Here is a 72089-nt window from a genome sequence, read left to right as displayed (position 1 = left end):
AGGAAGTTGTTTGCCCCTTTCCTTTGCAGTGGTAAAATCTCTGGCTCCGACTCCCTGCTGGGAAAGATTGGTCTATTAAAGGGATATTTGCATAGGACCCTGTGTGACACGGAGACTCCAATTGCCGAAGAGTAAACACCTGTCACCAATTATATGTCTGATCAGTAAATATAATTCAGTGTCAGTATTTTATTTTCATTCTCTACTAACTCATTGTCCCCATGGCTGTTGACATGGGTAAATACTGGAGGGCAGCCCAGCATACCTATTCTAGTTCATTATGAATGTGGCAATTATGAAGTAGTTTGGGTGGGATTTAAATAAGTCTCGAGATAAACTTCAAAAAGACTCATGGCAAGTGTCTGTGATACTCTGAATGGTTTCTAACAGCTTTTTTCTATTACCGACTCTTGTTCCATCAGCTGACGTGTGAATGAGGTCTGTGTTTTACACCAGGGCCACACAGGCAGGGGTGAATGAGCCATGAGGTGAGGTGAGAAGCTTGCTCCAGGCTCCGAGGCAAAAGGCCCCTGTATGATGAGTTAACTGGTTTCCCGCAGAGCTTTAAGGGCCCTGTGTCTCTAAGCGGTGGATGGTTGGGCGCTCTACTGGCGTTTTGTTCAAGCATCTGATCAGGAAAAGCATCACCAGGGTCAACAGGGGTTACAGTGATAGTCAGTGTTGGGGCAATTGTCATCCTCCTTAGGGTAGGGGCACACTGGGTTATTCAGGGAGATTTAGTTGCCTGGCGACTAATCGCCTTGTCTTTGTGGCGACCAATCTCCCCAAACGCCTTCCCTCTGTCTTGAGCCGGCTATAATGAAAAGTCGTCTGTGGCATGGCACACGCGGCGCTTCGTATTCTGAAGTTGCCACTTCGGCTGACTTCGGAATATGAAGCACCGCGTGTGCCATGCCGCAGGCGACTTTTCATTATAGCCGGCGCAAGACAGAGGGAAGGCGTTCGGGGAGATTGGTCGTCTCTAGGGCAGGGGTCCCCAACCTTTTTTACCTGTGAGCAACATTCATATCTAAAAGGAGCTGGGGAGCAACACAAGCATGGAAATATTCCTGGAGGTACCAAATAAAGGTTGTAACTGACAATTTAGTAGCCTCTATGAAGACTGGCAGCCTACAAGGGCCTCTTTCTGGCAGTACACCTGGTTTTATGCAACTTGCCTCCAATCCAGGAATTAAAAATCTAAAATGCTTTGGTGCCATGGGGAGCAACATCCAAGAGGTCGGAGAGCAACATGTTGCTCACGAGCCACTGATTGGGGACCACTGCTCTAGGGTCTTAAGCCCCCATGACAACCAGGAACACAAGTGACTAGCTCTGGTCTATTGGTTGGTTATTAACACAATCTGGCCAAACATATTGCCAGACCAGGGGGGCTTTGGATGCCGGGATGCCATGGCAAATGCATTATTATTATTATTAGCAGTAGTAATATTAATATCAATTACTTTATTTTTGCCATACCAACTTTTTCGTGGAAAGCACATTCTTGTACAGTATCAGGCTGCCCAACGTCATCAATCAGTCTAATTTTACATTTTGGCCAATTATCTTCGCCCTGTTTTTATTTGCAACGATACTACAGTTCAGCACACTGAAGAGAATACAAAACACAGTGTCATTTTCGGGTGCTTCTGCAAAACGTCAGGTTAAGAAACGCCCCATAAATATAAATAAACATATTCTGCAATGCATAGAAGTTGACATTCCATACGTCTTGGGCTGTGGCGCCGAGACCCCAAGTTCATTGGGATGCACGACTTTGGTGGCGCATATCATTGCCCTTAGGAGACAGACAAACGCAACTGCTGTTTTGCCTTCCATTGTTCCTCAGCAAAACCACAACTCTATGCGTCTAGCCTCTCACGTCTTCCCCAATACTGTCTCCCTGAAAATGAGTTTATAGTTTCCAATTTTCAAGATCCATTCGTGCATTTAATTGGCCAGTTATGTGTTTGGAAGGCCCAATGTATATCCATCATGAAGTGTCTGTAGTCTAGAGAGGAGGTGTATGCTTGCCATCCGTCTACAGTTTAATCAATATCAATTAACTATACAGTATGTAAAATTAGCAAACAAACCTTTCAGAACTTTTTCCTTAATCGACATATACAGTCCAAAGCTGTAGACTCCAAATCAGTGTTGCCCAGCCTGTGCTCATTAGTTCTTGTTGAAGTCCCAGTGCCCACAACAGCTTTACTTTAATATTTCCTTTAGTCGTTAAAATTGAGTAGATAGGGGTTATTAAGATTATCATTGTATAGTAGCAAGTTTATGACCCATAGGAATCAAAATGGTCAACCAGCGTCATTTCTCTGTGCTTTGGCCGTGCATATCAGCTCCATTAGCCATTGCCCTTAAATAAGTGTCATTTATCTCATTTAACTAATATAATGCCCTCCTCCGTCATACTTTAATATGCTTTTCTTTAACATGATTATTTTAAGTACACCAATTCTCCCATGGAGCTAACAATCTAGTGTTTGGCATCCAGAAGACCTATAAAGAATTGAACCCCTTTTTCTGAAAGGCATCACATAATATTAGTGACTTGAGCTTTGCTCAAGGGAATTTCTTGTATCTATATTCATATCTTTATATTTAAAGTCCCTGTTATATCAAGTTATTCTCTTTAGTTGTATAAGTACATGGAATTATATATGAATTTGCTGTATAAATGTTGACTGATTAGGAATGAGAGGCATCTCCATAGCCAGCTGAGCATAATAAAGGATGTGCATTTAATGTAAATTGGACCACTACTGGGTGAGCCAACTAACGGCAGACATGGTGGAGCCAGCTCTTAGTGAGAGGCAGAATGTGTAAATGAAGGGACACAATCTCTTTTCTTTGAGGTAATTGATGACAATTAGGTGGTAGTGATCTCTGCCTTTGATGTGTGTTTACACAACTAGTGGCTGCATTTGCATACAGGGTATAAATACATGGGCTCTTCCTCCCTGTCCTCATTCCAACATCTCTTCACCTAAAGAACACAAGGACTAATACAGACAAGATGACTAAAGCTTTCTCCTCTGTTGAATGGCTTGCTCAAAGCAGCCGCAGATCTCACAGAGAGCAGCCAAGCAAAGTGGATCAGAGATATTCACCGTACCCCAGGCCATCCCTGCCTTCCTGGAACAGTGATGTGTCCCCTTCTTCATGGAACAGCCAACTATCTCCAGATCCAGACAGTGCCCAAGTCTCACCATGCCCTGTGAGTGCACAAGTATCTCCATATTCCTCAGACAGTGAAATATCACTGTATTCACATGAAGAAGAAGCCTCTTTCTATGGAATGGACTTTAATACATCATCATCCCCTGGAGACAATGGATTGCTACACAGGGACACAACCTCATACTCCAGAGGAATGGAGGCCATGTCGGCCAGCACTCCAGCAACATCACCTGTGAAAGGGGCACAACCTGTTGATTCCGGTAAGTTTAAACCAATATTATATGATGAGATTCATAGGTCTTATGTTATCCAACCTCATCTGTAGGTTATTTTTCTTGCGAGCATTGCTGGGGTTTAATTTAAAAGGGAAACAGCTAAATCTCTATTTTTTGTGGATTCTAAGTTTTGTAGTTTCGCCTTAGCCCACAGCTGTTGGCTATATAGTGGACCCAGCAGGAGACCTGTTTGCATTGTTAGTTTATGACACCTTGACTCCTATGTTTGTACCATATGTCTCACTCCCAAGACTAATCACTTGTCCCCTCTCTTGTTCCTCTAGCCTACAGCACTAGCACTGACTCAGGCTATGAAAGTGAAACGAGTCGATCCAACTCTACAGCCCCTGAAGGAGATGCCTCCGTATCTCTGAGTCCCAATGATACCTCAGATGAAGAGGGCAAGATGGGCCGAAGGTTGAGGACGGCTTTCACCAGTGATCAGATCTCCACTCTGGAGAAGACTTTTCAGAAACACAGATACCTTGGGGCGTCTGAAAGACGGAAACTCGCAGCCAAACTCCAGCTTTCTGAAGTCCAGGTAATTTGCCTTCCTCGTTCCTCTCTAATTATGGACTTCAATTCTTTTTAGTTGCTATTTTAGTTTCCCTTGTTCTTTAGTGCCTACCTAACATGACATTTGTATCTTAACTGCATGATCCTGGCCATACATATATAATCACATATTGGGAATATCTGGGGTATAGTTGGGGTAAATGGACTTTTTTTGAATACAGATATTGACAGAAAACTTACCTTTACTTGTTCTTTCTCTATAGATTAAAACTTGGTTCCAGAACCGCAGGATGAAATACAAACGGGAAATCCAAGATGGCAGACCAGACTCATACCACCCAGCCCAGTCCTTTGGTGTGTACGGCTATGCACAGCAGCCCACTCCTGTATTCCAGCATGCAGTCCAACATCCCTACCCAGGTTATAACCCACTAATGGAAACCCTGCCTGGTACCATGCCCTATACCATGCATTCTCCTGCCATGGACTCTCTGACTCCCTTCAACTCTCAACCTTTTCAGATGCTCTACCTGCCCCAACAGCACCTTGGGCAACCTCTGACCTATCAGGAAGAAAGGCCATTTGTTAGATATTAATCTAGAATTTATAAAAGGACTATACTAAAGGCTGGACTTTTCCATGGACTTCTGTCCTCCCGCAGGACAAACAAAATTGCACTGAATATTGTTATTGACAAGATGTTTACTGAATGGATGGCTAATATTGGGCCATGTGTTATGTTATTGACATGATTTTATTCACATTGAATAGTGGCGTGTATATTCTATGAAAAATACCATGACTAATAAATGTAAGTTATATTTACTTGGAATCATGAATGATTATTACTTATACATGGGGTTATTAAGCTGCGCAGGTTTCTGCATTCTGCTTTGGGCATTTTTAGGAGCATGAATGTGGCTTTTTTTCCATTACTTTAATCCATCATGCAGCTCTGCAGTATAGAGTGACTTTTTATATTGCCAGTCCACTTATGTCTATATCCAACAGCAACAACACCTTAAAGGACCAATAACAATTGTTTTTGTTTTTTTTAACTGTTTCATTGTAACAAAAAAAACACCAAGACAGTTTTAACTTTTAAATCGCAAAGCTTTTATTACCTACCGATTATCTGCATGTAGGGTTGCCACCTTTTCTGGAAAAAAATTCCGGCCTTCCTATATATTTTTTTTTCCCTATTTATAACATTGGGATCAACCATCATTTTTACCGTCCAGGTGGCAACCCCATCTGCATGCGCTCCTCTTCAGAAACGGCGACAGGGCGACGATCCATTGTGCGGCTCTCAATTCCACCTCCCTGGCTATCTCCTATAGAAGGAGGAAAAATCGAACGCCGCACAATGGATCGTCGGCTTGTTGCTGTTTCTGAAGAGGAGAGAATCGGGAAGTTATTTCTTAATAAAAGCTTTGCGATTTAAAAGTTAAAACTGTCTTGGTGTTTTTTTTTTTCGTTACAAAACAAATTTTTTTTTACATTTTTTTTATGTTACTGGTCTTTTAACCTGGTGCCATTATGCATTACTATTTACAGTCTTCACACTACTAAGGACTATTTATAAACAGTGGAACAATCCATAGCAACCAATCAGCAATAGATGTTGATTAGTCTGTTATATTACTAATAAATTGATTAGTCTATTATTATTAATAATAACACAATTATAAAACGCCAACTTAATCTGCAGTGCTATACAATGAATAGGTGTATACTCTAAACATACAGATTTACATACAAAAACAACTAGGGATGCACCGAATCCACTATTTTGGATTCAGCCAAACCCCCGAATCCTTTGTGAAAGATTCGGCCGAATACTGAACCGAATCCGAACCCTAATTTGCATGTGCAAATTAGGGGTGGAAGGGGGAAAAAGAATTTACTTCCTTGTTTTTTGACAAAAAGTCACGCGATTCGAATCCGAATCCTGCTAAAAAAAGGCCGAATCCTGGCTTCGGTGCATCCCTAAAAACAACCAATAACCAACATAAGGACCCTGCCCAAATGTAATGGTCTAAATTACAAGTTATTGCATTAAAGCAGATATCGTTTAATTTGCCTTATAATAACAAGCCCCATTTTCACAGTTGCTGCCCATTATAGTATCACAGCCTATTACAGCATATGAGCTTGCTATTCACACTATTCCACATGATACCAGGGTGCCTTACTATACACACTTAGCAGAAGTGAGATAAATCCATTGCGAGTTTCTTTTTGTTCCCTTTTGAGCCTAACTGCTTTTCTGAGGGGTCCCACAAAGAGGGTGACTTGGGACTGTTCCCCCATAAACAAAGTTCTGTACCAGATTATTCAGTAAATACCAAAACTGTGCATAGAAATGATCCAATCTCACCTTCAGATCTTATTATATATTATTACTGTCATTAATCCACTGGATATTACTAGGGAGATGAGGCGTTGTGCCACTATTTTGTACAGGTACAGGATCCGTTATCCAGGATTCTTGGGACCTGGGGTTTTTCGAATGAGGGATCTTTCTGAAATTTGAATCACTATACTTTAAGTCTAATAAAAACCATTTAAACATGAAATAAACCCAATAGTATTATTTTGCCGCCAATATGGATCCCTGCTGCTTAGTGACCACCAAGTACAAAGCACTGTTGTAATATTACAGAGAATAAAAATTTGAATTATTTGCTTGAAATTTACTCTATGGGAAGTGATCTTCCTATAATTTCCTTTCTGGATGTTGGGTTTCCATATAAGAGATCCCATACCTATACTCGTCCTACAGCAACCTATTGAGCATGTAAGACTCAACAGTAAGACGTTCCTTCTCACCCACTAACCCACATAAAGCCATTTTTCCTATTCCAAAATAAATGGCAACTTTACTTTAACATAAACACAGTTTGCAATGTTGTCATTTATGAATTATAGTAAAAGTGCTCTTTGGTTAATACGTTTATTGGCCCTAGCAACTAGACGGAGGTTTAAATGAACGGGAAAGCAGCCTGCAGAGAAAGCACTATAATAAGCAGCAAATAATATTAATACTAACGCTGGAGAAAAACGTGACTCATAGCAACCAATCAGATTTTTGCTTTTGTTTTGTAACTTGTAGGTGATTGTTCAAATCTAATTGCTGGCTGGTTGCTATGGGAAAAACATTGCCAGTGATATTTATCCCCAATGTTAGAACACATGCCCCAAAACTCTATACCAGATTTTGACTGGATGCTTGGAAATATAATACCGCCTTAAATCTTCCTCCTTTTTCTGCAGCCTCATGGCTTTGGCTAATGGCATACAAGGGGAAATGCTCAAATATTAAGGTGTCCTTCCATTAGTTTTAATGCATACCCTATGCATATGCTAGAACACAGGTAGTTCCCAGCCTGAACAAGCTTTAATGTGGATTTTTGATGAAAGAACCCAATAGTGTCAATGGCCAATGGTAGGTTGAGAAGGTTGTTCGGCTGTTTTTCCACCAGCGTATTTCATCCCTGTGTGCCAATTGGCTGTAAAGTATGGGACCTATAATCCAGAATGCGTGGGACCTCCATACACTGTCTAATTAAAATTAATTTAAATATTAATTAAACCCAATAGGGTTGTTTTGCCTCCAATACGGATTAATTATATCTTAGTTGGGATCAAGTACAAGCTACTCTTTTATCATTACAGAGAAAAAGAAATTCAGTTTTCAGAACTTTCTGGATAACAGGTTTCCAGATAGCAGATGTGCAACTAGATATCGGGGTCACACTAGAAATATTTACCAGGGTATAGCCCTACCTATGGAATGGATGAATACGCACTACTACCCTGCTTATAAAAAAAGCCTTGACTTTGTATATAGCCTATATTTATGTGATTCAGCCCTGGGAACCTCATTTATTTAGTGGTATGAGTGGGAGCTGCCATATTAACCAGTTAAACAAGATGGCAGAGAATGCACCCTGAGTGCCATAACCCTACAGCCATGCCCGGACTGGCAATCTGTGGGTTCTGGCAAATGCCAGAGGGGCTGCTTTATGGTTCCATAGAAAGTTACCATACAGTATAGTGGGCTGGTAGGAGGCTGTTTTGGGCTGATAGGGGGCTGTTTGGGCCTCTGTGTACTTGGAATGGCAGGGCCTATTTTGACTCCCAGTCCAGGCCTGCACAGCTGTAGTCCCGTCAGTAGAAGTTCTATAGGCATTGGCCTGCGCATGAGCATGAAGTATCTATGGAGTGGTGCAATTCACACTGTCGCCCATTGTGTTGTGTTTGTCATTGGATTCACATGGGAATGAGGGGAAATCTCTGGCAGACAGAACGGAGCCGCCAGTACATTTGCAAGCCAACTCAATAGCTCCTAATCTAGCCACATCTCACACTTCTTACACATTAGACCTTATTGCCCCCCATTATCTCTCCCTTTGATGGCCAATTAGATGGCAAACAACACTAAAGGCCGATACATTTTATTGTTATTGCAGTTTGCTCTTTGTCTCTCTGGCTGGCAGTTGGAGGAGCAGACAGGAGAGATGTGTCTGACTGGGATAAGAGCACTGGGCAACGCAACTAACTGGTTTTATCAGCCCAGCAGCGCTTTATCCGTTTAATTGCATGACCACGTCGTTTGTTGTGATCCAATAGAAGTGGAGCCAGTGCCCCTGGGATTTCACAGGTCCGTAGGGATGGGGAAGGTTAGAACTTTGAAATGAGAGGTTTGATGGTGATGATTAAGGACAATGGCAAACTGGAGATTTCGGGTTTTTCTGCCTTGTTTTGCTTGTCCAAATAGGCACCATTAGTACAAAAGCACAAAGTGCATAGTATTGCCCGGTGCTCACATGCCTGAAAGCCCAAGAAGCAGCAGATGATTGCTCCCTGAAAATGCCCAGGGGTGCTTCGCCAATGAGGCGAGTTGAGGCTGTCACCTCAGGCAGCAGCGCCCCACTAGGTACCAGGGGCAGCAAAAATGCTGCTCCTGGTACTTTAAGAGTGAATTTCTGGGGTAGGGGGGGGCAGCAGCAACTGCTGCTGCCTCAGGCGGCAGAGGGGCCAGGATCGCCCCTGAAAATGCCCCATGGAATTCTATACATTCTGATGTTGTGTGTTCGGCAACTGCCTCTATTGAGGCGCCATTTCTCCCAGGAGTTAAAACATCCCTTGTACCAAGACTCCTCATATTCATAAATATATTGATAGGGGACAACGCAGAAGACATGTTTGTCTTCAGGTGCCCTGACCCTAAGTCTCCTAAAAGTCATTTTACCATTAATTAAACTCAATAGAATAGTTTTGCTTCTAATAAGGATTAATTATATCTTAGTTGGGATCAAGTACAGGATTCTGTTTTATTATTACAGAGAAAAGGGAAATATATTTTTAAAATTTGGACTATTTGGATGAAATGGAGTCTATAGGAGATGGCCTTCCCCTAAGTTTGAGCTTTCTGGATAATGGGTTTCTGGATAATAGATCTCACACCTGTATATGGTTTGGGATAAAATTACACAGTATCGGCTGAATCAAGTTGCGCTTCTTGTCACTTCTTGAAGAGAGTCTGGGTGGGACAGAGAAGGTGGTAGGAGTCAGGGTCCGGTGAGCTTGAATAATGGGCAATACCATCAAAGGGGATTATAATGAGTAACTCTCACCTCATCCTGTTTGACTTTTGATTGTCCGAGCTTAGACAAGCCATATGAAGACAATAAGAGACAGCAGTTATCTGGGCCATTTAGAATAGCACCTAATTATCTTCTTCAATAGAAGTCTCCTTTCAGCATGACTGATAAGGAAATTGATCACTGCTTGTACCTCTGCTCCCAACCCTATTGAAATGCTAATAAGTTTATTAAATCGGCTTTGCCTGTCAATTTTGAGGGTAGGATTTAGTGCAATCTGGTTATGACTCTAATAACATTGCCAACACTGGTTTATCTTTCCCACAATCCAACATGAAAATAATAAAGAACTCAAAAGTGGAAGGGGAGGAGGAGAAACATTCTTCTCTGAATGTTACCACCAATAAGTGGAAACTGCCCTCAAGGAAGCATTTTTGGTTCAAAGGTCCATCTTTAAAGGGATACTGTCATGAGAAAACATGTTTTTTTTCAAAATGCATCAGTTAAAAGTGCTGCTCCAGCAGACTTCTGCACTGAAATCCATTTCTCAAAAGAGACAACAGATTTTTTTATATTTAATTTTGAAATCTGACATGGGGCTAGACATATTGTCAGTTTCCAGCTGCCCCAGTCATGTGACTTGTGCAAGCACTTTAGGATGGAACTACTTTCTGGCAGGCTGCTATTTCTCCTACTTAAAGGGATACTGTCATGGGAAAAAAATTTTTTTCCAAAATGAATCGGTTAATAGTGCTGCTCCAGCAGAATTCTGCACTGGAATCTATTTCTCAAAAGAGCAAACAGATTTTTTTATATTCAATTTTGAAATCTGACATGGGACTAGACATATTGTCAATTTCCCAGCTGCCCCAAGTCATGTGACTTGTGCTCTGATAAACTTCAATCACTCTTTACTGCTGTACTGGAGTGATATCACCCCCTCCCCCCCCCCCCACAGCAGCCAAACAAAAGAACAATGGGAAGGTAACCAGATAGCAGCTCCCTAACACAAGATAACAGCTGCCTGGTAGATCTAAGAACAACACTCAATAGTAAAAACCCATGTCCCACTGAGACTCCTTCAGTTACATTGAGAAGGAAAAACAGCAGCCTGCCAGAAAGCATTTCTCTCCTAAAGTGCAGGCACAAGTCACATGACCAGGGGCAGCTGGGAAATTGACAATATGTCTAGCCCCATGTCAGATTTCAAAATTGAATATAAAAAAATCTGTTTGCTCTTTTGAGAAATGGATTTCAGTGCAGAAGTCTGCTGGAGTAGCTCTATTAACTGGTGAGTTTTGAAAAAAACATGTTTTCCGATGACAGTATCCCTTTAATGTAACTGAATCAGTCTCAGTGGGACTTGGCTTTTACTATTGAGTGCTGTTTTTATATCTACCAGGGAGCTGTTATCTTGTGTCAGGGAGCTGTTATCTGGTTACCTTCCCATTGTTCTGTTGTTAGGCTGCTGGGGGGTAAAGGGAGGGGGTGATATCACTCCACCTTGCAGTGCAGCAGTAAAGAGTGACGGAAGTTTATCAGAGCACAAGTCACATGACTGGGAGCAGCTGGGAAACTGACAATATGTCTAGCCCCATGTCAGATTTCAAAATAAAATATAAAAAATCTATTTACTCTTTTGAAAAATGGGTTTCAGTGCAGAATTCTGCTTGAGCAGCGCTATTAACTGATGCGTTTTGAAAAAAACATGTTTTCCCATGACAATATCCCTTTAAACTGCTTCATGTGCGTTAGCTAGAGTACTTTCCCTCTTAAACCATTAGGAGCTGTGCTAGGAGGACCAGGGGTGTTTTGACCACCGCTGTTTTCTGCCAGATGGTAGGAGTATTTAAAATTCTCCATGTCCCGTATTCCTTAAAATCACAAATTAACAAGATTTTAGTATTTGTATAAACAGCCAGTGACAAACCCACCCATCAGCAGATCCTATGAAGGTGGGCCTGGGGGAACAGGGGATGCAGAAAAAACTAGGCAATGGGCACTTTGAATAGGCACAAAAGGGCCATAAAAAATGTAGTAGAAAAGGTAAAAATCTATGTCTTTATTTATACTATCATTTCTACAGCCTTACATATTTCATGCCAGTAAGACACTTACTCATATGCAAAGGCTGACAGATAGACTTCTGTACCATAACACTCAAGTGTACAGAAGCATTTTGATTGCTCTTGTTTTCCACAGGATGGAGGCAACTTTGGCGACTTAGGAAAACGAAGCACTCAGAGTGCCGTCCTGCTGGCGATTTACATTTTAGCTTTAGTCGAGATTAGTCGCCCCAAAGAAGAGGAGATTTGTCGCCGGACGACTAATCTCCCAGAATCTGAGCATGTGCCCTGACCCTTAGGGTATGGAGATCCGAATTAAGGAAAGAATTCTGGTTAACAGATCCTATATCCGTATATGAATACTTAAATGTCTATGAAGATTTTCATTTATCCAGGTCATGTTCTACAGTATCTAGTAGAATTATGTAAAAGGCAACTGGACATCTAGGGGCACATTTACTATGGGTCGAATATCGAGGGTTAATTAACTCTCGATATTCGACCGTCAAAGTAAAATCCTTCGACTTCGAATATCGAAGTCGAAGTATTTACCGCATTTCCTTCGTTCGTACGATCGAAGGAAAAATCGTTTGATCAAACGATTAAATCCTTCGAATCGAGCGATTCGAAGGATTTTAATCTATCGATCGAACGATTTTCTTTCGATCACAAAAACCTAGGAAAGCCTATGGGGACCTTCCCCATAGGCTAACATGGATGCTCGGTAGGTTTTAGGTGGCGAAGTAGGAGACAGTACTTCGACTGTCGAATCGTTCGATTCGAAGTCGTAGTCGTCGAAGGTCGAAGTAGCCAATTCGATGGTCGAAGTAGCCAATTCGATGGTCGAAGTAGCCAATTCGATGGTCGAAGTAGCCAAAAAAACACTTCGAAATTCGAAGTATTTTTTATTCTATTCCTTCACTCGAGCTTAGTAAATGTGTCCCTTAGAGTTGTTCTTAAAAAAATGTTTCATGAAAAACTTCAAATGTCCAATTGCCTTTGATTCTACTAGATACTAGTGATGGGTGAAATTCGCGAAACGGCAAAAAATGTATGAAACGGCGCCGGTGTCTCGTTTTTGACGCCAGTGTCCGTGGACACCGGCGCACATTCACCGCCAAAAATGCACCAGCATCCAAAAAAAGGACACCGGTGAATTCCTCCCGTCGATACTAGATACTGTAAATCTATTTAAAACAAATGTACACATTGAATAAACCCAATAGGATTGTTTTGCTTCCAATAAGGATTAATTATATCTTAGTTGGGATCAAGTACAAACTCCTGTTTTATTATTACAGAGAAAAAGAAATTTGATTTTGAAAATCAGAATTATTCAATTAAAATGGGAGAAAGCCTTCCCATAATTTGAAGCTTTCCGGAAAATAGGTTTCTAAATAACAGATGCAATACCTGTAATATGTTTTATCTGGTATAACTGGCCATAGGGAACCATCCAGATATTACAGTTCTACAGGGACACATAACTATCATCAGCATTGATAAAACAAATGAAGCTATGGGGCTGGGCCTATTATTTGGATCACTGAACTGATATAATGGACCCCATGGGTCATACAGTTTAAATTAATCATATGAAATATCTAGAAACACAAAGTGGACGTGGTTAGTTATTAAACTACAGATGAGGGGGCACATATCAACTATTACAGTGTGTGTGTCTAGATGCAATTAAAAGAGATTTCATAATAACATAGATCTGGTTCCGCAAAATCAGGAAAAGGCTAAATAAACCACGTTCAAGTGTATCGCCACCCACCATTTAACACAAGTTAGCAAGTGCCCCAAGTTCTTTCTGAATGAGCACAATGGAGAGTCAAATGGCCTTTATAAATGAGGCCTCTGATGTCAAAGCACATCACACAGGATCCCACAATGCACTCTACACCAGTGATCCCCAACCAGTGGCTCGTGAGTAACATGTTGCTCTCCGACCCTTTAGATGTTGCTCCCAGTGGTTTAAAAGCAGGTGCTTGAATTCCAGGCTTGGAGGCAAGTTTTGGTTGTATAAAAACCAGATGTACTTGCCAAACAGAACCTCCTGTAGGCTGCCAGTCCACATAGGGGCTACCAAATAGGCAATCACAAACTATATTTGGCACCCCAGGAACGTTTTGCATGCTTGCGTTGCTTTTCAACTTTTTATACATTTGAATATAGATCATGGGTAAAAAAGGTTGGGGATTCCTGCTCTACACTAATAGGCCACCCACAACTGATGGAGTCTGCTGACCACACTGCTGCTCACTGATTTAGTGGGTGTCTGTGTGTGTGCACCCTTGGGTACAGGGTCTATAGTTCAAAAGACATGGTTTTGCAGGTAAAGCTGGCCATAGAGCCAGCGGAGATCTGTCCTTTGGTCGGACAGGTTAAAAGGTATTCTGTCGGCTGCCGATAATTTCTCTGCAATTTTCAGTGGGAGACTGTCACCAGCTTTGTCGGACATATGTTGTACTCGTACGATTGCTGTCAGGGGCAGAACATCAGCTGATCTGTTCTTTTCTACTTTATTTGATTGGAATGGTTAGTGGCAGGTCGGGAGACGGGGAAGTCCGATCGTTCGAGGATTTGAATGATCGGATCTTTGCATCTATGGCCAGCTTAAATATCGTCATTCGTGGTTACTCACCTCCTTTATCAATGGTTCCAAAAAGCACTGAGGTGTGTCTAGTGGTTTAGCTGAGATTTGGGGAGAATCTCTTACCTTTGCCAACCCAGCAGAATTGGCAGGCAGTGGCAGCAATGGCACCCAGCTGCCAATACACTCAGGTGATAAATCTCAGCCAGAAAATGCACAAAAAAAGCAATTTCAGACCAAAATGTGCTCCTCGTGCTCCGTGATATCAATTGTGACATTAGTCAAATATACCCTTTCTTAAGCTGGCCACAGACGCAAAGATCGGATCATACGAATCAATGTACAATTGGGCTTTCCCATCTCCCGACCTGCCACTAACCATTCAGTTCAGTCTTACCATTCCGACCAAATAAAGTAGTTAAAGAACAGATCAGCCGATGTTCTGCCCCTGACGGCAATCGTACGATAGACAAAGCTAGTGACAGTCTCCCACTGAAAATTGTACGATCGACAATACACGCAGAGATATTATCGGCAGCCGACAGAAATTCTCTAACCTGTCCGATCAACCAAACGACCGATCTCCGCCGGACGGAAAATGTCGGGACTCTCCACACACGGTCTTCGTAGAATGAGATCTTTGAGTCTATGGCCAGCTTTAGGTAGTGCTAGGAGCCCAGCCTGATGGTGTTTTTTAAAATGTCCTTTGGCATAAAATCAGTCTCGTGTGCTAAAACGAGACAAACTGCTAAGTATACCAATTGCAGGCCTTTAGGTAGCCATACACTGCCAGATCTACGTATTTGCAAGTTCAACAAATCTGGGTTTAAATTGGCCACTCACATGCAGGGTCACTATGAGCTGATGCAATAGTTAGGAACAAGGACTGCATCAACTTGCCAATGCTCTCCTCACCCATCTGGACTTTCAAATCTGTCCAGTTGACAATTTTCAGCCAGATATTTGTTGGAGGGAATCTAGAGGGACAGAGTCTCCAGCTTTTATCAATCCATGGCCACATTTAGCCTTACCTTTTAACTAATATGCAGCATTTTCCCTGGAATTCCAGCATAATTGCATGAACTATAATATTGTGTGCCCAGTGCTGGGTGTAATCAATATGTCATGACTGGAAAATGTTATGCATCATTTTTTATTATGTATAAATTTGTTCCAGTTTATGTGCCTAGCACTTTCCCCGCTCTACGTGAATGAGGCTCAGTGTTACCTTGCAATGTCTCTTGCAAAACCAATGTCTCTTTGGTACCTCAGACCACAGGGAATGTACAGTAAGTGGAGACAGCATTCACTGGGCTTCCCACCTCTCTTTCTTTCCCTTGTTTACAGTAGCCGGTGCTCTATTGTGATGCTCATGCCTCATTCATGGCAAGTGCAAGGCTCCCGACTAGCCTGTTATTTATAAAGGTGTCAGTAGAAAGTTAATGAGGTGTGAAATCTCCTCTCCTGGATCTTTGATCTGTACCCATCTCATTAGGGTGGCTGGACTCTCTCGGCACCAAGCTTTTTCGAGGTGTTGCACAGACCAGACTCACTTCTATTCAAAACCGCAAGAACATTAAACATGGAGCACCGACACAACATGTAACAAAATAAAGACCCGCGGCTGCTTACGGTCATTATAATAAGTCAATTGAACAAGTAGAGATATAGTTATATGGCATCCCCATAGGTATTTAATATCTGTATATCCACAACTGCAGTGAGCAGAGTGCAATGTCAGGCACACTTCCCATGTTTTTGCCCACAAAATATGGCATTTTTTCCCTAGAATTCCAGCATCACTGTGATCACGAAGGGGCGATGCTTTTTATGCTGCAGCTAGCCTTTTTGCATACAAATTGCAAAAATTAATGCAACTGTGCATTTGATTTGTCAGAAATTGGGTGCAGCTGCATCAGATATTTTTGAAGTGAGTCTGGCATCATCTCAGGTGTTTGGAGCGCGGGTGTGCACCCTATTCTTTTCGGAACAATTGAATTGCAGCAATTGACACAGCGCACTGAGGAACTCTGGAACTACTGCCTGGTTCATTGGTGACGGTAACTTCAGGGTTCCCCTGTATCAGTAGGTGCAACAGCGCTTGATTTAGAACAGAAGGCAGGATGGACTAAGCGGTGCTAAGCTCAACTTTACAGAAGTTCAAGGAGCACATTTTGATGTGTCTTTAATGAAAGTGGTGTTATGTGCAACTAACTGTGGGTAATAGGGCTCATATGTAGTTCCAGCCCCCACACTTCAGGGTCAAGGCACACAGGCAGATTTGGGCAGGCTGGCACTCAGCGCGATTCGTTTTTCAAAGTCGCCCCGAAGTTTCCTCGTGAGACACGAATCCGAAAATCTAGCATCTCAGATCTGACAAGGTTGCATATAATCAAATCAGTCTGGTGACTGTTACCTGTAACCCTTCTGCATACAATTCGTCGGCTTCAATCCTTGTTAAGTACCTCCACCTGGGTACACTTCAAACTGGAACAATAAGATTTAGGCAAGGAAGAGCCTGGGAGGCAGAACAACTGCTCAAGTGAATTTATTTATGTTTCACACTTTGAAACATAAATAAATTCACTTGAGCAGTTGTTCTGCCTCCCAGGCTCTTCCTTGCCTAAATCTTATTGTTCAAGGTTGCATATAAGTCAGTAGGAGAAATTCCAAAAATTTTTTGATCTGCGCTGGTTTTCATGCAAGATTTTGGCGTTTTCGGGCAAAAATCTGGTGGAAGATCCGGGAAAAAAAACTGTTTTTTTCCCCGCAAACAAAATTTTCGGAAAAGTGTTTTAATAAATAAGGTGAAAAAACCTGTGCGGATTTGGTCTGAGTTTTTTCTCAAAAAATCTAGATAAATCAGACTTTGATAAATTGGCCTCTAAGTCTATAAGAAAATAATTTCAACATAATAACCCGAATAGGCTGGTTTTGGTTACAATACGGATTCATTATATCTTAGTTGGGATCAAGTACAAGGTACTGTTTTATTATTACAGAGAAAAGGGAAATCTTTCTAAAAGTTTGGATTATTTGGATAAAATAGAGTCTATGGGAGACAACCTTTCTGTAATTTGGAGCTTGGGACCTGGAGTTTTCCAGATAAGGGGTCTTTTGTCAATTTGGTTCAGTCTACTAAAAAATTATTTAAGCATGAATTAAACCCAATAGAATTGTTTTGCCTCAAATAAGGAGTAATTATATCTTAGTTGGGATCAAGTACAATTTACTGTTTTATTATTACTGAGAAAAAAGGAAATCAGTTTATAAAATTTGAATTATTTGATTATAATTGAGCCTTCCCGTAATTCAGAAATTTCTGGATAATGGGTTTCTAGATAGCAGATCCCATACCTGTACAACAAACCAATAAATTGATTGAACAAACAGGGGTCAATACAATAATAAAGTACAGTTAAACTGAAGATTAGTTTCTAAAGGTGGCCATATACATAGAGATCCGCTCGTTTGGTGATGTCGAAAAATCTGATCTCTCCCCGATATGCCCACATTGAAGTTGGCGATATCGGTATGAAACGATCGTGGGCCCTGGGGCGCAACGATTGTTTCATAATGGATCCGATACGGGCGGTCGGATCGCAGGACCGCATACAAGCATAGATGAGGCCGCAATCCAAAGCCATTTTTTAACCTGCCCGATCGAGATCTGCCCGACTTTCGGCCAGATATCGATCAGTGAAAACCAAAATCTTATGGCTCCACACACGGGCGAGTAAGCTGCCAATTCGGTCACTCGCCAGCTTTTATCGGCCCGTGTATTACGTGTATATGAGTGTTAAAGAGATGAGCGGAAGAAGGTCCAGGTGCAGCAAGAGTTTAGTCAGCACTCATACCTCCAAAAATCCTTTCATTTGGTGCAAGTCTCACAGTTTCCACCACCAACTGATTTTCAAATCCTTTGTATCACAGACAGCACCATCCATGAATGTATTTTCTTAAAACGCCTTTATTGAGACATATAGGCTTTTGACCCAGATAAAACACAACGTTTCAGACCTACATAGGTCTTTTTTCAAGCCCAGGTGCAGGCAAGGAAGAACATTGATGTCAGCATAGGGGCTTATTCTCTGAATGAGCCCCAAGACATTAGCCCAATCACAAAACTGTATGACATTGCTCAAAGAAGTGTTGTGGGCTGCTTCCCATTGTCAGTAATGAGAATTATCATAACTACAACCCACCCACGAGTCTGGTGCCTGAAGTTGGAGAAAACATTTCAGTCTCCCGGTGTGACTTTACTTCAAGGGAGAAAAGGATTCTTCTCCCTTTAAAAGGATAAAGCAGAAGAGGTTGTTCTCATTGGTGTGCTCAATAACAACATCAAGGAATGAAAACAAACCTACATTATCTCTGTTAAATTGGGCCCATTGTGCATTTCTCTGCTGTCTGTCCATGGGATTCTGTGCCGGCCAATGCTAATGCCTCCAACTGAAACCTCCAATATCACAAGGTGAAATCACTAACCTGACAGACTCACTGGAGCCAGGACCAGGGGCATTTGTTACAAGTGAGAACATAAAGTGGTTACGTTAATTTGCCCATTATCCATTTCTGGTTTTTCTTTTGATGTGGATCACACTTGCATATCCATCAAGCTATAAAAACAGAGGCTCAGCAGGCCATAGGCTTTCTGTACACACAACTCCAACGGCTCCATCCAGAGCAGGATTCCCTTCAGCATGGTTCAACAGGGATTCTCTATTGACCTCATTCTAGCAAGGAGCAGAGAGAAGGCAGCAGATGGAAAGGACTCCATGAGCTCCAGACCCCACATTCCCTGTGCTCCACAGCCGCTGCCTCCAAATAAGTATGCCAAGGAGATGCCAAGGAGAAAGGATGGGCAAGATGTACAAGAACATTCCTCATGCTCCTTAGGGGAACAAGGGAAAAAACTGCAGTATTCCAGTCTTTCCTCAGCTGGTAGGTTCAATGTTCAATAACTTCTTTTTAACAAAGCTAAGAAGGGTTTTGTTCCGTGCTTGAATATTAACTGCTAGTGAACTGTCTTCTGGCCAGATAACTTACCCATGTCTTTATTTTTTTATATATCTGTTGTTTAATGTCTATCCATCCATTATCTATCTATCATCTATCTGTCTATCTAACTACCTATCTATCATCATCTATCCTTATGTCCATTATCTATATATCTATGTTTCTATCTATCTCTCCATCCATCCATCATCATCCTTCCATCCATTATCTATCCATCCATCCATCCATCCATCCATCCATCCATCCATCCATCGGTCTCTGTCTGTCTGTCTATCTATTTTGCCATTCAATGACAGTCAATGGTTTCTGGTGGATGGCACCCCAGTGTGTAATTGGCCATAGCTTGCCCATTGGGAGAAGACCAAAGCATAAATAATCCATGTTTCCTACTCCTTCCCCTTATTTTCCTCTAATATAATTATATAATAATTGAAAATAAGTACAATTAGGCACAGTTACAGAACTCAATATAAACATATACATTTTATACAAGGTTGGGGAAAACAGTTTGCTGACTTTTATCCTGCTGACCTACTACTATCCCGGTTATAAACTGAACTACATTTCCCATGATCCCCAGTGACTTATGGCTAACAATTACAAGATTACCTTTTTTTGAATGTCTGCCATTCTCATTCATTTTCAGCCATTGTTGACACCTAATTAAAATACATAAAGGTCGTTTTTTTATATTTAATTAGAACACCTTCCCTAGATAGCCCCAGTTTGTGTGCATTTTATTTTGCTGTTGATTTGCTAAGAATGTGATTGCTGTTTCTGCAGCTCTGCACAGGAGTTGGGGGAGCTCAGATGATTTCTCCTCTGTGGGTTCAGAAGATGACAGTACTGAGGGTTCTCCCAGCCCAATGAGAAATTCCCAGGAAACAGAGACTGACCACAGTGGGGAAAGTCCCAAATCAGATCTCCAGCGCCGCCTGAGAACGGCATTCACCCCCCAGCAGATCAGCAAACTGGAACAGGCATTCAACAAGCAGAGATACCTGGGGGCATCTGAACGGAAGAAGCTGGCAACATCCCTACGGCTCTCTGAAATACAGGTAAGTGCATAAACATAAGTTTAGTTCAAAAATTGGACTGGAAAGCTTGCAATTAGCTTAAAATTTTAAAACATATTTACTTTTTTTCTGCAATAACAAACCAATACCTTGTACTTGATCCCAACCAAGATATAATTAATCCTTATTGGTGGAAAAACAATCCAATTTGGTTTATTTAATATTTTAATGCTTTTTATCAGACTTAATTTCCAAATTAAGAAAAGACTCCTTATCTCGAAAAACCCTGGTCCAGAGCATTCTGGATAAGAGGTCCCATAACTACAGTTTAGCACCAGAAGGAGAATTAGCAATTCCTACTTCAATGTGCACTGAAACAAAATGTTTAAAATTTCCACCAACTTTACTGCCCGTAATAACCAATCAGCAACCAAAATGTAGCATTCTGGTCATCTGTCTGAAAACAAACTATGGGTTGCTATGGGATACTAGACCTCTACAACTGATCACTACTGGCTGTTATTCTCAAAATGGCATCGGTGGTTTAGGTGAATTGGTTGGAGACTAATGGTGGCCATACACAGGGAGATCGCCAAATGAACGGATCTCTCCCCAATATGCCCACATTGAGGTTGGCGATATCGGACTCAATCGATCATGAGCCCTAGGGCCCAACGATCTGATCAGAATACAGGCGATATAGGGGTTTGGAGGGCGGGACCGTATCAACGAACAGATGCGGCTGCAATTCAACGGGATTTTTTACCCTGCCTGATCAACGTCTGTCCGACTTTCAGCCAGATATCGATCGATAGCCCACACACGAGCCAATAAGCTGCCGACTCGGTCTGTCAGGATCACTGTCAGTATAAAACTGTTTTAGCAATAAATGGATTAAATTATGTAATTTTCTTCTTTAAAGGTCAAAACCTGGTTCCAGAATCGAAGGATGAAACTGAAGAGGCAGATACAAGACCAGCAGCACAACATGGTCCCTCCTCCCGTCTGTTACCCCCAGACCTTCCCTTATTACCCTGGAGTCCTACCTGTCCCATTAAACAGCGGAAGCTTTTATCAGCCCCCGGCACATCCATTCCAGGCCCCTCAGAATTCATACATTCCAGATCCGCGCTTTATTCCCCAGCCGCTCCCCCACCATATTAGGATGAGTGTCGCTCTCCAGCAACAATACCCACCACTAGGGTTGCCACCTGGCCGGTATTTTACTGGCCTGGCCAGTAAAAATGATGGTTGATCCCAATGTTATTAATAGGGAAAAAAGATAAATACATAGGAAGGCCGGCATTTTTTTCCAGAAAAGGTGGCAACCCTACCCACAACTCTTTGGGGCTCAGTACATTTGAACTATGAACCACTGTGGATTTTGTTGTTTAAATTATGACATATAACTATAATGTATGTATTTGTAAATAGCTGATATATAATTTAAAATATAATTTTACCTGTACAGTAAATTAAAATCTTTTTATTTAATTTTTTTAGAAAATTTGCATAATTCAGCAATTGCATTGACTACACTGAATATTTCCCTTTTTCTTTAGGCACTCAATCTATTAAAAACTAAAGGGAACATTGTTTGTAGGTGCCGTACCTTGAGTTGGTGCAGGTGCACGTCACAGGTCTATCCATGCAGAAGACTCCATGCAACTGGTTGTCTAATGTATAATGTTGCTGCATGACACATGGTGATGCAATCCACCATGAGTTTTTGCACATTGCTCCCTGTTCTGCACATAAAATAATTGTTCTTTATTTCAGAGTATTGAAACCAACACATGCGCAATGAATCACTGGCTGTATTAGGGCAGTGGCACACGGGAAGATTTGTTGCCATCATTTTTTTTATGCGTGACTGTGGGCGACAAATCTTTAGAAAATGCTTCTCCATTGGCAATAATTGAATGAGCTGGCGGTATGCCCAACTTATCCCTGAATCAACCGAAGTTGCCTCTGGAGGAAACTTTGGGCGATTTAGCGATATGTTAGGCAGGCTGCCAGTGATTTTGATTATTGTGAATGGAGAAGCATCTTCTGGAGATTTGTCGCCCACAGCCGCTCATAAAAAATTTCTTTACCTTTAGTCAAAGCTGTATTTGTGGAACCCAAGGGGCATGTAGGAGACAACTTTCCACCCCTTACTTGTTTCCTAATTTGCACATCTTTCAGACAAGCAAGTTATAGAGCAGTGGTGGTCGCAGGCACAATGGATCCCTGTACTTAGCAACTGCCGTATGGTAGGCAGTTAGGACAGGACTGGCTTGCTCACACTCTACACCCGTGACCCCCAACCAGTGGCTCATGAGCAACAAGTTACTCACCAACTCCTTGGATGTTTATTTTTCAATTTCTGGCTTGGAGGTGGGTTTCAGTTGCATTAAAATAAGGCCAGATAGAGTCTCCTGTAGGCTGCAAGTCCACATAGAGGTTACCAAGTACCCAATCACATGCCTTATTTGGCACCCAAAGAACATTTTTCATTCATTGCATGCATTGCTCCCCAACTCTTTTTTACATTTGAATATGACTCACAAAGGTTGGGGATCCCTGCTCTACACCTTGCTCTGGATTTTATATCTCCTTTGAGCAGCTCAGTTTAGCTAAACCCTGGACATAATTCAGTTTAGCAAAACTCTGGGCATAATTCTCTTTGAACGAGCACTAAGGGGCATTTACTTTGATCCCAGTGGTCAAAGTAAATCACCTCTATAGTAATACATAAATCTTTAACATCAATGGCACACGGGTCTGTTTCAGGCACTTAAATTGCCCCAAACATTTCATTAAAGCTCCCCAAACAGTCCCATGGGCTTACATTAAAACATTAGTGCCTGCACTTCTCAGGTGGTGATTGGCCCAAGAGGCCTGTGTAAACTTTCTCAGGAAACTATTGGCTGACAAGCATTGGCATGAGTCAATATGAGTCTAAGGAAGGCTGTTTTTTGGCCACTTAAAATCTCAAAGCTTTAAGCACCCAACGCAACCACATGTGACATTGCCCTTGGGTGACTTCATTAAGAACATGACATGATTATTTGGCAGTCGTAAAAAAAAAGGCATATGTTTGTTCCTTCTCTAGCAGCCCATACCAACTAATTAGCAAGCAGTATTTACTAGGTCTGCATCTGATTGGTTGCTATGGGTTACTAGAACAGGACCGTTCCAACCTTAAGCAGGCTTTAAAGGGCATGTAAAGTCTAAAACAGAATAAGGCTAGAAATGCTGTATTTTGTATACTAAATATAAACATGAACTTACTGCACCACAAGCCTAATCAAACAAATAATTTATGCTTTCAAAGTTGGCTACAGGGGGTCACCATCTTGTAACTTTGTTATACATCTTTGCAAGACTAAGACTGTGCACATGCTCAGTGTGGTCTGGGCTGCTTAGGGATCGTCATAAACAAAGCTGCTTGAGTTCTGTATGGCTGGTAAGTAAGGCGGGGCTCCCCCTGCTGTTCATAAGTATGATTGTTTCCCTGCTCAGCAGTTAGGGACCGTCTGACAATTCCTATCCACAGCAGTAAATGAAGGGAGAATTTCACTACATACAGTCAGGTTTCTAATAAAAACAGTGCACATTTTTTAATTAAAGTATATTGGAGATAGGTTTCTTTTTCATTAAAGAAAGTAAAAATGGGATTTAATTTTTTTGCCTTTACATGTCCTTTAAGTACAGGGCTCTAGAGAATCTTGTATCTCACAGTGTTCCCTTCTTTGCTCCTCACAAATGGAAGGGATCATGCCAGAGGATATTTACTTCCCTCCCATATGCTAGTCCTCCTGCATGTGATACTGTTAGGCGTAAACAGCTCTGTATACAGACACAACTGTTTTTTGTTTAAATCTCCCTGTCAGAAGCACTCTCAGAAGGGGACAGGTGTGGCCAAAAATATATTTATTAATACGTGCCATTATATTATCCTATACAAATCAAGGCCCTGCTCCTCACAGCAGATTTTGAATCCTTGGGGTGCAACTGCTTCTTAAATGAGTACTAAGGGACATGCTGTTGCACGGTCACCCTTTAGGGCTTTAGCATTCCTGGGTTGAGTATATGACTCTTATTGTTTAATTTAATCTTGTATTCAAGTCATCATTAGGGTGGTGACACACGCTAAGATTCTGGGGAGATTAGTCGCCCAGTGACAAATCTCCACTTCTCCGGGCGACTAATCTCCACGAAAAGCCATGTAAATCGCTAGAGGGATGGCACTCGGATTGCTTCGTTTTCCAAAGTCGGCCGATGTTTTCTCGTGAAACAACTTTGGGCAACTTCGGAAAACAAAGCACTCGGAGTGCCATCCTGCCGGTGATTTACATTCTAGCCAGTGGGAAGGCTTTTTGGGGAGATTAGTTGCCTGAAGAAGAGGCGATTAGTCGCCGGGCGACTAAATCTCCCCGAATCTTCCTGTTTGTCTCTGCCCTAAAGGTTGGTTGGGCCATGTCTGATTCTTATGATGAGATTTGACTTAACAAACAGGTCTTCATCAGGGGCAAAGAAAAACAAAATAAAATAAATCAAAAAGGCCTTTTTGATTTATTTTGTTTTTCTAGATGAAAACCTATGCTTTGAGGCCATTTTTGTAATTTTGTTTTTTTGATATAATAAATTATTTTCTTATACACCTTGAGTGTGCAATCTTCGCTTTTTTCATTATCTCCTATAAGGAAGGCAGGGAGGAGAAATTGAGCGCGGCTCGAAGGATCGCCCGATCAATTTCTGAAGAGGAGCGCAAGCGGAGGTTTCCGTAAGTAATTTCTTAATAAAGACACGGCCGCCCATGTTGACTACATTACGATCCGATTGTTGGGCCCTACGATCAGATCAGCCCAATATTGGCCACCTCAATGTGGGCATATCACCGAGAGATCTGCTTATTTGGCTAAATCGCCATACGATCTCTATAGTTTTGTTGTCCAGTGCTCTTATCCCAGTCAGACACATATCTCCTGTCTGCTTTCCAACTGCCAACCAGAGAGACAAGGAGCAAACTGCAATAACAATAAAATGTAACGGCCTTTAGTGTTGTTTGCCACCTAATTGGCCATCAAAGGGAGTGATAATGTTGGGCAATAAGATCTAATGTGTAAGAAGTGTGAGATGTGACTAGATTAGGAGCTATCGCCTTGGCTTGTAATTTATTGCTCACCGGCTCCATTCTGTCTGCCAGAGATTTCCCTTCACTCTGATGTGAATCTCACTACAAAAAGCCGCACAATGGCTCCCCGGGAGACACACACAGTGCACTAGTTACCTCAGCTAAACAGCAAACCCATTATTATTGTCTTTCACTGTGCCCATCTATTCTGCCATTGTACAAAAACAGATCATAGAAACTTGGATTTTTACCCAAATGAGGGATTGTATGCAGAATGACAGAGGGCACAGTTCACAAGAGTTCACAGTTTAGTGGCGGTGCTTGAATACAAAATGTAAATGTGCCAAACAGTTTCATTTTAGGGTAAGGGCACACGCAAAGATTCGGGGAGATTTAGTCGCCCAGCGACAAATCCCTTTTCTTCGTGCGACTAATCTCCCTGAAAAGCCTTCCTGCCGGGTAGAATCGAAATCGCCGGCGGGATGGCACGCAGAGCGCTTCGTTTTCTGAAGTCGCCTGAAGTTTCAATGTGAGGCAAGTTTGGGCGACTTTGTAAAAAGAATCGGTCCGAGTGCCATGCCGCCGCCGCCGATTTTGATTCAAGTCGGCGGGAAGGCTTTTTCGGGGAGATTAGTCACCTGAAGAAAGGCGATTTGTTGCCGGGACGACTAAATCTCCCCGAATCTTAGCATGTGCCCTCACCTTTAAAAGGGGTTTACTAGATGGGGATGTTCTATTATAAAATTCAAAGGCACTTTTATGATTGCAGCAACAAGTGCAAAGCACTAAGATGTATGCTAATTCAGGGTCATTCTGGGCCAGCGGGACACCGGGAAAAAACCTGGTGGGCCCCTTGAGCAACTAGAGTGGGGGTCCTGAGATGACAACCCGTTGGCCCGAACAGATCAGACACTGTGAAAACTTCATTTAACATTAACACCATTCAGAAAGATATGTGCGCTCATTCCTGCTCCTAAGAACGATGCACCCACCCAGCCTGGTCTGGTCAATTAGGGGCAAATGCATGAGGAGACCCTAGAATTTGCACAGCTTGGCCATAGCAGTAGTTCCATGGTCCCACTAGTGGGTCACATGAATAGATATGGCAGTGATTCTGGGTCTGATTGTAGCTTGGACACTATATCCAGGAGGTTTGTACGTTCTCCCTGTGCTTGGGTGGGTTCCATCCAGGCCTGGACTGGCAATCTGTGGGTTCTGGCAAATGCCAGAGGGGTTGCTATAAGGTGCCATAGAAAGTCAGTATTTAGTGGGCTGGTGGGGATTGTTTGGGCCTCTATGTGGGCTGATTGGGCCTCTGTGTAGCTGAAATGCCAGGGCCTATTTTAATTCTCCTGACTCCTGACCTGGTTCCACCCCACACCTCCTTTTTCTCTGTAATATTAAAACAGTACATTGTACTTGATCCCAACTAAGATATAATTAATCCTTATTGGAAGCAAAACCAGCCTATTGGGTTTATTTCATGTTTATATGATTTTCTAGTAGACAATCCGAATTAAGGAAAGATCTGTTATCCAGAAACCCCAGGTCCCTAGCATTCTGGATAGTAGGTCCCATACCTGTATTCAGGGCCGCCATCAGGGGCGGACAGGGAAGATAAATGTCCCGGGCCCAGGCATGAAGGGGGGGCCCGGCAGTGCTGCACTTTTGAAAGAGCCAGGCCCCCCTTGAGAGTACCGAAGCTTTGCGGCCAGGACTGGGAGTTAAAACCAGCCCTGGCAAAAAAATCTAAGCAGCCCACGTGTGAGCAGAATATACAGGTATAAATGGCAACAAATGTTATACATAAAACACTATATTCAATAAAATGCACAAGGTTTGCTCAGGAAAAGTAACCCATGGCATCCAAGCCCAAGTTAGAATGCAGTAATGGGATCCTGTAAAGCTCTGTGGCAGATACGTTTTTTCTATAAGTGGAATTTCTCTGAATATAACAAGGTCACCATAAAGCATAAGTTCACTAAAAACCAAGAGAGTCTGAAACCACATAAAAGCATTGTGAGTATTGGTATGATAATTACCAGCTGCATTCTTTGAACCATTAAAGGGGTGGTTCACCTTTAAGTTAACTGTTAGTATGTTATAGACCGGCTAATTCTAAGAAACTTTTCAATTGACCTTCATATTTTCTTTTGTATAGTTTTTGAATTATCTGCCTTCTTCTGACTGTTTTACAGCTTTTAAATGGGGGTCACTGACCCCATCTAAAAACAAATGCTCTGTAAGGCTACAAATGTATTGTTATTGCTACTTTTTATTACTCATCTTTCTATTCAGGCCTCTTCTATTCATATTCCAGTCTCTTATTCAAATCAGTGTGTGGTTGCTAGGGTAATTTGGATCTTAGCAACCAGATTACTGAAACTGGAGAGCTGCTGAATAAAAAGCTAAATAACACAAAAAACACAAATAATAAAAAATTAAAACCAATTATAAATGGTCTCAGAATATCACTTTCTACATCATACTAACAGTTAATTTAAAGGTGAACAACCCTTTAAGCCTCTACCATCACCCTGCATAGGCGGTTATATAAATAGTAGACATTATTGTAAACATTCTTTAAAACGTGGCCTATCAAGTGCAGTAAATAGATTAGTAATACAGCATCAGGCACTCAGACGCTGCTATAAAATGATTACAGACAAAGTCGAAAGAACTAAAGGAGACGCAACTGTGAAATGTGTGTCAGATATGAGAACTAGGAAACTGTACCTGTAATGGTAAGTATACATTATTGGTCCTATGAAGACTCTCAACAACAGGAACTCAAATAAAATGGCATAAACATAGGAAACTTCTTGCCTAATAATGTAGTTTGTGAGAGAGAACACAAGAGTTGTGTTTGGTGCTCTCCTGATCCTTTACCTATGCCTGCCCCGCCCCTCTTCTCGTCAGGCTCAGTCTGGGAGAGTTTTCATACATTGTTTAAAGGGGAAGGAAACCTAGTCGGCGCAAACCCCCCAGCCCCCCTCCCGTTTGTTGCCCACCGCGCATGTGTACATCATGGAGCATAGAGAAGGAAGCAGTAGCAGAAGGCTGCGCGCATTTGGTGGAAGCGGCACTTGTTTCAAGACTGGCAGGTAAAATCATGGAGGTTCAGAAGAGCTAAGTGCAGCAGCTGCCGTTCTTCTTAAAGGGGAAGGAAACCTAGTCAGCGCAAACCCCCCACCCCCACTCCCGTTTGTTGCCCACCCTCCCTCCTCCCCCCTGGCCTACCCGTCCCGCTGGGCAAATGCCCCTAACTTGTTACTTACCCTTCTGCGCAGGTCCAGTCCAGGGAGTTCACCGACGACATCTTCTTCCACACGATCTTCTTCCTGCTTTGAACGGTGCATGCGCAGTAGGATAATTTCGCCGGTACGATCTACTGCGCATGCGCGTGACTTTTGGCGCATGCACAGTAGATCCGTACCGGCGAAATGATCCTACTGTGCATGCGCCAAAACGCCGGTCAAAGGAAGAAGAAGATCGCGTGGAAGAAGATGTCGTCGGTGGACTCCCTGGACTGGACCTGCGCAGAAGGGTAAGTAACAAGTTAGGGGCATTTGCCCAGCGGGACGGGTAGGCCAGAGGGGAGGAGGGAGGGTGGGCAACAAACGGGAGTGGGGGTGGGGGGTTTGCGCTGACTAGGTTTCCTTCCCCTTTAAGAAGAACGGCAGCTGCTGCACTTAGCTCTTCTGAACCTCCATGATTTTACCTGCCAGTCTTGAAACAAGTGCCGCTTCCACCAAATGCGCGCAGCCTTCTGCTACTGCTTCCTTCTCTATGCTCCATGATGTACACATGCGCGGTCAGCCTCCAGACCCTCGAAGGTAGCTGCTTTCCTTTTTTATTGGTTAGTAAGGCTAGGGGTGGGCAGAAATGTATCGGCACCTTCAGCAGCCTATTTGCACAGCAGAAAGGTCCCAGCAGCCCATTTACTTTAGGAAGAGCGTGGCACTTCGGGCAATTGCCCGATCGCACAGATGGCCTGTCCGGGCCTGTTTGCGGCCATATTTGAAGTCCCGAACAGCCAAAATGCGGAAGTGCCAAAAAGCCGAACAGAAAGTCCAGAAGTGGCGAAAAGACCCAAAGTTGCGAAAGGAGGCGGAGCTGAAGTCAATTCGTTTTCGTTTTAGCAGGCGGAAGGCAGTTCTCCCCGAATCTGCCTGTGTGCTAAAGCCCTTAAAGGACAAGGAAAGGCAAAATAATAAAATCCCATTTTTACTTTCTTTAATGAACAAGAAACCTATCTCCAATATACTTTAATTAAAAAATGTGTACCGTTTTTATAAGAAACCTGACTGTATGCAGTGAAATTCTCCCTTCATTTACTGCTGTGGATAGGAATTGTCAGATGGTCCCTAACTGCTGAGCAGGGAAACAATCATACTTATGAACAGCAGGGGGAGCCCCCACCTTACTTCCCAGCCATGCAGAACTCAAGCAGCTTTGTTTATGACGATCCCTAAGCAGCCCAGACCACACTGAGCATGTGCAGGGTCAGGGTCAGGCAAAGATGTTTAACAAAGTTACAAGATGACAGCCCCCTGTGGCCAACTTTGAAAGCATATATCATTTGTTTGATTAGGCTTGTGGTGCAATAAGTTCATGTTTATGTTTAGTATACAAAATACAGCATTTCTAGCCTTATTCTATTTTAGACTTTCCTTGTCCTTTAAGGGGGTAGTTAAGTTTTAAATGATATTTCATTATGATTGTAAGCAGGAGCCTCCTAGTTTTATTCTGTTCATAACCCTTGTTTGTTAAATTATTGTAAGACACTTGATAAACTAATGTTATATAGTGAATAAAGTACCCCCTCTTGTAAATTATAAGGATATTATAAGTTACCAACTAGTTTCATGACCATATAAAAACACTAGGCCGAAGGATATAATTTACAGGATATTCATGGCTTTTGTGCATTATCCTTATATTACCGAGCAGTTCCATGACCATATAAAAACAGGAGGCTGAAGGCTGAGAGTTTTCAAACAGGTCATGGAACTCCAAGGTGACTTTTTAATATCCTCATATTTTGCAACAGGGGGTACTTTATTTATTATAAGTTTCAGTGAGTCATGTGACAGAAATGACATCACTAAGCTCCGATTATAACCAATCACTAATCATTGTTTATAAGGATATAATTTACAGGTTATTTATGGATCTTGTGTATTATAAATTATCGATGATGATGAAACTTGCTGGCCCTATATGAATTAATAATGCTAATGACGTAGAGAGTAATAATGAGATAATGGTCTTCGTTTTTTACATTTTGTATATTTTTAACGATTCTATGTTTTTATTTAGCCTCTCTCCAGTTTGAAATTCCGGCAACTATCTGGTTGCTAGGGTTTCATTTACCCTAGCAACCAGGTAGTTGTTTGAATGAGAGACTGGAAGACGAACGGGAGAGGGCCTAAATATAGAAGTCAGTGACCCCAGTTTGAAAGCTGGAAAGGTGCAGGAGAGGAAGGCAAATATTTCAAAATCTATAAAAAAACAAAAATGAAGACCTAAGAATAGGACATTCTTCTTTACATTCCTTCAATGAAATCCTAAATAGGTAGCGATGTGCTGAAATTTAATGGAGCTCAATAAATGATTTTGTAACCTTTAATTTCTTTCACTGTTTTCTATGTTTGTTGGCTCTCAAACTTGTGCCCCAAACACTGCACAGGACTAATGCTTTATAGGCTTGTACTGATACCAAAGTTTTGCAAGGGTTCTAAAATGCACCAGTATAAATATGTGTGTGTAAAAATACAATTATTCGTGCTGCTGTTAAAATATAAGTCACATTTATTATTAATTTAACAGAAATACATCTTTAAAGTTAATTTAAACATCTATAAAATTAACTATTCAATGTGAATAAAAATAATGCAAATACAATAAAACACGACCCAATACAAACAGGTCACTTTGTGGACACTTTGCCACTGTTTAGTGCTAATATTCGAAGACAGAAGTTTCTGAAAAAGTCCAGTATTTAGTATAGTCCTTTGCATTGGCTTCATATTAATATCTAACAAATGGCCTTTCTTCCTGATAGGTCAGAGGTTGCCCAAGGTGCTCTTGGGGCAGGTAGAGCATCTGAAAAGGTTGAGAGTTGAAGGGAGTCATAGAGTCCATGGCAGGAGGATGCATGGTATAGGGCATGGTACCAGGCAGGGTTTCCATTAGTGGGTTATAACCTGGGTAGGGATGTTGGACTGCATGCTGGAATACAGGAGTGGGCTGCTGTGCATAGCCGTAGACACCAAAGAACTGGGCTGGGTGGTATGAGTCTGGTCTGCCATCTTGGATTTCCCGTTTGTATTTCATCCTGCGGTTCTGGAACCAGGTTTTAATCTATAGAAAAAGAACAAGTAGAGGTTAGTTCTGTCATTCAAAAAAGTCTATTTACCCCAACTATACCCCAGATATTACCAAAATACGATTATATGTGTATGGCCATGCAGTAAAAATACAACTTGATATACAATAATAATAATATAAGTTATATCCTTCAAAGATAGCCAGAATACGTGCTCCAAAGATGTAATGTTGGGCAAATACTACAGAACAAGGGAAACTAAAATATCAACTAAAAACAATTGAAGTCTGTAACGAGAGAGGAATGAGGAAGGCAAATTACCTGGACTTCAGAAAGCTGGAGTTTGGCTGCGAGTTTCTGTCTTTCAGACGCCCCAAGGTATCTGTGTTTCTGAAAAGTCTTCTCCAGAGTGGAGATCTGATCACTGGTGAAAGCCGTCCTCAACCTTCGACCCATCTTGCCCTCTTCATATGAGGTATCATTGGGACTCAGAGATATGGCATCTCCTTCAGGGGCTGTAGAGCTGGAGCAACTTGTTTCACTTTCATAGCCTGAGTCAGTGCTAGTGCTGTAGGCTAGAGGAACAAGAGAGGAGACAACTGATTAGTCTTGGGAGTGAGACATGGTACAAACATAGACAAGCTGCCAAGGTGATATAAACCAACAATGGAAATCAATCAAGCTGGGTTCTTTTAACAAAAAATCTCCCTAGTTCTAACATCTACAAATACATGAATAAATGGAGTATATCTTTACAAGACCATAAAGGGCCCTATCACATATATACATATGGGTATGTGTATAGCAGCATAAAGGGTGCAGTGATATTTATGAAGAGGGATTATTTCACTTAAATGACTTCACAAACCTAAAGCAACAAGTTTTTTGGGGGTACTATAAAGCAACACAACAGGTTTGTCAAGTGAAACTTACCAGACTTAGCAGCATCTTCATCGGAACTGGCTCTGGGAATATTATCTGGCACTGAAACCATTTCAGAGTGTAGCAATCCATTGTCTCCAGGGGATGATGATGTATTAAGGTCCATTCCATAGAATGAGGCTTCTTCTTCATGTGAATACAGTGATATTTCGCTGTCTGAGGAATATGGAGATACTTGTGCACTCGCAGGGCATGGTGAGACTTGGGCACTGTCTGGATCTGGAGATAGTTGGCTGTTCCATGAAGAAGGGGACACATCACTGTTCCAGGAAGGCAGGGATGGGCTGGGGTACGGTGAATATTTCTGATCCACTTTGCTTGGCTGCTCTCTGTGAGATCTGCGGCTGCTTTGAGCAAGCCATTCAACCGAGGAGAAAGCTTTAGTCATCTTGTCTGTATTAGTCCTTGTGTTCTTTAGGTGAAGAGATGTTGGAATGAGGGCAGGGAGGAAGAGACCATGTATTTATACCCTGTATGCAAATGCAGCCACTAGTTGTGTAAACACACATCAAAGGCAGAGATCACTACCACCTAATTGTCATCAATTACCTCAAAGAAAAGAGATTGTGTCCCTTCATTTACACATTCTGCCTCTCACTAAGAGCTGGCTCCACCATGTCTGTCGTTAGTTGGCTCACCCAGTAGTGGTCCAATATCTATTAAATGCACATCCTTTACAGTGTTATGCTAAGTTGTCTATTGGAGGCCTCTCATTCCCTCTATAACCCCAGCATCAATAATATGATATTCACAACTGCAGGATATGGCGTACATTGTAATAAAATGTCATCTGTAATTCTCAGTCTAGGTACATAATATTTTACGGAAGACAAGTACAATCATTTTCACTATCCAGGGTGCAAATACAATGTGTTGAACTGAACTAATATGATTTTCTCCTTGGTACATGTGGTCTTCGCACCAAGCAGGACCAGGGTAGGACTGGGGGGCCGGGGCCCACCGGGACTAATGTCCAGGGCCCCCTCCGACCCCCTGCCCCCCTACAATGACGCACTGAGCGTGCATCCATGAAGGCGCCACTCGGTGCCCCTGCGTGAAGGTGCCGCTTGAGCTCCTGAATGACTAGGTGCCCCATGCATGCGCATTTGGCGCTGCGCGGCACCTAAAAAAAACTTTTTTTTTGGTCCAATCCAAGCCGCAGAGGGGACTGGCCTGTTTTTTTCCCGGTGTCCAGTCCGACACTGAGCAGGACCATAAAGCTGGCCATAGACGCAAAGATTTGAGTGTAGGAATCTCCGTTTTGTACGATTTTCGGGCCGTGTGTGGAGTGTCCCGACATTTTCCGTGAGATCTCGATCGGTCGTTCAGTTGATAAATTTCTGTCGGCTACCAATAATATCTCTGCATGTATTGCCGATCTGACAATATCAGTGGGAGACTGTCACCAGCTTTTGTCGGACATAACTTTCGTATGAATGCTATAAGGGGCAGAACATCGCCATATCTGTTCTTTTACTACTTAATTGATCTGAAAAGTTAGTGGCAGGTCGGAAGATGGCACAGAACGATCGTTCGACCGTCATGAAGGTAAATCTGCACGTCTATGGCCATCTTAAGTCCAATAGAAAAAGAGAATTAAACAGATTGCCTTAGAGAAAGTGATGTATGACTGGGGAATGCAGAATAAGATTTATTTCCAAATGGTAGTTATAAACACAATAGTGGAAGTAAGTGTCCCTACACCATAAGGACACTGCAATGCCTGATGAATCCAAGCAAAATAATTAACATCTTTCTTGTGTTGCAAACATTTCACTTGCTCCTATTCCAGCAATAAACAATTTCAAACTACATGAAGCAGAGAACAGCAGATAAAAAGCTGTTAGAAACCATTCATAGCATTATTTTTGAAGTTTATGTTGACAGCCATCGAAATCATCTTAATTCTTGTGTCCATTATGAACTAGCATATTTATGCCGGTCTACAATCCAGTATTTACCCATGTCAACAACTCAAGGGACAATGAGTTAGTACAGAATGAAAATAAAATACTGACACTGAATGATATTTACTGATCAGACATATAATTGGTGACAGGTGTTTACTCTTCGGCAATTGGAGTCTCTGTGTCACACAGGGTCCTATGCAAATATCCCTTTAATAGACCAACCTTTCCCAGCAGGGAGTCGGAGCCAGAGATTTTACCACTGCAAAGGAAAGGGGCAAACAACTTCCTTTCCTAAACATTTACATCAAAGACATTAGATTAGGAACGTCAAAGAGTTTAGCACCCATAATCCAAAATGCAAATTGGAGGAAAGCTGTCCCTTTGTTGGTGACTCAGCTCTACGGACAGAGGGGTTTATCCTGCAGCAGAATCCCTGGACAGGTCATCCAGTTTTTGGCAGCTATGGGGCACAATAATGGGTTGGATATTCATTTCTGAAACTCTTCTAGACACTTCTGTAGTTGTGTCCAGTTCATTTTTCCCTCTTCTTTATGGGTTACAGCACACATTGGGGTTCATCTGCTTCAACGCTCCTCCCTATTTAAGTAAATTGGAAACACTGCAGTTTTGCCTTGGATGCATTGCACAGACCATGGAAACCCTAAAACAGGTTTCCCCAACCTTTTTTATCCATGAACCACTCTCAAACGTAAAAAGAGTTGGGGAGCAACACAAGCATGAAAAAGTTCCTGGAGGTGCAAAATATGTGCTATGATTGGTTACTGGTAGCCCTTATGTGGACTGTCAGCCTACTTGAGCTGTTTGGCCTGGTTTTTATGCAACTAAAACTTGCCTCCAAGCCAAGAATTGAAAAATAAGCACCTGCTTTGGGGCCACTGGGAGCAACATCCATTGGGTTGGTGAGGAACATGTTGCTCGTGAGCCACTGGTTGGGGACCACTGCCCAAAACTATGCATTTTGCAATGACATCTACCCCATGTGCATGCTGATGGCCTCATCCCATGTCTGTCAATGCACATAGAATAAAGGGTGGACAGGAGCAGATCAGCCTTTTCTCTGTTGACTGTAAGGCACTAGGACCTGGCAGCCGCGGTCGTCCCCGCTGTGGTCGCGCTGGAGCCGTTCGTGCGTGCGTGCGTCCGTCGCGGCGCGTCTGCGTGCGCGTTGCGTCGGTCGCGGTGCGCGCGCGTCGGTTTCGGCGCATGCGCAATGCGCTTAAAAGGACGCCGAGGCCTGCACTTCCTTGCGAAGTGATCATTGCCTACTAGTGTGACGCTAAGCCTTATTACTGCCTGATATTTCGTTGTTGACCCCTGCCTGTTATTCGGATTTTCCTGCTTCTAATCTCCTCTGCTGACTTCTGCCTGTCTCCGGTTATTGATTCTACGCTGCCTGCCTTCCGACCTCGGCCTATTCCTGACTCTGCCTTGCCTGACGATTCTGTACCTCGATTTCTGGAAGTGTTCCTGTTACAGCACTTCTACCACTCCTCCACGTGACCAGTCCTGTTCCAACCCTCAGGGTCTGCCTCATTGTGGGAGGTGTAGGAGAGGCTTCTCTTCGTCTAAAAGTTCCAACTAACAGTGAGTACCGTGACAGTATCACTTCGCCAGCATGGAACCTACGGAGGAATCCTCTCCTTTTGATGTCCTAGTCACTCAAATCTCCACATTAACCCAAGCTGTCCGAGATCTGCAAGGTGGCTATCTTCAGATCCAATCTCAGATCCAGAGTGGTGCCACTTCCTCTGACCCTTCGCAGCCTGGACCATCAACAAGTCGGGGTTCGTCCGATTTACTTCCTGGAGTCGTTGCTCATGGACATTCCCCTGAACCTAAAGTTCCGTTACCTGAACGCTTTTCAGGCGACAGAGCCAAATTTCAAGCATTTGTTCACCATTGTAAATTGCTGTTCACTCTCCAACCTCGGACTTATGCTACTGAACAAACAAAGGTTGGCATTGTTATTTCACTATTGGATGGTGAACCACAGACCTGGGGGCATCGTTTGATTGACCAGAATAGTTCCTTGCTCCATGATTCTCAAGCTTTCTTTCAGATGATGACTACGCTTTATGACGATCCTCAGCGCACAGCCTCAGCGGAAGCAGCACTCAGGGGGCTACGGCAAGGCCGACGACCTGCCGAGGAATACATCGCCGAGTTCCGTAAATATACGACAGACTCCATGTGGAATGATCGAGCCTTAAGACACCAACTCCGCATTGGTCTTAATGACAACCTTAAGGACGAATTGGCTAGAGTTGGAGTTCCCGGAACTTTGGAGGAATTAATTGACTTGATTATTCAAATTGACCGCCGTCTCATTGAAAGACGTCTCGAGAGGTCTGGTGCCTTCGGTCCTACTTGGATGCTCCCTAAAGCCCCTCTCACACCACACCCCTCATTGATTCCAGCAGCTACTCAGGGGGAGTCAGAGCCTATGCAGTTGGGCCTGCTCAGGTCTGCTCTCTCTCAAGAGGAACGGGATCGTAGAAGGAGACTCAACCTTGCTTGTATTGTGGAGAGAAGGGGCACCTACTTCGCTCTTGTCCCATTCGACCTGCCAGTAAGACTGATAGATCTGTATTCATTAGTACTACAGTTTCGGGGGAACAGTCTTTGTTAACTCCACTTTTTCTATTACAGCTCCCAGGAAGACATCTTGAGGTCCCAATTCTCATCGATTCAGGAGCCTGTAACAACTTTATGGACAAGAACTTTGCTAAGTTACATAATATTCCCCTTGTGTCTGTTAAAGAGCCCTTCCTTATTAGAACTGCTGATGGGTCCCCTATCTCCTCGGGCCCTGTAAGATTGGAATCCATTCCTGTATCAATAAAGACTCAGCATTATCAAGAATTGGTGTCCTTTAATATTGTTTCTTCTCCCATCTATCCTCTAATTTTGGGGTATTCCTGGTTACAGACTTGTAATCCTTCAATCAACTGGGCTACCAATGAGATTGACTTCCCACAAATCATCGCCGATACTCTCTGCATTTCTTCTGGGCCAAGTTTGGTTCCTGAACCTTATAAAGACTTCCTTGATGTCTTCGATGAACGTGCTGCACAGTCTTTGCCCCCACATAGGGTATATGACTGCCCAATTGAGTTGTTGCCCGGAGCTCATATCCCTTTTGGCCGTATCTATCCGCTATCTGAGCCTGAATTAAAGGTCCTTAAGAATTATATTGATGAAAATCTAGAAAAAGGATTTATTCGTCCTTCAACATCTCCAGCTGGGGCGGGGATATTCTTTGTTCAGAAGAAGGATGGTTCACTTAGACCTTGTATAGATTATCGTGAGCTCAACAAATTAACCATCAAGAACCGATATCCTCTTCCCCTCATTCCTGAACTCTTTCAAAGACTTTGTAAAGCCAGTATCTTCACTAAACTGGATCTCAGGGGAGCCTATAACCTAGTCCGTATTCGCAAAGGGGATGAGTGGAAAACCGCTTTCAGGTCTCGTTATGGTCATTTCGAGTACACCGTAATGCCATTTGGCCTGTGCAACGCCCCCGCCACTTTTCAGCATCTCGTAAATGACATCTTCCGTGACTACCTCGACATTTTTCTTGTGGTCTATTTAGATGACATTTTAATTTTCTCTTCTTCGCTTGAGGAACATCGTCTACATGTGAGGAGAACTCTGGCTAGACTTCGTGATCATGGACTTTACGCTAAACTTGACAAATGTGAATTTGAGAAGTCCTCCATTGAATTCTTGGGGTTCATAATTTCTACAGGGGGGCTTACCATGGATACCCAAAAGATCTCAGCCATTCTCAACTGGCCGGTTCCAACCAATAGAAGAGCAGTACAGAGATTTATTGGTTTCGCTAATTTTTATCGAAAATTTATCAAAGACTTCTCACGTATAATTGCTCCTATAACTTCTCTTACTAGTTCTGTAAAGAATTTTTTTTGGTCTCCTGAAGCACAAACTGCTTTTGATGAACTAAAGGATCGGTTCACTTCTGCGCCCATACTTGTTCATTCGGACTCTACTAAACCCTATATTTTAGAGGTCTGTGGCTTTTTTTTCTAAAAAACTCTCTAGGTCTGAACGGAATTATGACGTGAGTGACCGTGAACTTCTGGCAATTAAGGCGGCTTTTGAGGAGTGGAGACACTTATTGGAGGGGGCATTACATCCCATTCTAATCTATTCTGATCATAGAAACCTCGAGTATTTGAAATCTGCAAAGAGATTAAAGCCACGCCAGGCTCGCTGGGCTTTGTTTTTTTCACGCTTTAATTTTCATATCACGTTCAGGCCCGGTTGTAAGAACGGTAAGGCGGATGCGCTTTCACGTATTTTTTTGAATTCTCCCACTGAGAATGTTTCAGATGGACTCATTCTTAAATCTTCTAATTTTTTGCTTCTTCAGACAGAATTATTGTCAAATATCAAACTAGCCTCACGAGAGGTGCCTTTGGAGAAGTCAAGTTTTCAATCTCTTCATGGGTTTCTGATCCATAAGAATAAAATATTTGTTCCACAAGCAGCCCAAATGGAGGTGTTGAAATTTGCTCATGACAATCCTACGGCTGGTCATTTTGGAATTCGCAAAACCACAGACTTGGCTAAACGTTTTTTTTATTGGCCTAACATGGTTAAAGACTGTGCTGCATATGTAAAATCTTGTTTGGTCTGTGCCAGATGTAAGGATTACCATGCTCGTCCTATGGGTTTGCTCAAACCTCTACCGGTTCCAGATTGCCCATGGGAATCTATTTCTATGGACTTCATTGTGGATTTACCAAGATCTTCGGGTATGAATACTATTTTTGTGGTAGTAGATAGATTTACAAAGATGGCTCATTTTTCTCCGTTACCCAGTCTTCCATCTGCCGCTACTACAGCCGAGGTTTTCATCAGAGACATTTTTCGGCTGCACGGACTTCCTCGTGAGATCATTTCTGATAGAGGATCACAGTTTACTTCCAAATTTTGGAGAACGTTGTGTCATTCTTTGAACATCAATTTATCCCTATCTACCGCTTATCATCCACAGACCAATGGTCAAACAGAAAGAACAAACCAGACACTAGAACAATATATTCGCTGCTTTACTACCTACTTGCAAGATAACTGGGCCTTGCTTCTGCCTTTAGCAGAGTTTTCCTACAATAACTCATTACATTCTTCTACTAGTCAGTCTCCTTTTTTTTCTAATTTTGGTTTTCATCCCAATCTGTTACCTGATTTGCCTAGGGAGATTGCTGTTCCTGCTGTCCATAATCGTATCTCTTTTTTGACCAACAATTTCAAGACTCTTCACCAAACTATCCTGCAAGCTCAAAACAATTTTAAAGTTTTTTCGGATCGTAAAAGAGGTGAGGATCCTGAATTTAAGATTGGAGACCTGGTGTGGCTTTCTACTCGGTTCATCAGACTAACTGCTCCATCTAAGAAATTGGCACCTAGATTTTTGGGTCCTTTTCCGATTATTCAGCAAGTTAATCCGGTTACTTTTAAGCTTAAACTCCCAAACTCTTTACGAATACATCCGGTATTTCACTCTGCACTCTTGAAACCAGTGGTTCCCAACGTTTTCATGGCCGTTATCATCCACCTCCGCAGCCGGTACAGGTCCAAGATACCGAGGAGTTTGAGGTACAGGAGATTTTGGACTCCAGAATTTGGAGGAACCGTTTGCAGTATCTGGTCAGTTGGAAAGGTTATTCTCCAGAAGATAATTCCTGGGAGCCTGTTAAAAATATCCATGCACCAAGACTGTTGAAACATTTTCATAAGACTCATCCTGATAAACCTGGTCCGAAGGGCGCCCGGAGTGCGCGCCTCGGGGGGGGGCACTGTAAGGCACTAGGACCTGGCAGCCGCGGTCGTCCCCGCTGTGGTCGCGCTGGAGCCGTTCGTGCGTGCGTGCGTCCGTCGCGGCGCGTGCGTCTGCGTGCGCGTTGCGTCGGTCGCGGTGCGCGCGCGTCGGTTTCGGCGCATGCGCAATGCGCTTAAAAGGACGCCGAGGCCTGCACTTCCTTGCGAAGTGATCATTGCCTACTAGTGTGACGCTAAGCCTTATTACTGCCTGATATTTCGTTGTTGACCCCTGCCTGTTATTCGGATTTTCCTGCTTCTAATCTCCTCTGCTGACTTCTGCCTGTCTCCGGTTATTGATTCTATGCTGCCTGCCTTCCGACCTCGGCCTATTCCTGACTCTGCCTTGCCTGACGATTCTGTAACTCGATTTCTGGAAGTGTTCCTGTTACAGCACTTCTACCACTCCTCCACGTGACCAGTCCTGTTCCAACCCTCAGGGTCTGCCTCATTGTGGGAGGTGTAGGAGAGGCTTCTCTTCGTCTAAAAGTTCCAACTAACAGTGAGTACCGTGACATTGACGCATCTACGCCATTGGAGAAAAGGCTATGCATGCCACTGGCCTTAGGTCTTAAACATTATGAGTGGATCTTTATCATGCTGTAAGCTCTGAGTAATGTGAAGTTTCTTCTAAAGTGCTTTATAGCTTTTGATAATAGCTGCTAAGAACAGAGAACTTAATCCAGAGGATCAATCAGTACAAAGACCTGGTATATTAAGAATTAAGGCTCTGACTCACCACCTCTATCTGTCATTAGATGTCTGTTGTGCCTGGATCATTTAGCAAGGTCTCCTCCACTAATCATCTGACAATTGGCTACTTTGAGAGACAAAAGAACTTGCTAATTGGCCCTTCAGTCTCCAGACATCTTTCCCTGAAAGACAACCAGCGGTTCCAATTCCAAGATAATCTGCCACGGTTAATGAATTATTTAACATCTCAACGGGATCCCGATGAGATGTGAATCTGTCCTTCTGATCTCTATTTAGTATTCAATTAGGAAAAAGCTTTGAAGGAGCCGGCCCTGCTTGGAGAAGCCTCTTGATGTTTACTCCACATGAGAACTTCTCATTGTCATCTCAATGACCCTTTCCCGGAATCTGAAATTCCTACATATTCACTGCATGCTTTAATGTTGCAGAAAGGAGCCGTGGCCAGACCAATGGACATAATGGGACGACCTTTATGTTATCCAGTCAATTAGTCCATATGGCAAAAGGTCCAATATTATCTGATTTGCTCATCTCCATGAATGGCCGAATAGCACTGTTCTGCTTGTTTTACCAATTGCTCACATAGCACATGGGTGCATCAGAATGAAAGTGACAGGGAGGTGGGTTCTTGTCTGTTCCCTGGTCTACTAATGCACCATCCAGGCACCAGTGGAAGGAAATCACCAGACTTTCTGTCCTGACAGACCCCCGATCTCCCAATTACCTCCCAATAGAGCTATACTTTCATAATGTCCATGCTCTAAGGGCAGAGACACACGGTAAGATTCGGGAAGATTAGTCACCCGGCGACAAATCTCCTTTTCTTTCCCAGGATGGCACTAGGAACGCTTCATTTCCAAAGTCGCCCGAAGTTGCCTCACGATGAAACTTCGGATGACTTCAGAAAACTAAGCGCTCCGAGTGCCATCCCGCCGGCGATTAAGATTGTAGCCCTTCGGGAGGCAGTTAGGGGAGATTAGTCATCAGGCGACTAATCTCCCCTAATCTGACCATGTGCCTCTGCCCTAAATCAAACAATGGTGATGGGCCATTTTAAGACATATGGCACCCCTAGCATTTTGATCACCATGGCAATCTCAGCGAGAGGTTCCAGAATGGTGCCCACCTGCTACCGTTACCAACCACAGTCAGAACCTTTCTCATTTGCTTTTAGGTAGAGACAGGCAGAATGGGTGTTTTTTGACTGCCATTGCTCACCCTGAGCGTTTGGCCTTCCCTAGAAACTCATGTAAACATTAAGGGGCAGATTTATCAAGGGTCGAATTGAAAGTTCGAATTTTTCGTGATCAAAACTGTCAAATTAGACTAGGGAGTTATTTAAATTCGATTAGAGTTTTTCAAAAAATTCGAATTAGATTTTCGAGATTTATCATACTCTAGGCTTTTTAGAACTCGAATTTGACACCTAAAACCTACCGAATTTCTGTTTAAGTCAATGGGAGACGTCTAGGGAACAATTTGGAGTTGTTTGCAGCCTTCCTGACATCCAAGTTTTTTTTGAATAGAGCTTTTAAAATTCAAATCAAATTCGATTCAAGTTTTCGAGTCGATATGATTCACCCGAGTTTAAAAAAGTCGATTTTTATAATAAATTTTAATGGCTGGTTTTGGTTTTGGTTATATCTTAGTTTGGATCAAACCAATGTACTGTTTTATTAGGAAAAAAAGGAAATCATTTTTTTTGTAATTTGAATTATTTGGATGAAATGGAGTCTAGGGGATATGGTCTTTTCGTAATACTGAGCTTTCTGGATAAGGGGTTTCTAGATTATGGATCTAATTCCTATTTGTAGTCCAAAAGTAAACCATTAGAAAAGACAAGCATAATTTGACCACTAGGGGCACTGTTTCCCTGGGGTATATGAGATAATGGTACCTCATCTGAACAGCCCCTTTAAAGGCATCCTAAAGATCACACCAGTGTGTATAATGTGATGATCAACAAAGATTTGCAGCTATATAAAGTTAGTTTGTCTGATGAAACCCATTTTTTATTCTGTTTAGAGTTTCTTTAATAACTTGACTTTCTGTATTTTGGAGTTTTCTGGGTAACGGGTTTCCAGATTACGGATCCTATACCTGCACTAAATTAACCCTACCCATGAACCTATTTAAAAAAGATTCATATTCTGCCACTAGGTGGAACCAGCTGTAAAAACTAGCAGTAGATAAACATTGCTAATGGCATTGCTGCAGTCATTCCACTCCAGATAAACTACAACTACTATAACTGTCAGGCCACACTGGGCATTTTGGGGAGATATGGTCGCCTGGTGACTAATCTCCTCGTTTTTTTGCAGGGACCAATCTCCCAAAACGCCTTCCCTGACTCTGCGCCGCTAAAATGAAAAAACACTGGTGCTAATCACATGCGGCGATTAGTTTTCCCGAAGTCGCCCGAAGTTTCCTCGTGAGGCGACTTCGGAAAATGAACCGCCGCGTGTGATTAGCGCCGGCATTTTTTCATTTAAAGCCGGTTTAAATGAAGTCAGGGAAGGCATTTGGGGAGATTGGTCGCCACAAATATGAGGCGATTAGTTGCCTGGCGACCAAATCTCCCCAAAACACCCAGTGTGGCCTGACCCTAAAATGTATTTTAGTTCCTGATGTTTATAATCAATTATATCTCATGAAAATGTATGAATTGTTTTTCAAAATTTGTTTTTCCTATAGTTCACTTTACTGCAGGTAAGGGACCCGTTATCCAGAATATTTGGGACTTGAGGTTCTCCAGATAAGGAGTCTTTCCGTAATTTGAAAAGAGCTAATAAAGTGAAAGGGTGAAGGTCCGCGCTTGCTGGATAACTAAGGATTCAAGCTGCACCAATCAAAAACGTGGATCCACGTATCCACATACAGGTAAATCGTAAGGCAAGGGTAGGTGCGCTATTTAGAATGTCAGAAATCCCTAAAAAGGATTATCCTTTATGTAAAGGGTAATGTGCGCTCGAGAACTACTCACAGGTAATTAGTAGATTGCGTGGCAATCCTTAATATTGTTAGCATCCACGTCCTGTTGTAGTAGGTCTCGTTGGTGCTATACCTAACGGGAAGAATTTCAAATAGTGCAGAATTGCCGGCTTGTGGATATGAGAGGATAAGTGATTTATGGTTACAGTAATGTTAGAGTGTGCCTTGAAGCACGGTGCTTGCGGTCCGGTGGTGCAGTCCTCCTGGAGTGATATGCCGGTCGGGTCAGCGATAATTCCCCGATTATGGAGAGGGGGAGTACGGTTGCAGGCGTCGGTTCTGATGGTTGCTTTCGGCTTAATACTTATGGAAGTCGGCTCCCATCTTGTGTCGGACACTACTAGTTGTAGCGTTTACTTCTGCTATTGAATTCTTAGGCAATGGACATTCGGATACAATGGTTTAGAGCAGGGGTCCCCAACCTTTTTGTTCTGTGAGCCACATTCAAATATTAAAAGAGTTGGCGAGCAACACATGCATGAAAAAGGTCCCTGACGATGTCAAATAAGGTTTGTGATTGGCTATTTGGTAGCTCCTATGGAGGCTGGAGGCTCTGTTTGGTAGGACTCCTGGTTTTTATGCAACTAAAACCTGCCTTTAAGCCAGAAATTAAAAAATAAGCACCCACTTTGAGTCCACTGAGAGCAACATCCAAGGGGTTGGAGAGCAACATGTTGCTCACGAGCCACTGGTTGGGGATCACTGGTTTAGAGAGTAGATTTAAACTTTTATTAAGTATAAATACGGACTGATTGAGCCCAATGCATTTCGTATCTAAGAATACTTCCTCAGGGGCAATCTGAGGAAGTATTCTTAGATATAAAACGCGTCCGTTAGTTTGGATCTAGTACAAGTTACTGTTTTATTATTACTGAGAAAAAGAAAATCGTTTTTTAAAAATTTGGAATAATTGGATAAAATGAAGTCTATAGGAGATGGCCATCCCATAATTCGGAGCTTTCTGCAAAATAATGCAATAGCAGAGAGTAGGGGAAGGCACATTCAATTGATCTGCACTCAATGAAAATGCGTCAATTCGATACCTTGAATTCAATTTGTTTACTGTTTACTTGAATTCAGTTAACTACATACATTCAGCTATCCCCTTCATTTTATATGATATAGGACCTATTATCCAGAATGCTCGGGACCTGGGGTTTTCTGAATAAGTTCTGAGTCTTTCTGTAATTTGGATCTTCATACCTTAAGTCTACTAAAAAATCATGTAAACATCAAATAAAGCCAACAGACTGGGGTTTTGCTTCCAATAAGGATTAATTATATCTTAGTTGGGATCAAGTACAAGCTACTGTTTTATCATTACAGAGAAAAAGGAAATAGTTTTTAAAAAGTATGATTATTTGGATAAAATGGAGTCTATGGGAGATGACCCTTCCATAATTCAGATCTTTCTGGATAACGGGTTTCCAGATAACGGCTCCCATTCCTATAATTCACATCATTGCCCTGAATTGCCTATATACAAAGAATTAAAGGTGAGAATTAATTCTGATTATTTAATAAAAACGTCTCCATGTTTCTATAACACACGCATGACACCAGGCAGGCATGATCTTGTGTTCTGTAAATAGTATGTGTTACCAACATGTTCCTATAGTTTTGTATAACACACGCTGCATTGTACCAATAACTAATGATGGGCGAATTTGGGGCGTTTTGCTTCGCCGAAAAATTCGCGAAACGTTGCCGGCGTCTCGTTTTTGACGCCGGCGTCCGTTTTTGGATGAAAATTCTCCATTGTAAATGTGCCGGCGTCCAAAAAAACAGACGTGGTTTTGCAAATTTATTCGCTGGCGGCAAATTGCAAGAATTAGTCACAAATTCGCGCCTGGCGAATAAATTCGCCGATCACTACCAATAACTGGGGTAAGTTGTGAATAGAATGGGCCATTTCTTTATGAATGGGCTGCATTATATACGTGTGATGTTGTCTCGCTCCTGATTCAGCTTCTCCCTTTGTTTGTCTTTCCCATTGTCATAGTTGGCACCTCCTTATTAAATAGGGGCTCCTCTAATTATCTTATTAACTGCCATTTAAATCCCTCAGATGTGCCCCTCTTGCTCCAATGACAAGAATCACTACATGTTAATGTCATGCTGAAATGTGTATTTTATAGTTAAAGGGGGGTTCACTTTCTAGGGGGGTTATTTACTAAAATCCGATTTTATCTCATTTTAATAAACAAAGCTGGACCAAACCCCCATCCTTGATTTTGCAGAATTTATCATTAAAATGATTTACATTTATCCGAAAAACTTGAGCGTAAACCCAAATCGTATGATTTTTTTTACTTTTTTGTCTCGATTATTTAGTGTTTTTGCCCAAAAACCCTGATTTTTTTTTTGGATTATCTGGCTAAACCCAGCACAAACCACAATATCTTCAAATTGGGATAAGGACGTCTGCTATTAAATTATACATGACTTCATCAGGTTTGAGATGCCGGATTTTCGGATTGAGGCTTTTTGCAGCATAATCCGTATAATACAGTATAATAAATCTCCGAAACAATTTTGTTTATTTTTCATGAAAAATTCGAGTTTTTGCCCCAAAAAGACCAACCCCTTAATATGTTATAGAATGGTCAATTCTAAACAACTTTTAAATTGGTCTTCATTATTTTTTATAGTCTTTGAATTATCTACCTTCTTCTTCTGACTCTCTCCAGCTTTCAAACGGGGGTCACTGACCCTATCTAAAAAACAAATGCTCTGTAAGGCTACAAATGTATTGTTATTGTTACTTTTTTGTTACGCCTTCATATTCCAGTCTCTTATTCAAATCAATTCATGGTTGCTAGGGTGATTTGGACCCTAGAAACCAGATTGCTGACATTGCAAACTACAGAGCTGCTGAATAAAAAGCTAACGAAAACCACAAATAATAAATAATGAAAGGCAATTGCAAATGGTCTCAGAATATCACTCTCTACATCATACTCATCCCATATCTGGCCAGTCCTATGCTCAGTTTTCATCTGATTCATTAAGAATTCTATTGCTTCATTATACATTTTACAAAGGGACTAAGTTTTACCTGCAACTTACTTGCTGCTTTCAAAGTAAAACTCCCAAACTTGGCTGCCCTTTTATTAGACACCAGTGGGATCACCTGACTATAGCTGGGAGGGGTGGGAGCTACAACATGGAGCTGGTCACTGCTCTTGTAGAACTATAACAAACAAGAGAAAGTTGTGCTCACCACTAATTTTTAAAACCATTAGGCCAGATATGGGATGACTTTGACGTAGTTGGCCAGCTTAAATATATTGCAATATATGGACAAACAATCCCTGTTTTGTTTAAAGGGTAAGGCATTTTCAGTAGCAGTATGCACAAAATGTCTCTGTCTTAAATATATTGATAATGGGTTCATTGCAGAGGACTCTTGTATTTGTTGATCTGTTAGTTGTCAGTACTTTCCTCACGAGGAAACTTCAGGCGACTTCAGAAATCGAAGCGCCGTGAGTGTATTGCCGCAGGCAATTTTTAATTTTGGCAGGCGGAAGGCAGGGAGAAGGTAGTTTGGGGAGATTGTCGCCCCTAAGAAGAGGCAATTAGTTGGCAGGCGACTAAATCTCCCTGAATCTTCCCGTGTGCTAAAGCCCTAAAATTATCAAGGTAGAATTTAATTTAGGAATAACATAAGGGGGCAGATTTATCAAGGGTTGAATTTTGAAGTGATGGGAGTTTTTTTAAACTGCCATAAACTCGTAATTCAAATCAAAAAAGACCAAAATGTATTAAAAAATCGAATATTTTAACTTCGAGTGAATAGACTGTATTCGATTATTCAAATCGAATTTGGATCGTGTTCGATCGAATTCGATTCGAAGTATTTTTTAAAAAAAACTGTGATTTTTCAAAGTCTACCAAATGACTCCAAATGGGTTCTAGGACAGGGATCCCCAACCTTTTGAACCTGTGAACAACATTTAGAAGTAAATGGAGTTGGGGACAATGCTAGCATGAAAAATGTTCTTGGGGTGCCAAATAAGTGCTCTGATTGGCCATTTAGTAGCCCCTATGTGGATTGTCAACCTACTTTGAGGCTCTGTTTGGCATTGTACCTGGTTTTTATTAGGGATGCACCGAATCCAGGATTCGGTTAGGGATTCGGCCAGGATTCAGCTTTTTTCAGTAGGATTCAGATTTGGCTGAATCCTTCTGTCAGGCCGAACCGAATTCAAACCTTAATTTGCATATGCAAATTAGGGGTGGGGAGGGAAATCAAGTGACTTTTTGTCAGAAAATAAGGAAGTAAAAATGTTTCCCCTTCCCACCCCTAATTTGCATATGCAAATTAGGGTTCCGTATTCGGCCGAATCTTTCACAAAGGATTCGGAGGTTCGGCTGAATCCAAAAAAGTGGATTCGGTGTATCACTAGTTTTTATACAACTAAAACTTGCCTCCAAGCCTGGGATTCAAAAATAAGATCCTGCTTTGAGGCCACTGGGAGCAACATCCAAGGGGTTGGAGAGCAACATGTTGCTCATGAGTCACTGGTTGGGAATCACTGTTCTAGGAGGTCCCCTATAGGCTAAAACAGCAATCTGGCAGGTTTTAGATGGCGAATAGTCAAAGTCAAATTTTTTAAGAGACAGTATATGATAAATTTTGATTTCAAATTTTTCAAAAATCAGCTCAAAATTTCCAAACTTGATGTGACAATAGCTCTGTCTGTGTATGAATACTTGGTGGCCTTGTCATCTATAACAAACCAATCTAACTTGGGTTTAATTAGATTGATATTTAGGCTGATATATTCCTGAAAATTACATGGTGTAGCCCTTGCATTGAGGGATTAATGAGATATGCAGATTAGTGTAAATGCCCAGCCAGGCCCATTGTTACAGTCATCGTTATAAGTGTAGCTTTATTACACTCCTTCCTGATTCCGGGGGTATAATTATGTGTGGCCCATACAGAGAATTTTAGTTTTACTAATCTGGGAAAGGGAAAAGCACAACAGTAACCTACAATGGAAAAGACACCCTACTTAGTGGAATAGCTTTCAAAGAGCAGTCACCAGAAACCAGTTCATCGCAATATGGACCTATCAGGATATAAACTTGGATATCCACAATTTAACAAGCAATGCAGGAGCGCATTATCATCAAGCCCTGGGAACAGAAGGTCCACAATGTCATCAGCAAACTCAACTGAAAAGGGAAATTATGGTTTAAGGGATGTTCTAAATGAACATGGAAGAATGAAATCCCGGGCAGCACTGCAAGGTAAATACTTTTAGAACCCTATACCACTGCTGAACTCCCATAACTTCAAAATTCGAAATTTATTAAAAACTGGAAGTTTTTAACTGAATAGGCTGTTCTGAATTGTTTGAATCGAAGTTTTAGCACATTCGAATTGAAGGATTTGCTCCAATTAACTTTGATTTTTCAAAGTCCACCAAATTAATCCAAATAGGTTCTAGGAGGTCCCCCATAGGCTAAAATAGCAATTCGGCAGGTTTTAGATGGCGAATGGTCAAGTCAACGTTTTAAAGAGACAGTACATGATACATTTCGATATTCGAATAGTCCAATTTTTTTCAAATTGAATTTTGGCCTATTCGATAGTACACAAAAGTACACAAAAATAGCTCGAAGTTTGAATTATTTTGCTTTGAATTTTCACTTTGACCCTTGATAAATCTGCCCCATATGTATTTGATGCAGTGGAACCATTATACCACTTGGTTGTGGCTGGCATCATATTTAGAAAAGGAGGAGTCTATTGAGCCCTTTTGAAACTGAAGGCATCTATCTACACTAGGGGCAGATTTATTAACGGTCGAACTGAAAATTTTAATTCAAATTTTCGAAATATTTTTATGGTCAAAACTGTCAAATTCGACTTGGGAGTTATTCAAATTATATTCGAGTTTTTTTAAAAAAATTTAATTTGATTTTTGAGATTAATCATACTCTGGTCCTTTAAGAATTCAAATTCGAATATTCACCTCCAAAAACACCTTCAAATTCGAATATTCACCTCCAAAAACAATTTGGAGATGTTTACAGCCTTCCTGACATTCAAGTTTTTTTCGGAGAAAAAAATAGAATCCAGTTTGATTGAATTTGATTTGAATTTTCGGGTCATTTAAATTCGATACAGTCAAAGTCAAATTTTATGGGAGTTTATAGGAGTTTTAGAAAACTCACATGAATTCGAAATTCAACCCTTGATAAATGTGCCTCTAGGTCTCCAGGATGCCAAGTTTGCCTTATGCTTTGGAAAGTACCTAGTACAGATATGGGATCTGTTGTCCAAAATGCTTGGAATCTGGGATTTTCCAGATAAGAGGTCCTTTTGTAATTTGATTCTCCATACCTTTAGTCTACTAAAAAGTAATTAAACATTAAATAAACCCAATAGGTTGGTTTTGCTTCCAATAAGGATAAATTATATCTTAGTTTGGATCAAGTACAAATACTGTTTTATTATTACAGTAAAAAAGACAATTATTTTAAGAAGTTTAAATGACTTGATTAAAATGGAGTCAATGGGAGATGGTCTTCCCTTAATTGGAGCTTTCTGGATAACTGGTTTCCAATTAATAGATTCCAAACATGTATACTTTCCAAAGTCTATATCCTCTTAACATAAAGACCTTGTTTTTACTTGTACAACTTATTTCTCATATAAGGGAAAATACGCATTTTGTTGTGTTACAATATTTTACAACTCAGTAATTTCCAGGTGTAGGACAGTGTATTATCACTAGAAAGATTCATAAAAAAGTATGCAGAATTGCCTATAGAGTATGAGTGTGGGTTATAGGTCAAACTACCATATTTATTTGGGTATTTATGCTCTTTATGCAGCATGGGAAGATTCTCTTTTAAAACATAGATGCTATAAGTCATAACTTGCCTTCTATCACTCCCGTTAATGGGTATCCTGACACGTACCACTCAGATAATATCATTATTATTATTATTGATTGTAGATACTGATAATCATAGCGCTGAGCTTCCTGTAGCAGCTCCCCTTCTGATCAAAGGAAAGAGATCAGCAGCAATTAACCGCCTCCACAAGTAAATGATTAAATCCCGAATGCCCCATCTATAGACCCAAAAGAGCAAAAGGAAAAATATTCCCCATTTTTTAAAAGTTATAGTTTACCTTAAGGGTAAATTTAGTTGCCTGTCGACTAATCGTCTTCTCCCCAAACTGCTTCCACTCAGGCCTGGAATTTTAAGAAAGGCCAACTAGGCCCGGGTCTAGGGCAGCAGGATTCCGAAGTCGCCCGAAGTTTCATCGTAGGGCAACTTCAGGTGACTTAGGAATACGAATTGCGGCATGTGCCGTGCCACAGGCGATTTTTTATTATAGCCAGCAGAAGACAGGGGGAAGCCATACGGGGAGATTAGTCGCCCCAAAGAAGAAGCGATTAGTCGCCCGAATCGGCAGGTGTTTCCTTACCCTAAAACATAGTGCAGTGTGCTTCAATTTCGATTGGGACAAACTGTATCATGTGAAGAGCATTTATTCTCCAATAAAGAATTCTACCAAAAATACAGTGTGTATGAATTTACTGATATGAACAGGTCTCATTAGGCTATTACACCTACTTTCCTGATTAAATACATTCCAACTGTAAAGTATTGAACAAATTATGACACACAAATTCATTGTACATGAAAAAAAATGTTTACAAGTTATCATGAAACACTGGCACATCTAGCAATCAAATCCCATTAAATTGGGGACATACATTGAGACAGAAATCTGGCACAACATCGTGGGAACATACAATGAGTCAGAACCATGGATCATTGGATCACACCTGATTTACATTGAAATGTATAGCAAGCCCTTTATTTTATTTATTTTTTTGTCATACAGAGGCTGAGATACCTCCAAAGGTCTTTAGGAAAGTGCAGCCCTCTGACCAGCTTGACCGGGTCACTGACAGCATTAAGAAACCCTCAACTTTATCTGATGAAGAGATGTTTCCAAAGTCCGCACCAAATTTTCCTCTAAGCATTTGGAGGAGCTTGAAAGAAGCCTCAGAGAGAATCGATACATTGGATCCAATGAGAAAAGGAGGCTATCCAAGGTGCTGAAACTCTCAGAGTGCCAGGTAAGAATAAGAGGGGTATTTATTAAAACTCGATTTTATATCATTATTATAAAAATTTGACCTAACTCCCAACCATGATTTGCTATAAAATCCAAACGAAAAATGTAGGTGCGGGGGAAAGGCTAGCCAAAATCGTGCGACAATTCAAATTGTGCAACTTTTTCGAATTGAACCTCAAAAATCTTGACTTTTTCAAGTTGTCGCCTGAAACCCCAACTTTTTCGGGTTATCGAATGAAAACCAGCCTCCAAAAGTCCAAAACCCGCGAACATCATGAAGACAAAAAAAAACATCTTCCAATTGTAAAAGGGACATCTGCCATTGACTTTTACATGACTTCGACAGGTTTTAGCTGAAGTATTTTTTGGATTCTGATTTTTAGCAGCTTTGGAGCATAATAAATCTTGAAAAAATTCAAGGTTCTTTTTCTTCCTCTAAAATTTTTTTTTTTCCCCCTTAAAAACTGAACCAGACAACTTTAAGGTTTAATAAATGTGCCTCTAAGGGAGCTAGCACATGGGCAGATTCGGGGAGATTTAATTGCCTGGCGACTAATCGCCTCTTCTTCGGGGCGACAATTTTCCTGAACTGCCTTCCCCCTGCCTGCCGCCTGCTAAAATGAAAAATCGCCTGCGGCGTTTCGATTTCCGAAGTTGCCACACAAGGAAACTCCAGGCGACTTCGGAAATTGAAGCGTCGTGAGTGCATTTCCGCAGGCGCTTTTTCATTTTAGCAGCCAGCAGGTAGGGGGAAGGCAGTTCAGGGAGATTGTCTCCCCGAAGAAGAGGCGATTAGTTGCCAGGCGACTAAATCTCCTGAATCTGCCCGTGTGCTTAAACCCTAAATGTTGTTCTGCATTTGTTATTGTTGTTTGTTGATTAATCCCAGTTCTCTAGCTTTATTTATAACCTTAGTGAAAGCACGCTCATGATGTATAGGTTGTATTTATACCCTAGTGATTTACATGCTCATCTAAATCAAAAATGCTCATTTGTTGTTTGGCCAGAATTAACCGTTCTCGCCTTTGTGTAAACGTAATAGTCGACATGACAAGGCTATTGTCATTGTTTTTCTGAATCTTTTCCCATGCTCCCATCTCATATCCATATGACTGTAATATTGACAAGCAAAGATTTCACTGGAATCCCAACATGTCGTATAATGATAAATAGACTGAGGCGAGTCTCCTTGGAGAATTGTCTTGTATCTGTAATTAAGCTTGGGATGCTTATTGTGTAAAGCTAGGGGAACATTTTTCCTTTAACAGACGGTATATTGTAATACTTTTGGCTTCATTAATTACTGCTGAAGAATGAAATTGTATGTGTTAATCATATTAATGTTGTGCTTCCAGATTAAAACCTAGTTTCAGAACCGAAGGATGAAGTTCAAGCGACAAAGCCGAGATGCAAGAGTTGAAGCTTTCTATTCAAGTCTTTATATTCCTTGCTACAACATTTCAAACCTTTCAGCCCCTGCATATTCTCTACAGTTAGAATTCCCTGCTTTGGTTCCTCCCCCAGTGGCTACATCAGTCCCTCCTTTTAGTTGTATTTACCCTACTGTTACCCCTGGAGTTCGCCAAACAACTCATATCCGTGCTCTTCCGTGCCAGTTTATTCTATGCCGAGAGCTCCAACTCGACAACCCATACTCGCGTTCATACATTCTTGGAGTACCGCTGCTATTTTTGAAAGCATTGTTAGTTATTATTCAAAATGCTATGACTTTTTGAAGGACACAACTTTTTTACAGTACAAATTACTAAATTTTTGGATGGATTCCTTAAAGCCTTCAAGTGCTCAACAGATACAGAATATGGTACAACAAGGCATTATATCCTGGCACTTATAGACAAAACAAAATATTGTATTTTCTTTTAGAGCTTGATTAATGCTTTGTTATGAGTTATGTCAATTTTCAAATAAATTAACATAAAGGGTGTTTATTCTTTTTCAGAACTGTCATTTTAAAATTGAGATGTTTATCATCATCATCATGATATTCATATAGTACCAGCAGGTTATGCAGCATTTTACAGTAATCTGCAACAAACAGGGGGTCTAACAATAAGTTAAAAAACATGGTAGTGAAATAAAAACAGAACTGAAAGGCACTGCTCACAACTGCTTACTGGGATTAGCAGGGTTGGACTGGGTCAGGACACCTGTGTAAAACTCAATGGGCCCCGGGTCTTGTGGGCCCCGCTGGTTCTGACCTGCTCCCTGCCCTTGCTGCCCCCGATCACCCTCTCCAGTAGTGATTGGCGAATTTGCACCGTTTTGCGGAAAAATGCGCAATTTTTGTGCAAAATTCGCGAAATGGCGCTGTTTTTACGCCGGCGTCCGTTTTTTGGGCGAAAATGCATCACGGTCCAAAAAACAGATGCCAGCGTCCATTTTTTTGACACCGGCGAATTTTCTCCAGCGAATTTTCGCGCCCGTTTCGCGAATTCGTCCCCTGGCGTATAAATTCGCCCATCACTACTCTCCAGCCCTGGGCGCGGCAAAAGAAAGCTAAAGGAATGTTGTGGCTGCGGCGGGGTCCAGAGGGGGCTTTGCAGCAGGGACAGAGGCAGGGGAATAACTACAGAGGAAGCAGACCCTGTGGCTGCAGGGGGCCCAGGAGGTATAGGGGCCCCTTGAGGCCCTAATTAAAATACAATTATAATAAATTTTGCTCAAACAGCTCAACCTCTAGAGATTTTGCGGGACTGAAAAATAATTTGCCGGGGGGGGGGGCAGCAACCTCTAGTTACGCCACTGGACGGAGGGCCCTTAAACAGCAGCCACAGTGGGCCCTGGGCCCCCCAGTCCAACCCTGGGACAGATAGATGATTTCCTGTAATAATAAAACAGTAACTTGTACTTGATCCAAACTAAAATATAATGAATCCTTATTGGAAGCAAAACCAACCTATTGGGTTTATTTAATGTTTAAATAAATCTCCTCTTCTTCGAGCCGACTAATCTCCCCGAACTGCCTTCTGCCGGCTAGAATTTAAATTGGCAGCGGAATGACAATTGGTGCGATTCGTTCTCCGAAGTCGCCTCACAAGAAACTTCGGGCGACTTCGTGAAACAAATCGCTCCGAGTGCCATACCGCCGGTGATTTCGATTCTAGCCGGCGGGAGGAAGTTTGAGGAGATTAGTCTGCCCAAAGAAGAGGCGATTTATTGGCATGAGACTAAATCTCCCCAAATCTAAGCGTGCGTCTCTGCCCTTAAATTATAAAGATCCAGATTACAGAATGATCCGTTATCTGGAAAACCCCAGGTCATGAGCATTCTGTCCCCATACCTGTATTTTATATATAATGCAAGAGGCAATAGGGAGCCAGTAAAGGGATTTGCACAGTGGAGCAGTGAATATGGAACTGGGTAATAAGTGGTCTAGTGGAAGCGTTTATAACAAAACTCTGGACACGCTTGGTTCCCTGAAGGCATTTTATCAGTGCATCTTGTGCTCATAATAATAATAATAATAATAACCAGTGTGAGAGACAACCCACTGCAGTGTGATATGTCTACCACTAGTTACAAGCTTAGGAGGGTGGAGTATTATAATGCCCAGAAAGGTCCTGCATATATACAGGTGTGAGATCCGCTATCCGGAAACCCATTATCCAGAAAGCTCAGGAAGGCTGTCTCCCATAGACGCCATTTTGTCCAAATAATCCAAATTTTTAAAAATGATTTCCTTTTTCTCTGTAATAATAAAACAGTAAGAAGGGTTATCCCAAAACTCAACATTACATTGAAAATATATACTCTTTAAAAAATAGGCATACAGACCACATGGTATTCCGCCTTACGCGTTTCATACCCCCTGGTACTTATTAATAGGTATGCCTATGAATTAGTACCAGGGGGTATGAAACACGTAAGAATTTTCTTAATAAATTTTAATTGGTCGGTTTTTTTTTAATTTTGGGAGTTTTTATAGACTCCCATGAACTCTAAATTCGACCCTTGATAAATATGCCCCTTAAAGGAGAACTAAAGCTTAATTAAAGAAGTAGATTGAAATGTTGTACATTATGTTTTGGGCTTCTGTACCAGCCCAAGGCAACCACAGCCCTTTAGCAGTAAAGATTGGTGTCTCCAAAGATGCCCCAGTAGCTCCCCATCTTCTTCTCTGCTGATTCACTGCACATGCTCTGTGCTGCTGTCACTTACTGATCTTAGGGACCCACTCACAATATACAGTACACATAGAATAGAAATGTCACAATATAAGGCTGATTAGTAATTAATACAGATAATTACTACATGGCAGCACAGAAACCAGTGCAATTAGCATCAGAATTTAATAATCAGCCCTGTAGCCTCATCTTATATTACAAACAAACCTAATTTTCTGCTGGATAATTAGTGACGACCCCTAAGCTTAGCTTCTCAACAGCTGCTCAGAGCCCACTGAGCATGTGAGTGTCACAGACACTTTCCAAGATGGTGACCCCCTGTGACAAGTTTGAAGTCCTGGATCATTACTGCTATTGACAAGCTGAAACTTTAGGCTGGTGCAATGAATTCACTATATAAAATATGGCATTTTACCCATATTCATTCTCAGGGTTTAGTTCTCCTTTAATAAATTAAACAGATTAGTTAAAACTATCAACAAATGCAGCTATAGAGTAAACCCACTTCAGGATGAACCTACCCTTAACATAAAACGGATTTGAAACTACAGGAACACATTTTAGACATCCCCAAACTTGTGACTTTGCTTCCTCTCCATAAATATGTGCTTATAGTAACAACTATTGTTTTAAACAATTTTAATTTACTGTACAACTGAAATATTTACAAGAGGAATAATATATTAAATATTTCTCAACTATTTACACGTTTATAGAATATAGTAAAAACTCAATTCGGATCCATATCCAAGAGTTACATAAACCGAGCCCCAAAAAATGGGGGATATTGATCTTGGTGGGCACTCATCCTAATGTGGTGGTGGAGCGGCTGAGGAATGTATGAATGATGAGGGGCCTGGAATGGATGTGCCGGGGGCTGATAAAAGCTTCTGCTGTTTAATGGGACAGGTAGGACTCCAGGGTAATAAGGGAATGTCTGGGGGTAACAGACGGGAGGAGGGACCAGGTTGTGCTGCTGGTCTTGTATCTGCCTCTTCAGTTTCATCCTTCGATTCTGGAACCAGGTTTTAACCTTTATGGGAAACCAGAAGACAAATATATTTATAAAGGCATAGAAATGGATTTCTTTCTTCTAACAGATGTTAAATGCTGATTTAGAAATGCAACCGAGGTCTTAAAGGACCAGTAACATCGAATTATTTTTTTTTTAAAAAAAAAAAGATTTGTTAGTATACATGGAAAAAAACCCACGAATTAAACTTTAAAGTCTTTATTAAGAAATAACTTATTGAAACTCCACTTGCGCTCCTCATCAGAAAGCAATTGGAGCGATCCATTGTGCGGCGCTCGATTTCTCCTCCCTGCCTTCCTTATAGGAGATAGCCAGGGAGGAGAAATCAAGCGCCGCATGATGAAATAGGGTTGCCACCTTTTCTGGAAAAAAATACTGGCCTTCCTATATATTTATCTTTTTTCCCTATTAATAACATTGGGATCAGCCATAATTTTTACTGGCCAGGCCTGTGGCAACTCTACGTGTCGCCTTTTCTGAAGAAGAGCACAAGCGGGGTTTCGCTAAGTTATTTCTTCATAAAGGCTTTGCGATTTTAAAGTTTAATTTGTATTGGTGTTTTTTTTCTATGTATACTAACAATTTCTTTAAAAAATTTTTTGTGATTTTACTGGTCCTTGAACTAGAAAGTATCATTGAAAACTAAAGCTGGGATTGTCGATTGATTGGTTGGCTTTTCTTCTAACAGGGGATGTAGAGTTCCATTGATGGAGTGACAATACACTAGAACTCCCATTTTACATTTTTCAGGAGACCAGAAAAATTTTTTGCAACATCCAGGAAAATGTAAAATCAGGGAAATGTATTATGCATAATATATAGGTGGGACCACAAAACAGCAATGTAAAATGAGGGAAATTTTTAAATCAGGGGATGTAAAATGGGGGTTCTACTGTATGTAGCTATGTTCTAGGGCTGTTTTGAAATGTGTTATTCCAGCTCTATTTCTAATGAAGCTTGAAATCTCTTCAGTGTCGGAGTGGCCCACGGGGATACCAGGAAAACTCCCGGTGGGCTCAGCGGTCAGTGGGCCTCTTGCTTCTAACCATTTGGCCTATTTCATGGTCATTCCCTATTTCTTTCTGAAAACAAAGAGGCTTAATAATGGAAGAATATAGTATAGTATGTAAAGAAAAGAGACTAGGAGAATAAAGAGACTGAGTGAGGAGAAGAAGTATAATAGTTTGGAAAGTGGGCCCTCAGCCTAAGGTTTTCTGGTGGGCCCCTGGCATCCCAGTCCGACACTGAATCTCTTTATGTGTTTTAGTGAAGTATAGCATAATGGTTCCTTTATTTGTTCTCCCCTGGAATGTTTTTACTCTCCAATACAGGTATGGGACTTATTATCCAGAATACGTGGGACCTGGGGTCTTCTGGATAACGGATCTTTCAGTAATTTGGATCATACCTTAAGTCTACTAGAAAACCATATAAACATTAAATAACCCCAATAGGCTGATTCTGCTTCCAATAAGGATTAATTATATCTAGTGATGGGCAAATTTGGGGCATTTCGCAATGCTGAAAAATTTGCGAAACGGCGTCTTGTTTTTGGAAGCCGGCGTCCATTTGTGGCAAAATTGCGCCAGCGTCCATTTTTTTTCGCGGTGGTTTCACTAATTTATTCGGCGGCGGCAAATCGCGGGAATTCGCCCATTACTAATTATATCTAACGGTGGCCATAAACGTAGTAGAGATCTGCTCATTTGGCGATCTTTCAAAAATAAATACATAAACTGAATACTGACATGAAGCACTTGTATCCAGGGACAATTATTGTCTTCTGTACTCTTCTTTGGATTCAAAATCTTTTTTTAAGGCGCTGAAAGCAACGCTGTTGGGTGCCGGTGCAGAACAGCCCTTTACTTATAGCTAACCAAAGGTTTTGTCGCTGGTTTTTAAACTTTGCCCCTTGCTCCATAATAATACATGAGCCCCAGGCTCTCTAATGTTGTACTATGGCACCTTTTTGTAATATACAGTAGGTATAAGATCTGTTATCCAGAAAATCATTATCCAGAAAGCTTCAAATTATGGGAAAGCCATCTCCCATAGACTAAAATTAAAACTGTTAAAATTAATTTTCTTTTCTGCTATAACAATAAAACAGTACTTGATCCAAACTAAGATATAATTAATCCTTATTAGAGGCAAAACAATCCTATTGGGTGTGATTAGTGTTTCAATTAATTTTAGGTAGACTTAATGGATGGAGATCCAAATTACGGAAAGATCCAGCATAATAGGTCCCCATACCTGCATAATTATTTTTTTCACCCAGGTTGTACATACCTGTATTTCAGAGAGCTGGAGAGATGTCGCCAGTTTCTTCCGTTCAGATGCCCCCAGGTATCTCTGCTTGTTGAATGCCTGTTCCAGTTTGGTTATTTGTTGGGGGGTGAATGCTGTTCTCAAGCGGCGCTGGAGATCAGATTTGGGGCTCTTCTCCATTTGTTCAGTGTCATTTTCCTGGGAACTTCTGCCTGAGCTCTCAGTACTGTCATCTTCTGAATCTGGGGGAGAAAATTCATCTGAGCTCCCCGAACTTCTATGCAACACTGCCGAAACAGAAGACATACTGTCAGCAATTCATTCCAAGAAAAGTCTTTTACTAAAGATGAAAGATAATTGCACAAGGGATGATTGAGATTGTTTTGGGCTAATGGTAGTTCCACATGTAAGGGTAAGGGCACATGATAAGATTCGGAGAGATTTAGTCACCCGGTGACAAATTGCGTCTTCTTCGGGCGATGAATCACCCCAAAAAGCCTTCCCGCTGGCTAGATTAGAAATCGCCGGCGGGATGGCACTCGGATTGCTTCAGCTTTCCGAAGTTGCCTCACGAGGAAACCTCGCCAGTGGGAAGACTTTTCGGGGAGATTAGTCGCATGAAAAAGAGGTGATTTGTCGCTGGGCAACTAATCTCCCCAAGTCGCAGCGTGTGCCACCACCCTAAGATACAGAAAGCTAAAAAAAAAGTGCCCCCATACACTTGTATGACAATTGAATGCAAGACAACAGCCATTGTTATTTAGAAATACAAATTACACCTAGAGGGAATGTTCTAAGAACACTGGAAGTGATAATAGAAAATACATTTTGTAACTTTGTGGGTGCCAGGGATAAAATGCTTGAAACTGCCATTATTCATTTTAAACCACTAGGGGGGTCCTCAACTTCATATCCCACTGTGGATACAGCAAGCACTATGTCAACTCCCTGCTATGTGCAAATATGCAGTAATAGGAGTAGGCTGCACAAATAATAATCTCTGTCATCGTATTTTACTGTTTCAGGGGGTCATGTAATAAAAGTCACTAAGGTTATCCAGGAGCATTAACCTATAGCAACCAATCAGCAGTTAGCATTTACATGTCTTCTTATTGGTTGCTATGGATTACTGCTTGCCTTACATGACATTAATTCTGCCCCAACCCAACATGCTAAAATGTGAGTTATTTTGCTGATGACAGGTGATTTCTATTGCCTTCAATTGCAGGCAGCCCAATGGTGCACAGAGAAATAGAACCCTAAAGGTACTTTTTTTAAGCCACTACAGAATAGAGTGCTAAACAGTGTACACATTTCATAGTATTTTAAACAGAATCAAACTGAAAGAAAGAAAGAAAGAAAGAAAGAAAGAAAGAAAGAAAGAAAGAAAGAAAGAAAGAAAGAAAGAAAGAATAAAAGAAAGAATAGTGAAAGAGAATTTTATTTACTGAGAGAAAATAAAATTCTGTGTATGCAGAATTTTATTGTCTCTCAATAGTATGGTATCTATAAATGTCATGTACCTGCTGAGGAAGGCTTAGGAAACTGTCTGTTGATCCCTTGTTCCCCTGAAGAGCACTGGAAACTGGTAATATCTCCATGTTCTTGCAAATCTTTTCTCCTTGGCATCTCCTTGGCATACTTAGTTGGAGGCAGCGGCTGTGGAGCACAGGGAATGTGGGGTCTGGAGCTCATGGAGTCCTTTCCATCTGCTGCCTCCTCTCTGCTCCTTGCTAGAATGAGGTCAATAGAGAATCCCTGTTGAACCATGCTGAAGGGAATCCTGCTCTGGATGGAGCCGTTGGAGTTGTGTGTACAGAAAGCCTATGGCCTGCTGAGCCTCTGTTTTTATAGCTTGATGGATATGCAAGTGTGATCCACATCAAAAGAAAAACCAGAAATGGATAATGGGCTAATTAACGTAACCACTTTATGTTCTCACTTGTAACAAATGCCCCTGGTCCTGGCTCCAGTGAGTCTGTCAGGTTAGTGATTTCACCTTGTGATATTGGAGGTTTCAGTTGGAGGCATTAGCATTGGCCGGCACAGAATCCCATGGACAGACAGCAGAGAAATGCACAATGGGCCCAATTTAACAGAGATAATGTAGGTTTGTTTTCATTCCTTGATGTTGTTATTGAGCACACCAATGAGAACAACCTCTTCTGCTTTATCCTTTTATTTAATCCTTTTAAAATCCAAATTGCCCTCATGAGGAATAGTGTCTCTATACTGACCAGTTTTGTAACTACCCCTGTCCACAAAGATAAGATAATAGAAAGACAATGACAATTTAGGGCTTTAGCACACAGGCAGATTCGGGGAGATTTAGTCGCCTGCCAACTAATTGAATCTTCTTCGGGCGATAATCTCACCGAACTGCCTTCCCCCTGCCTTTCGCTTGGTAAAATGAAAAATCGCATGCGACAATGCACTCGCAGCGTTTCAATTTCCGAAGTTGCCTCATGAGGAAACTTCGGGCGACTGCGGAAAACGAATCGATGTGAGTGCCCTACCGCTGGCGATTTTTCATTATAGCCGGCAGGAAGGTAGGGGAAGGCAGATTGTCCCCCCGAAGAAGTGGTGATTTGTCGCTGGGGCGACTAATCTCCCTGTGTGCCCTTACCCTTAATTATAAAAAGGTTCAATTTGTCACATATCTTTCGCCAAAATGTTGAATTCTGAATGGTTCCATGATCAATGAATCGATCTGAAATTCTTTTAAGTTTAACAAATTTGTTATGGAATATTAGTGATTCTGGAGAAAATGAATCATGAAGTCATTGAAAGCATATTGCTCTGCATACTAATTAACTTCTGCTGAATACATTGACAAAATACATAAAAGTCAGGGCAAGAATATGTACAGGAATAAGAATTGTTGCTTGAGACCTGGGGTTAAAGGATCTCTCCGTAATTTGGATCTTCATACCTTAAGTCTTACTGTAAACATTAAATAAACCTAATATGCTGGTTTTGCTTCTAAAGGTCAGGCCACAAAGCAGATTTCGGGAGATTAGTCACCCGGCGATAAATCTCCTCTTCTTTGGGGCGACTAATCTCCCCCCGAACTGACTCCCCTGCCTTCCTGCCAGCTAAAATGAAAAGCGCCGCTGGAATGGCACTCGGAGCGATTCATTTTCCGAAGTCACCAGAAGTTTCCTCATGAGGCAATTCCGGGCGACTTTGGAAAAAGAATTGTTCCGAGTGCCATACCCGCAGGCAATTTTCATTTTAGCCGGCGGGAAGGCAGGGGAGGCAGTTTGGGGAGATTAAGCTCTGAAGAAAAGGAGATTTGTCGCCAGGCAACTAATCTCCCCGAATCCGCCTGTGTGCCCTGACCCTAATAAGGATTAATTATATCTTAGTTGGGATCAAGTACAAGCTACTGTTTTATTATTACAGAGAAAAAGGAAATCATTTTTAAAAATTTGGATTTTTTGGCTAAAACAGAGACTGTAGGAGAGATGCTTCCCGTAATTATGAGTTTACTGGGTAACAGGTTTTCGTATAACTGATCTCATACCTGTATATAGAACAGAGTTTTTTCCAGGTACACTGGTTTCCATCATATTCCAAGAACATGAATGTTGCCTAATCAAGTCCCAGAGAAACTGGTTCTAGAATGTGTACATGTGATAAGGCAATTAGCCAGTAAGCAAAAATAAATCATCATCTCAGAGGAATTGCATACATTTCAGAGAAAGTTCTCCAATAATTGATATCTTTAGCTCCTAATGACATTACACGAGCCACACAAGATCTGCTGATTAGATGGCGGAAGGCAAAAATCGAGCTCATTTGATCATTTAGCCCCGGTGTGATTAATTTGCTAGGGACTTTCTTTGTCTACATGACTCATGGGAGGATACAGATGTCTGCCCAGGCCCTATTGGTTGAGTGATTTGATGTTTGAAACCCAATATGATGATCCCTATAAGACAGGAATGGCCCAGTTGGAGGACAATTTTGGTAGCTGTAAACACCATTTTACGGTCATTAGGTGTATCACCAATAAAAAAGATACAGGTATGAGACCTATTATTAAGAATGCACAGGACCTGGGGTTTTCCATACAAGCGATCTTTCCATAATTTGGATCCCCATACCTTGAGTCTACTAAAAATCATTTGAACATTAAATAAACCCAATGGGATTGTTTTGCTTCCATTAAAGGAGAACTAAACTACGGCTAAAGGTCCACACTGCCCTCCCTCCCTGCCTCCCCCTGCACAGTGTTACCCCAGAATTTTGTCCCCTGTAGAAATACTGACAGCACATGCAGAGTGAGTGCAGCGGAGCTCACAGGCGCCATCTTCAGTGCTTTGGTATTCTTCTTCTTGAGCACCGTATTGGCGCATGCGCAGTTGGAGCAATCTTCCGGTTCACATCAACTGTGCATGCGCTGAAAGTAGGGTTGCCACCTTTTCTGGAAAAGAAAATACCTTCTTATATATTTATCTTTTTTCCCTATTAATAACATTGGGATCAACCATTATTTTTACTGGCCAGGACGGTAAAATACCGGCCAGATGGCAACCCTAGCTGAAAGTGACGGAAATTGCAGAAGGGAAGGAAGAAGGCCCGCTGCACTCACTCTGCATGTGCTGTCAGTATTTCTACAGGGGACACAATTCTGGGGTAACACTGTGCAGGGGGAGGCAGGGAGGGGGGCCAGCAGAGGGGGCCAGTGGGGACTTTTGCCCGTGGGGGGGGGTTTAGTTCTCCTTTAAGGATTAATTATATCTTAGTTTGGATCCAGTACAAGGCATTGTTTTATTATTATAGAGAAAAAAAAATTTACTTATTTGCTTAGAATGGAGTATATATTTGAGATGACCTTCCTATAATTTCTGGATAACAGGTTTCCAGATCACGGATCCAAGACATGTACAATAAATGTAATAATTTATTCTTACCATGCTACTAAAAACCAAGTATAAAGCCGGTCATACAAAGGCCGATAAAAGCTACCAACCCTGCCAGTTTATGGGGCCTTCACGACATATACTTTATGTGGATTAAAACTAGTCAGATATGTATTAAGACAAAGGCCCCATCAGTGCGTTGATACAACATTGCACCACTGGACCTTCGACCCGGCCTGATAGATATCTGGAAGTTTTCATTTCTGTTGTCCTGCCCGTGGGTGATCCACTTGTTTGTGGCACAAAATGCCACAAATGGTCGAAACGATTCAAAGAATCTATTTGCAGAAATATTTTAATTCATAGAATGACAGAAATGTTTTAAAATGTTTATACAGAGAGACATTTACACGCACACGCCCAGTATTGCGACTTTGACTGGCACTCGGATCGATTCGCTTTCCGAAGTCACCCGAAGTTGCCTCACAAGGAAACTTCAGGTGACTTCGGAAAACGAAGCGTTTCGAGTGCCATCCAGCGGGCAATTCAAATTCTAGTTTGGGCAGTTCGGGGAGATTTGTCGCCTGAAGAAGAGGCGATTTGTTGCCGGGCGATTAATGTCCCTGAATCTCCACGTGTGTCTCGTGAGTCCATGCACTGCTGAATTCCATAATAGCATATCAGTACAAAAAATCTTTCATTATTTATTTCATAAACAAAAACAAAATGTAGAGCAAGCCTCCTTGTTGTGCAGAAACCACACTCACTTCACGTTAAGAATATCTCATGGCACCTACAGGGTCTTCAGTTATAGGCTGTATACACACAATGAATAGATACAGAAAGATAGATTGGATATATAAGGTGTTGGGAGTGAGAATAAGAGAGAGGTGAAAGTTGTTGATGCCAACAAGATTCTCCAGATGACAACTCCTTTACTGCTTGATTAATGGATGAATATACAGACATACTGTATAGGAATATCTGTCTGAATGGATAGGTACAACTGGATTTTTGAAATCTGTCTCTCCAAAGTGATTAGGCATCAGTTGAGTATCAGTTTGAGTCTGGAGTGCAGCGTCTATGCAACACCTTGGAAGAGCTTCATCTTGGCCTTGGTGCCGAGAGTCCAGCCACCCTAATGAGATGGGTACAGATCAAAGATCCAGGAGAGGAGATTTCACACCTCATTAACTTTCTACTGACACCTTTATAAATAACAGGCTAGTCGGGAGCCTTGCACTTGCCATGAATGAGGTATGAGCATCACAATAGAGCACCGGCTACTGTAAACAAGGAAAAGAAAGAGAGGTGGGAAGCCCAGTGAATGCTGTCTCCACTTACTGTACATTCCCTGTGGATCCAAAGAGACACTGGGTTTAAAATGCAACATCAGTGTGAAATCTGTCTCAGCACTATCTTGGTCCTGCGGTATAAAAATATTGTGTCTGTAGTTGGAAGTTACCAACAGTAGAAAGTTACCCTGACCTCTATAGGAATCCGCTCTACAGGTAGTAGGACATTACATTGCCTATATTAGAACATTCTCTGTTTATACATTAAGGGGCACATTTACTTAACTCGAGTGAAGGAATAGAATAAAAAAATACTTCGAATTGGCTACTTCGACCTTCGACTACGACTTTGACTTCGAATCGAACGATTCAAACTAAAAATCGTTCTACTATTCGACCATTCAATAGTCTAAGTACTGTCTCTTTAAAAAAAACTTCGACCACCTACTTCGCCACATAAAACCTAAGGCTTTCCTAGCTTTTTTTGATCGAAGGAAAATCGTTTGATTGATGGAATAAAATCCTTCGAATTGTTCGATTCGAAGGATTTAATCGTTCAATGGAACGATTTTTCCTTCGATCGTACCAAAGAAATGCGGTAAATCCTTCGACTTCAATATTCGAAGTCGAAGGATTTAACTTAGACGGTCGAATATCGAGGGTTAATTAACCCTCGATATTTGACCCTAAGTAAATGTGCCCCTAAGGGTCTGGCCACACCGGCAGATTCGGGGAGATTAGTCACCAAGCGACAAATCTCCTCTTCTTCGCGGCGACCTTCCCCTGCCTTCTGCCGGCTAAAATGAAAATCGCCTGGGGGAAGACACTTGGAGCACTTCGTTTTCCGAAGATGCCTGAAGTTTCCTCGTGATGCAATTACGGGCGACTTTGGAAAATGAAGCGCGCTGAGTGCCTGCCCCCAGGAGATTTTCATTTTAGCCGGCGGAAGGTAAGGGAAGGCAGATCTGGGAGATTAGTTGCCGCAAAGAAGAGATTTGTCGCCTGGTGACTAATCTCCCTGAATCTGCCCATGTGGCCAGACCCTTAGGGTGGTGACATTAGTTGCCCAGCAACAAATCTCCTCTTTTTCTGGCAACTAATCTCCCCTAAATGCCTTCCCACCGGCTAAAATGTAAATCACCAGCAGAATGGCTTTCGTTTTGGCTTTCTGAAGTCGCCTGAAGTTTCTTCTTCAGCGACTTCGGAAAATGAAGCGTTCTGAGTGCCATCCCGCCGGCGATTTACATTCTAGCAGATGGGAAGGCATGGATTTAGAGGAGATTATTCTCCCAAAGAAGAGGCGATTTGTTGCTGCTGGATGACTATTCTCCCGAATTTTAGCATGTCACCACCCTAAAACAAAGAATAGGCATTACAAGTTGGATTAAGCAAACTTTTTGACTGGAACAGTTTTACGTAAAAATTTGCATTTATTACAGTAGCTATAGTATATATATAGTATTTATAGTAACTATTTACGCAAATCCATGCTAGGATTTTGTTTTGTGTGCTATGTTTTGCTGGAAAAAACATGGGAAAGCACCAACAGTATTATTATAATGTCTTCATAGGGAAAAAATGGCCATTGACTCCAATTGGTTTTATGAAATTTTAGCAAAATGTTGCCATTTCGGCAGTTTTCCTGTGGTTTCGCTATTTTTGTCGGTGAAGTGAAACAGGCCAGTTTCACTCATCAAGAATTACAATATATACACAATTTAAGCACAGTGATGCAGTTTTAGGCAGCATTCATGATCATTTAATTGAGTGGTTTTAAAATTCAGGCTACATTTTTACTGTCTTGTCATGTTTTGCTAAATATTCATTTAAAGGACCACAATTCCACTTGGACCTTCTATTGAGTTCCCACAGTTTTAGGCTGGGGTATTGCCTTCCCACACACTTATTAGAGGCACAACAGTCCTAAGCGATTAGCCACTTAGGTATTTTATGAAACTAGGAGGCACATTTACTAAGCTCGAGTGAAGGATTCGAGGTAAAAAAACTTCGAATTTCGAAGTATTTTTTTGGATACTTCGACCATCGAATAGGCTACTACAACCTTCGACTATGACTTCGACTTCGATTCGAACTAAAAATCGTTCGACTATTCGACCATTCGATAGTCGAAGTACTGTCTCTTTAAAAAAAACTTCGACTACATACTTAGGCAGTTTAAACCTACCGAGGTACAATGTTAGCCCACGGCGGACCTTCACCATCGCTTTTCTAAGGTTTTTTTTCATCAAAGGAAAATAGTTCGATCAATCGATTAAAATCCTTCGATCGTTCGATCGTAGGATTTGCGGTAAATCCTTCGAATTCGATATTCGAATTCGTAGGATTTTTCTTCGAGGGCCGAATTCGAACTCTTTAAAAAAACTTCAACTACATACTTAGGCAGTTTAAACCTACCGATGTACAATGTTAGCCTATGGGGACCTTCAACATCACTTTTCTAAGTTTTTTTTTGATCAAAGGATCATCATTCGATCAAACAATTTTTCCTTCGATCGTTCGATCGTAGGATTTGCGGTAAATCCTTTAAACTCGATATTCGAATTTGTAGGATTTTACTTCAAGGATCGAATTCGAGGGTTTATTAACCCTCGATATTCGAACCTTAGTAAATGTGCCCTTAGGTCTTGATGAAACCTATGGTTTGTGACTAAGGTCAGCAGCATAAAATCATTGTTGTCACCAACAATCAATACGTCCACTATTTGTCCTGGGTCATTTTCACCCACTATGAATGATCTCAGCCACTAGTCAACCCTCAGTTATTGTCTGAAATGCAAAGTGCAGCATTTTCATAAATAACCAACAAGTAGGTAGGGTTTTGCTTGCAACTAAAATAATTCATACAAGACAATAAGGCAAATACTAAGTCAAAATTTGTAGCTGACCCAGAATATTAGTTTGCCCTTTGAAGCCATCAGTAAATCATCACAAACAAGACACTACAATGGGGTAAGTCATTTTGACATTTTTGTTGAAATGCCCAACCAATTTTTTCCTTGGGTGGAATCATTGGTCAGGCGGTGCAATGCATTCTTCCTATCACTCAGCATGTATTGAAGGGAATTAGAAGACCAGGAAGGGACAATGCCTACATTTCTCTTCTACTTTATTCATGATCTATTTGCATGTACAGAGATTAATCATATAAGATAAATTTAGTTGACCATGGGTGTAGTTAGCTTCAGACTAGGGTTGTATGTTGTTTAGGAAGGGGATGAAGATCTTGCTCTGACCTTGTTCTTCTCTGCCCAGTTTAGTTAGGTAGGATGTTTAGTCACATGTTATACAATCTGGTCATATATACTAATGATTCAGTATCAATAAGGTGACTGATGACTGTAAAGGGTTCAGTTAAGGCACAGGTGTAGCCAAAGAGCAATGATCCTCCTTCAGGGGCTCCTTATAATGCCTATAATGGGGGGGGTAAATCTGGTAGGCACATATCGTGCAAAAAAAAGTTTATAGAATAAATTTACCAGCCCACATCTGTTTCTCATATACTTTGTTCTTTCTGGCCCAAATTGCGTGATTACAAAGTGTCAGATCATTGAGTTAATCACTCGCAAGTGTTCTTTCAAAAAGACTAAAGGTGGCGATAGACGTAACAATTGGGATCTTCTTGGAAAAGATCTTTCCAAGAAAGATCATTCATTTCAATACACACGTGTATAGAGCTGAATGGTCAGATATACAGGTAGAACCAATAGAATTCTACCTGTATCTGACGATTCAGCACCAACAATGGCCGACGTTGCCTTCAAAGGTACCAGATCAAAATTTTCCGTCCTGCCAATTTTCCCACCATACTTGCAACGAATATCGTACGAAAAATCGTTTTGTAGGATATTATCTGTGCAACTATGGCCACCTTAATGGTTTCTGCAGAAACCTCAGATCTGTACCAGATAGGCTATTTTCTGACAAATTACCCACCCAAAGGACACAGTGGAGCCTCCTTGGAATACAGCAATTATAGGTCATCGTGTTACTCCCTAGGATCACAGACCATTTTGCTGGACAAAAAAGAAGTTCCTGTCTGCTGATGATTCCTGTTAGCCATAGGGCACATGTACAGGCATGGGATCCCTTATCCGGAAACCTGATATCCAGAAAGCTCTGAATTACGGAATGGCTGTCTCCCATAGACTCCATTTTAAACCAAATAATGCAAATTTTTAAAAATGATTTCCTTTTTCTCTGTAATAATAAAACAGTAGCTTGTACTTGATCCCAACTAAGATATAATTAATCCTTATTGGAAGCAAAACCAGCTTATTTGGTTTATTTAATGTTTAAATTAATTTCTAGTAGACTTAAGGCATGAAGACCCACATTACGGAAAGATCCGTTATCCGGAAAACCCCAGGTCCCGAGTATTCTGGATAACAGGTCCCATACCTGTAGTATATTTCTGCTGGCATATTTCACTTGAAGCAGAAATGAACAATACCTCTTGATGAAGTCTACACTTCAGATCAATGAAATTGTATATCACCATTCATGAAAGATATTCTTTGACCTAAAAACACACATTTGCTGGCGGAGACAGGCAGTTTCCATTTATCTGAATGACAAGCTGCATGGAGGGGGGTATAGAGGGTTTTAGCTTCAGGCCTGAAGTTGGACTGACATCAACCCATCCAATGGAAATCTTTTTTTTTTTCATTTTTTCTTTCCTTTTCCACCCACAAACTGAATCTCCATGGCAATTTTTAAAAAGCATATTTCAGAGCCAATTCTATCCAGTCAGGGCACAGATGAAACACATAGGACAGACTTTTCTGATCTATTCACTGCTACATTGTGCTCTATCGTTTTATTTGAATAAATGTGCTGGTACAATTTTACACAATGGGAGCACGGTCCTCCTTTTATGTTTATTTGAAGACTATAGTGATACCATGATGGACACATGATGGACCTTGTATGCCGGCCTTAGTGTGTGTTTAATCATCAGCTAAATGGGAAGTGAGAGGGGCTTTATTTCCCTCAGTTTCCCAGTTAATTGCTTCCTCCTGGAATGAACCAGTAATCACTGTCTGTAAATTGGAGATTATCACCTGGTCATATTTTATTAACCTTGCAGGTCTCCTGGTAAATAGATCACCTTAATCCCACTTGAATTGAATTAAGTACTGATAAAATTGTTTCATTCCTACAATGGTCTTTTAGACAGTATTGTGGCACCTTATCTAGTGATGAATCCGGGATACCCTTGTCCTTACAAATCACCTTGCACAATCGTATCAGTTAATCCATAGAGTCATTGAAACAGCAACTGGAAAAAGTTGGGTCTGATTGGGCAGGTTGCTAGTTTTGCCCAATTATTGACCCATGCTCTGTATTTGTTCTTCGGTCCAAACAAGTGGATATCAAGTTAGAATCTGCTTAGAATCAGAAGTAGATTCCAATCAGACATCTTGGTTAAAGCATTTGTACAATGACTGTATAGTTGCAAGTAAGTGATGATTGGCTTAATGGACAGTTGGGAAACTTCTAAAGACCTTGATTTGTCAAGTTCTGTTCATTCAGCCATCAAGCCATTCCATTGGCAATTTCTTCCATCACATTATAATGGTTTGTTATGCAATTTATATACATATATACAAGAGTATAAGCAGTGCAAACCCTTAAAGGGATACTGTCATGATTTTTATGATGCATTTTTTATTTCTAAATGACACTGTTTACACTGCAAATAATTCACTCTACAATATAAAATTTCATTCTTGAACCAGCAAGTGTATTTTTTTAGTTGTAATATTGGTGTGCAGGCAGCCATCTCAGGTCATTTTGCCTGGTCATGTGCTTTCAGAAAGAGCCAGCACTTTAGAATGGAACTGCTTTCTGGTTACCTTCCCATTGTTCTGTTGTTAGGCTGCTGGAGGGGGGCAGGGAGGGGGGTGATATCACTCCAATTTGCAATACAGCATTAAAGAGTGACTAAAGTTTATCAGAGCACAAGTCACATGACTTGGGGCAGCTGGGAAACTGACAATATGTCTAGCCCCATGTCAGATTTCAAAATTTATTATTAAAAAATCAGTTTGCTCTTTTGAGAAATGGATTTCAGTGCTGGAGCAACACTATTAAGTAGGGATGGGCAAATTTTTTCACCTTGTTTAGTCTCGGAAATGACGCCCATATACTTGTATGGCGCTGTGCGT

General features: G+C 41.5%; 4 protein-coding genes across 5 annotated transcripts; 2 read left to right on the top strand and 2 right to left on the bottom strand.

The window, feature by feature from the left end:
- The first annotated feature begins 2973 nt into the window (after nucleotides 1-2973).
- ventx2.1.L (VENT homeobox 2, gene 1 L homeolog) lies at nucleotides 2974-4814 on the top strand. Of its 2 annotated transcripts, none has more exons than XM_018224343.2 (3): nucleotides 2974-3458; nucleotides 3758-4014; nucleotides 4253-4814. In XM_018224343.2, the coding sequence occupies exons 1-3, from the start codon at nucleotides 3035-3037 to the stop codon at nucleotides 4583-4585; spliced, it is 1014 nt and encodes a 337-aa protein (XP_018079832.1). In that variant the 5' UTR covers nucleotides 2974-3034; the 3' UTR covers nucleotides 4586-4814.
- Nucleotides 4815-18911: 14097 nt separating this feature from the next.
- ventx1.1.L (VENT homeobox 1, gene 1 L homeolog) lies at nucleotides 18912-21800 on the top strand. The gene is given in 3 exon segments (NM_001088235.1): nucleotides 18912-19207; nucleotides 20066-20340; nucleotides 21221-21800. Coding segments are annotated over 3 exon segments (849 nt in total). The 5' UTR covers nucleotides 18912-18966; the 3' UTR covers nucleotides 21554-21800.
- Nucleotides 21801-31211: 9411 nt separating this feature from the next.
- ventx2.2.L (VENT homeobox 2, gene 2 L homeolog) lies at nucleotides 31212-33108 on the bottom strand. The gene is given in 3 exon segments (NM_001087462.1): nucleotides 31212-31786; nucleotides 32073-32326; nucleotides 32685-33108. Coding segments are annotated over 3 exon segments (984 nt in total). The 5' UTR covers nucleotides 33082-33108; the 3' UTR covers nucleotides 31212-31453.
- A 23950-nt stretch (nucleotides 33109-57058) lies between these two features.
- ventx1.2.L (VENT homeobox 1, gene 2 L homeolog) lies at nucleotides 57059-61770 on the bottom strand. Its single transcript, XM_018225207.2, has 3 exons — nucleotides 61262-61770; nucleotides 59760-60025; nucleotides 57059-57467 (listed from the first exon to the last, which is right to left on the bottom strand). Exons 1-3 carry the CDS (start codon nucleotides 61506-61508, stop codon nucleotides 57189-57191), a joined length of 792 nt encoding a protein of 263 aa, XP_018080696.1. The 5' UTR covers nucleotides 61509-61770; the 3' UTR covers nucleotides 57059-57188.
- Nucleotides 61771-72089: the final 10319 nt, after the last annotated feature.

Source organism: Xenopus laevis, chromosome 7L (assembly GCF_017654675.1).
Source record: "Xenopus laevis strain J_2021 chromosome 7L, Xenopus_laevis_v10.1, whole genome shotgun sequence".
NCBI classification, from domain to species: Eukaryota; Metazoa; Chordata; class Amphibia; order Anura; family Pipidae; genus Xenopus; species Xenopus laevis.
Note: the sequence above shows the minus strand (reverse complement) of the source record. Positions and strands in the feature narration are given on the sequence as shown.

What these genes read in the sequence shown, in the direction of transcription:
- ventx2.1.L (XM_018224343.2), top strand. Translation starts at nt 3,035, where the DNA reads ATGACTAAAGCTTTCTCCTCTGTTGAATGGCTTGCTCAAAGCAGCCGC. An exon ending in GGCACAACCTGTTGATTCCG is followed by an intron (nt 3,459 to 3,757) that starts GTAAGTTTAAAC and finishes TTGTTCCTCTAG; the next exon opens with CCTACAGCACTAGCACTGAC. An exon ending in TCCAGCTTTCTGAAGTCCAG is followed by an intron (nt 4,015 to 4,252) that starts GTAATTTGCCTT and finishes CTTTCTCTATAG; the next exon opens with ATTAAAACTTGGTTCCAGAA.
- ventx1.2.L (XM_018225207.2), bottom strand. Translation starts at nt 61,508, where the DNA reads ATGGTTCAACAGGGATTCTCTATTGACCTCATTCTAGCAAGGAGCAGA. An exon ending in TCCTAAGCCTTCCTCAGCAG is followed by an intron (nt 60,026 to 61,261) that starts GTACATGACATT and finishes CTGTTTCGGCAG; the next exon opens with TGTTGCATAGAAGTTCGGGG. An exon ending in TCCAGCTCTCTGAAATACAG is followed by an intron (nt 57,468 to 59,759) that starts GTATGTACAACC and finishes TTTCCCATAAAG; the next exon opens with GTTAAAACCTGGTTCCAGAA.